The 72089-nt window shown below is 37.7% G+C and overlaps 1 protein-coding gene across 1 annotated transcript; it reads right to left on the bottom strand.

Moving 5' to 3' along the window:
- Positions 1-31665: 31665 nt before the first annotated feature.
- Slc35b4 (solute carrier family 35 member B4) lies at positions 31666-62478 on the bottom strand. Its single transcript, XM_004856311.3, has 10 exons — positions 62153-62478; positions 57459-57572; positions 54419-54521; positions 52840-52889; positions 42247-42328; positions 41955-42015; positions 40256-40365; positions 38663-38738; positions 37933-38008; positions 31666-37084 (listed from the first exon to the last, which is right to left on the bottom strand). The coding sequence occupies exons 1-10, from the start codon at positions 62227-62229 to the stop codon at positions 36838-36840; spliced, it is 996 nt and encodes a 331-aa protein (XP_004856368.1). The 5' UTR covers positions 62230-62478; the 3' UTR covers positions 31666-36837.
- Between the last annotated feature and the right edge of the window lie 9611 nt (positions 62479-72089).

Here is a 72089-nt window from a genome sequence, read left to right as displayed (position 1 = left end):
AAAAACTATGAGAAAAGAAAAAAAATGGAAATGATGTCTATGTAAATAGGGAAGGGTGGAGGGGGTGAAGGGCGCACAGGGAATGGGGAAAAAATAAGAACCAAGATACATCATGTACAGGTACAAGCACCCAATGATAAATGTAAATGAATTGTATACCTAAAATGTACCAATAAAAGAACTAAAAAAAAAAAAAAAAAAGAAAGAAAGGGAAGACTTCTTAAGTTGCCTGGGACAAAAGGACCCAGAGGATAACATTACCAACATGAGGCAGAAGCACCTTCTGACCAATTCAAATGTAGAGTCCGTTGTCAGCTGTTTTGGAATTCAGAATATCTAAACAAAATAAGATATTTTCAAAAATTTTACTCATGAAGAACATAATACAAGGATTAGGATTTTCCAGAACCAAAGCTCCAAGAGGTAACTCCAAATTATCAAGAAGACCTTTATGTCATTTCACAGGAAGTGAGAACTGTTTTAAGGACCACTTAAAAGCTTTGATCTGCTTCTCCAGGGAATGGGGGGATCCAGGAGTCCTGGTCAAACATGGTACCAAGGCTTCTCATGACTGGCTTTCCATAGGGCAGTGTTTCCAGACCATCTCCATCTTATTTTTCTCTCATTCCTTAAATGGAATACTTAGGGTCAGTTGCTTCATTTTAAAGGGGATCTGACCAGAGCAAAGTGGGGCTGTTATCTTCACTGCCAATTCTATTTTGTATGTCTGGCTACATAATGCTGAGAGAATTGGTTAATATTTGAGTCTTGGGAATAATAATATCTTTAATAATGTAGTATCATCACATAAATAATGTATGTATACTATAATGTAACATATAATATAGGAACAGATAAGATGAAGTATGAGGCAAAATGCAAGTTAAGAAGTGCTACATACATGCTAGTTATTGTGATTATAAAATTTTATGCTTGTAGCATAAGATTATGATAATTTTCTTCAGAAGTAGTCTCTGTTGATTTAATTCATTCCTTTGAATGGACTGTATTTTCCTGTTTCTTTGTATGCCTTGAGAGTTTTTGTCAAAAAAGAGGCATTTGAAAACACAGCCCTGTCTCCAAAGCTGCAGATTGGCTCAGGGCAAGGAAAGACCCTCATTAATCAACAGGGTGAATTCTTCATCCATGCAAGAGGGATGAACATTTTTCTAAAATTTTATTTTATTGGTACATTTTAGGTATACAATATAATGACATTCATCATTGGAAATTTGCACCTTTACATAATCTTTCTTGGTTCTTATTTTTCCCCCTTCCCCTGCCCTCCCTTCAACCCTTCCATCCCTCCCTATTTACAAAGACTTTATTTCCATTTTTCATTTTCTCATATTAATTCCATTCCCTTCTTTCCCTTCCCCTATCCCTCCAAATTCCCCTTCCCCTTTGCCCCTTTTCTTCCTATTTCACATTATCTATTATACCTTTTAGTCCTTCTTTACAATTTCAATCTCTCACACTAGAGAAACTATTATGTATTTTTATGTGTGTCCTGTTTATTTCACTTAAGAGTATTGCATCAATGTGCATCCATTTAGCTATAAAGGTCTCAAATTTCTCAATTTTTATGGCAGAGTAGTACTCCATTTTATATTAAAAAAACACATTTCGTTTATCCAGTCTCCAGTTGATGGGTAATTGGGTTGCTTCCAAGTTGCAGCTATTACAAATTGTGCTGCTATGAACATGGGTGCACATATATCACTGTGGTATGATTCTTTTAATTCTTTGGGGAAGATACCCACCAGGGGAATAGCTGGGTCAAGTGGGAATTCCAGTCTTAGTTCTTTGAGGAATTTCCATACTGATTTCCACAGTGGTTGCACCAGTCTACACTCCCACCGGCAGTGGAGCAGGGTGCCTCTTTCCCCACAGTCCTGCCAGCATTTATTATTGGTTGATTTCCTGATAGCAGCCATTCTTTCTGGGGTCAGGTGCAATCTCAGCATTGTTTTCATTGGCATCTCTCGAGTGACCAGTGATGTTGAACATTTTTTCATATGTTTATTTGCTATTTCTACTTCTTTGTATGCGAAATGTCTGTTCATTTCAGATGCCCATTTTTGGACTGTGTCTTTAAATTTGGGAGGTCTGATTTTTTTTAAGTTCTTTATAGATTTGAGATAGTAGACCTTTGTCTGAGGAACAGCAGGTGAAGATTTTTTCCCACATTGTGGGTGGTCTCTTCACACTGCTGGTGGTTTCTCTTGCTGTCCAGAAGCTTTTTAATAAGAAGAGATCCCACTTGTTGATTGTTTGTGCTAATTCACAGGCAACTGAGGTTTTGTTCATAAAGTCTTTTCCTATACCAATGTCTTCAAGAGTTCTACCTAACCACTGTTCCAGCCAGTTCAGCATTTCTATTTTAATATTTAGATCTTTAATCCATTTCAATTTTATTTTAGTGCATGGTGAGAGATACAGGTCCAGTTTTAATCTTTGGCAAGTTGAAACCCAATTTTTCCAGCACCATTTCTTAAAGATACTACATTTTCTCCAGTGAGGGTGTTTGGCTCCTTTATCAAAGATGAGATGGCTGAGTGTGTCTAGAGTTGTTTCTGCATCTTCTAATCTGTTCCACTGCTACTCCAGTTTGTTTCTTTGCCAGTACCATGCTGTTGTTATCAAGGTGGCTTTGTAGTATAGTTTCAAGTTGGGGATTGTGATACCCTGCCATGTCTCTATTACCTAGAATTGCTTTTGCTATTCTAGGTCTCTTCTTGTTCCAAATGAATTTTTGGATTGTTTTCTCAAGGTCCGAGAACTATGCTGCTGGGTTTCAATTGGGATTGCATTGATTCTATCTAGCAGCTTTGGAAGTATGGCCATTTTCACTATGTTGATTCTTCCTACCCAGGAGCAGGGGATGTCTGTCCATTTTCTGATATCATCTTCAATCTCTCTTTTCAGAGTGCTATAGTTTTCAGAGAAGGTCTTTGATATCTTTCATTAGGCTGATTCCTAGGTATTTCAGTTTTTTGGATGCTATTGTGAAAGGAATTTTTTGCCCTATTTCTCTCTCAGTGAGTCTGTTGTTTGTATAGAGGAAAGCTATTGATTTTTGTGTGTTGACCTTGTATCCAGCTACTTTACTGAATTTGATTATTAAGTCTAGAAGACTTTTGGTGGAGTTCTTGGGGTCTTCTATGTACAGTATCATGTCATCTGCACATAATGACAATTTGACTTCTTCATTTCCTATCTTTATTCCTTTTATTTCTTTCTCTTGTCAAAATGCTGTGGCTAATGTTTCCAAAACTATATTGAACAGGAGTGGAGATAGTGGACATCCTTGTCTTGTTCCTGATTTTAGTGTGAAGGACTTCAGTTTTGACCATTTAGTATAATACTGGTTTTTCATAGATGGCTTTTATCAGATTGAGGTAGAGACCATCTATTCCAAATTTTTGTATGTTTTTTTTTTTTACCATAAATGCATGTTGGATTTTGTCAAATGCTTTTTCTGCATCTATTGCCATGATGATATGGTTTTTGTCCTTGGCTCTATTAATATAGTGTAGTACATTGACTGATTTGTGTATGATGAATCCCACTTGGTCAGGGTGTATGATCTTCTTGATGACCTTCTGCATTCTATTTGCCAATGTCTTATTAAGAATTTGTGCATCTATGTTCATTAGTGAGATTGGCCTATAGTTCTCTTTTTCGGTTGGATCTTTCTCTGCTTTGGGGATCAAGGTGATGCTTGCTTCCAGGAATGAATATGGGACTATTGCTTCCCTTTCATTTTCACTGCAGAGTTTAAACAGTAGTGACAGTAGTTCCTCTCTAAATGTCTTGTAGAATTCAGCAGTGAAGCCATCAGGACCTGGGCTTTTCTTAGTTGGTAAATTTTTAATTACATTTTCAATTTCATTGATTGATATTGGGTTGTTTAGAATTTTTAAGTCTTCTTCGGTCAACTTTGGTCATTCATACTTATCTAGGACTCTGTCCATTTCTTCTGTTTTCCATCTTATTGGCATACAGGTTCTTGAAGTATGTATTGATGATCCTCTGGATTTCTGCTGGGTCCATTTTAATTTAATCCTTTTCATTCCTAATTGTATGGATTTGGGCCTTTTCTTTCCTTTTTATGATATGGTTGGCTAAGGGTTTGTCAATTTTGTTTATTCTTTCAAAGAAACAACTCTTGGCTTCATTGATTTTTTGTATTGTTCTCTTAGTTTCTATTGCATTGATTTCTGCTCTGATGTTTATAACTTTCTCCCTTGTAAGGGCTTTCCTTCTCTTTCTGGAAGTTTGAAGTTCAGCATCAGGTTGTTTAATTGGGCTCGTTCTGTTATCCTAATATGGGTATTCACTGCTAAAAGTTTCCTTTGTAAGACTTTCATTGTGTTTCATAGATTCTGATATATTGTATTGTCATTGTCATTTAATTGTAGGAATTGTCTGATTTCTTCTTTAATTTCCTCTGTGACCCATTGGTTATTCAGAAGTGTGTTGTTCAATTTCCATGTGTTCAGGAAATTCTTGTGGTTTCTTTTGTTGTTGATCTCCAATTTCATCGCACTATGGTCTGATAATATGCAGAGGATAACTTCAATTACTTTGCACTTACTTAAACATGTTCTATGAGCCAGTATGTGGTCTGTTTTTGAGAATGACCCATGTACAGCTGAAAAGAATGTGTATCCTGATTTTGTGGGGTGGAATACTCTGTAAATATCTGTTAAGTTCATTTGTTCAAGAATTTGATTGAGTTCTAGTATTTTGTTACTTATTTTTTGTCTAGTTGATCTACTGTTTGTGACAGTGGGGTACTGAGGTCCCCCACTACTATTGTATTAGTGCTTATATGATTTTTCATGTCCATTAGTATTTGTTTTATATAGTTGGGCACACTAGTGTTTGGTGCATAGATATTTATGATTGTCATCTCTTCCTGTTGGATTGTTCCCTTTACAAGGATGTAGTGTCCTTCTTTGTCTCTCTTAATCAGTGTTGGTTTGAAATCCATTTGATCTGCAAAGAGGATAGCTGCTCCTGCTTTTTTTTCAGGTTCCTGTCACATAGTGTGTTGTTTTCCACCCTTTAACTTTCAGTGTATGAGTTTCTTTTTGAATTAAATATGTTTCTTATATGCAGCGTATTGTTGGATCTTGCTTCTTGACCCATTCTACCAGCCTATTTCTTTTGATTGGTGAATTGAGACCATTAATATTGATGGTTATAACTGATACGTATTGACTTATCATTGTCATGACTTTTTCTTTTTGTTGGATTCTCCCCCTTTGCATTTAATTTCTTGTCATGCCCAATGGATTCATTCTGCTGAGCTTCCTGGGGTTGTGATCCTCATTGTCTTTTCCTAGGATATTGTCTAAAATTTTTGGAGTGCTGGTTTGGTATTCATGAGGTTCCAAAGGTGCTCATTATCCTGAAAGTATCTATTTCTCCATCAATTTTGAAAGATAGTTTTGTAGGGTACATCAATCTGGGTTGGAGGCTGTTTTCCTTTAGGGCTTGGAATATATCACTCCAAGCTCTTCTTGCCTTGAGGGTTTGCATTGAGAAATCTGCTATGATTCTGATGGGCTTTCCTTTGTATGTGATTTGTTTCTTTTCTTTTTTTCTTTTTTTTTTTTTGGTACTGGGAATCGAACTCGGGTCCTTGCTCTTGCGAGGCAGGCGCCAGAACCACTGAGCTAAATCCCCGGCAGTGATTTGTTTTTTTTCCTCGAACTGATTGTAGAATTTTGTTTTTCTGTTGTGTTTCTAGAATCTTCACTATTATATGCCTGTCTGTAGCTTTTTTTTTTTTTTTTTAATCAAGGCTAGGTAGAATCCTGTATGCCTCACTTATCTGTATGTCAAGTTCTTTTCCCCTGCTTAGGAAGTTTTCTGCCATCACTTTGTGAACAGTTTTTTTATGCCATCTGCACTCTCTCCTGTTTCTTCATTGACTCTGATCAGTCTTATGTTATTCCTTGCATTGTCTAGTAGCTGCTGGATTGATTTCTCATGATCCCTTACAATTTTGAAGCAATTTTTCTTTTCCTGGTCACTAATTGAAATCTTATCTTCTATATCTGAAATTCTGTCCTCACATTGGTTTATTCTGCTATGTAGACTTTCAATGGAGTTTTTAATCTCCTGGAAATCTGTTTGTATCTGTTTTATGGATTCCATTTGTTGCCTGTGTTAGAATTCCATCATGTTCCTCAGCTCCTCTATTTTTTTATGTGTCCTCTTTAGATTTATTAATCACGTCTTTCCCTATGAGCACAATCTCTGCTGTTATCTGAGAAGTTAGTTCTGATTTCGTTTTTTCCAGATCTTCTTTTGTTGCCAGTTCAGGGAGTCCAGGTGGTTGAGTATCAGATTGTTTCATCTCATTTCCCTTTGTGGTTGCTTTAGGTGGTCTGGAAGTCTGGTTTTGAGACTTGTTTATGTGTCTTCTCATTTCAATGGGGGGGGGGTTGTGCTGCTTGCACCTGTGAGGCTCACCTCCTCAGAGCTGGGAGTGGTGGTACAGTAGCTCCTCCTTTGCGCTGGGGCTGCTCTACTCCTGGACGCTGGAGGCAGCTCTGGGTATCCCTTTTTCTATGGCTTGTGATTTGCTTCTTTCCAACTCCTCAGTATACACAGTGGCTTTTAGAAATCTTAATTTTCCTATGGCTTTCTGCTTCTTCTTGGGGCATTAGCAGTTCTATTATACTGTATTCCTCAGTTGGGAGCCCCATGTGATTTTCATGAGCCATTTTTATTGCTTCTTGCAGCTTTCCTTAGTCTGAGATGCCAGGGCATCTCTTTTGGCCGTGTGAAATATGTGTTTGTGACACAGAGAATAATCAGGCTATCCAAATTTTTTTATTTTTTTATTTTTTTATTAAATTCTTTTATTGGTACATTGTAGGTATACAACACCATTACATTTCTCATTGGGAATTGTACCTTTACGTAATGCATCTTGGTTCTTATTTTTTCCCCATTCCTAGCCCTCCCTTCACGCCCTCCACCCTTCCCTATTTACAAAGACTTTATTTCCATTTTTTCCATTTCTCATCATTTTTCCTTTCCCTTCTTTCCTTCCCCCTGCCCCTCCCACTACCCCTACCCCTTTGGACCTTTTCTTCCTATTTTGCATTATCAATTATTCATTCTAATCATTGGTACATTTTAGTTATACAGTATAATGACATTCATCATTGGAAATTTGCACCTTTACATAGTCTCTCTTGGTTCTTATTTTTCACCCTTGCCCAGCCCTCCCTTCAACCCCTCCATTCCTCCCTATTTACAAAGATTTTGTTCCTATTTTTCCATTTTCTCATATTAATCCCATTCCCTTCTATCCTTTCCTCTAGCCCTCCCACTTCCTTCCCCTTTGCCCCTTTTCTTCCTATTTCACATGACCTGTTATACATTTAGTCCTTATTTACTCTTTCAGTTTCTCACACCAGAGAAACTATTCAGAATTTATTCATGTGTGTCCTATTTATTTCACTTAAGAGTATGGCCTCAATGTGCATCCACTTAGCTATAAATGTCTCTAATTTCTCATTTTTTATGGCTGAGTAGTACTCTATTTTATAAAAATACCACATTTTCTTTATCCAGTCTCCAGTTGATGGGTATTTGGGCTGTTTCCAAGTTTTAGCTATTACAAACTGTGCTGCTATGAACACGGGCACACATATATCACTGTGGTATGATTCTTTTAATTCTTTGGGGAAGATCTCCAGCAGTGGAATAGGAGGGTCAAATGGGACTTCCAGTCCTAGTTCTTTGAGGTATCTCCATACTGATTTCCACAGTGGTTGCATCAGCCTGCACTGTCACCAGCAGTGGAGCAGGGTTCCTCTTTCTCCACACCCCTGCCAGCATTTGTTATTGGTTGATTTCATGATAGCAGCCGTTCTTTCTGGAGTGAAGTAGAATCTCAGCATTGTTTTCATTGGCATCTCTCGAATGACCAGTGATGTTGAACATTTTTTCATGTATTTATTTGCTATTTCTACTTCTTTGTCTGAGAAATTCTGTTCATTTCAGATGCCCATTTTTGGATTGGGTCTTTAAATTTGGGAGGTCTGATTTTTTAAGTTCTTTATAGATTCGAGATAGTAGACCTTTGTCTGAGGAAGAGCAGGTGAAGATTTTTTTCCCACATTGTGGGTTGTCTCTTCACACTGCTGGTGGTTTCTCTTGCTGTGCCTTTTAATAAGAAGAGATCCCACCTGTTGATTGTTTGTGCTAGTTCATGGGCAACTGAGGTTTTGTTCATAAAATCTTTTCCTACACCGATGTCTTCAAGGGTTCTACCTAACCTCTGTTCCAACTGGTTCAGAGTTTCTATTTTAATATTTAGATCTTTAATCCATTTTGATTTTAGTTTAGTACATGGTGAGAGATACAAGTCTAGTTTTAATCTTTGGCAAGTTGAAGCCCACTTTTTCCAGCACCATTTATTAAAGAGGCTATCTTTCCTCCAGTGAGGGTGTTTGGCTCCTTTGTCAAAGATGAGATGGCTGAGTGTGTCTGGCGTTGTTTCTGCATCTTCTAATCTGTTCCACTGGTCCTCAAGTCTGTTTGTTTGCCAGTACCATGCTGTTTTTATAACAGTAGCTTTGTAGTATAGTTTCAAGTTGGGGATTTTGATACCCCCTGCCATGTCTCTGTCACCTAGAATTGCTTTTGCTATTCTGGGTCTCTTCTTGTTCCAAATGAATTTTTGGATTGTTTTCTCGAAGTCTATGAAGTATGCTGCTGGGATCTCAATTGGAATTGCATTAAATCTATATAGCAGTTTTGGAAGTATGGCCATTTTCACTATAGTAATCCTTCCTACCCAGGAGCAGGGGATGTCTGTCCATTTTCTGATATCATCTTCAATCTCTCTTTTCAGAGTGCCATAGTTTTCAGAGAAGAGGTCTTTGATATCTTTCGTTAGGATGATTTCTAGGTATTTCAGTTTTTTGGATGCTATTGTGAAAAGAATTATTTGCCCTATTTCTCAGTGAGTCTGTCATTGGTGTAGAGGAAAGCTATTGATTTTTGTGTGTTGACCTTGTAACCAGCTACCTGACTGAATTTGGTTATTAAGTCTAGAAGACTTTTGGTGGAGTTCTTGGGGTCTTCTATATAGAGTATCATGTCATCTGCACATAATGACAATTTGACTTCTTCATTACCTATCTTTATTCCTTTTATTTCTTTCTCTTGTCTAATTGCTGTGGCTAATATTTCCAAAACTATTTTGAACAAGAGTGGTGATAGAGGACATCCTTTTCTTGTTCCTGATTTTAGTGTGAAGGATTTCAGTTTTTGACCATTTAGTATGCTATTGGCTGTTGGTTTTTCATAGATAGCTTCTATCAGTTTAAGGTAGAGACCATCTATTCCAATTTTTTGTAGGATTTTTATCATAAATGCATGTTGGATTTTGTCAAATGCTTTTTCTGCATCTATGGGATAATCATATGGTTTTTGTCCTTGGCTCTATTGATATAGTGTATTACATTGATTGATTTTCATATATTGAACCATCCCTGCATCCCTGGGATGAATCCCACTTGATCAGGGTGTATGATCTTCTTGATGATCTTCTGCATTCTGTTAGGCTACCCAAATATACATTAGAGCATTGTAAAATAGTTATGCTTTCCCCCCTCTGCTTCACAGAAGGGAACTGGTTTCCTGAGTGTACTTACCCCCAACCACACTGTAGTGGCCTTGGGGAGACAGTGGGGCCAATAAAACAACAAAGAATTTCCATTCTTTTTTTTTTTTTTTTGGTACCAGGGATTGAACTCAGGTCCTTGCACTTGCGCAGCAGGCAGCAAAACCACTGAGCTAAATCCCCAGCCCCTTCCGTCCATTCTTAATGTGGCATTTTATTGATTGAGTATTCAGTTGGCTACATACGGTGATGAAAGTGTGTGGCATGGGGCAGTGCTACAGAGGATGGGAGTGGAGTATAAGACCAGTACCACTCTTACTTACTATAAATAAATAAATAAACAAACAAACAAACATATGATCTCTTTTATTTTCCTCCTTTGTATGTTATTTATTCCTTATAGATTGTCATGAATAAATTCTAAAACTTACTCTGGCACTTATGCCATGCAATGCCTATTTTCTCTGTTTAGTGTAGCAACAGATTAACTGTATGTACTGTATCTTTTTATCTTCATGTTTTACAGCACTATATATAAAATCATCTCCAGAAGAAAAAGAGTCTGTCCAACACAGAAAACCCTCAGTCGTGGCCATAAGTCGCCCAGGTTCCAACACCAAACCCAGCCTCCCTCCAATCCCTCAGGGTCGCAAACAAACCAGTGCCTGACATCTGATCTTAAATGTGGAAAATGTGTTCTGATAATGCCCAGTTCCTTTGTCTTACTGGCCATGGATCTCAGCTGTTTCTCACTCAACTAACCATCTATGAAGCAATGTTCCACCTGACTTAATTCTCTCAATCAATTTCTATTGCAGTTCTCTGAATTTGTATATTTTATTTATTTTATCATTTATTATTTTTTCTTGTTTTTAAAAAGTGAGTTATTCTTAGCTTTTTAAAAATGTCATTGCAGTTTTCCCATGGCCACAAATGATTTCTCCAGCTGCTTCCAGCTCTAAAATATCAGATGGCAAATTCACTCAAGATCTCTGAATTTCTGTGTGTGTAATGGTTACTAGACATATTCAACTGAGATTGTGTTCTTAAAATTTCAACTTGTCTATTTATAATATTAGTGTATTCTCTAGAGGACTGAGTTATTTTGTTCTAATTATGAAAGGATTATAGAGCTCCATTTAACTTGTGACCAACATGATATTGACTGCATCTCTCAAAGGGAATTAATTAATGTAATGTTGGTGAGTTCTTGACTTGCTTTAGTAATATGAAGGAATAAAGAATAGCAGATAATTCTTTTATTTCAGCCTTTTCAGATTCTAATTATATACTGCTAGTCATTTCACTCCCTGCATTTTGCAGAAAAAAACTCATTGAGTATTTATAGACAGTTTTGGTATTCTGTTAATATGTGCCAGTAAGGGTATCCTGATTGCTAAAATATTGAAACACATCCCTTTGGGTTTGTAAATGGTCTCTTTTCTGAGTCCTTTATGCATAATGATTAGTGATAAAAGGATAATCTTCTTACTGTGCTCATTCTTAAAATATTGTAATTATCAGAATTCTCTAGTGACTCCTCCTTTAAAAATATTAGCCCTCCTCCTTAATAATCTTATTCTCCCTAACTCAAACTTTAATGTAACATGATTTGCTTATGGCTCCTTTCTTCCACCAAGCCCTGTTCTTACCAGAGGAGCTGTTTAAAGTTCTTTCCTTTAGCAGGGGGCTCATGAAGGAGAGCTCAGGGCTGGAGAGGGAAAAGGGAGGCAGACTTTTCTGGAGAAGTGACAAGGCAGAGGGTGGGTCACTGTGCTCCAAGAATCTGCAAGAATAGTTTATCTTTCACAAACATAATCTAATCTTTCCAAAACTATTATAAAATATTTAAGACATACTTGCAGAAAGAAAAATAATACTTCTGGTTTCACAAAACATGAGGAGAATTACTTTTCCCTATGTGTCCCAATAAATCCAGGTGTTAACATAACATCCAAGGTGTTAACCTTGAACAGTGTACGTTTAAAAAAAAATGAAGATTCTGAGGGGTGGAAAGAGATAGGGTAGATAGGCTAGATAGTCTAGGAACCTCAGAACCTGAGTGACAACATGGTGATGAGTTTTTTTAGTTTCTTTTCTGCTTCAGATACCCTAAACTTTATGCTAGAGAAACTACAATCCCCAACCACTGATGAGTAAATTAACAAATCTCTCTAGCCAAAGGAACCGGAAAGGGGCAGCCTTGCATTTCAGAAAACTTTTAGACATAGCTTCTGCCACAGTCAAACACCATGAATAAAACTACATATGTCCTCACACTCATCAGCAAAGGCTTTCACCCTCTTCTCCCTGTAACAATGTTCTCTTTCCCCCCCTCTGGGACAGTGTCTTGTGGGGAGCCAGGACTTTCACACTGCCCAGAATTACTGAGAATCTTCCCCCAGTGTCATCAAAGGCCACATGGGGACTCCAGACTTCCACTACTCTTCAGATAGTAAGGACATACCTCTCTCCCTTCCACTGGAGGATATGAGAAGCTATTACGGAGAGGCAGAACTTTCACCACTGATCTTTCTCTTTACAGTGCCAGTGGAGGCCAGTAGAGAGTAGTAATTAGGTGCTCCTTCTCACGAAGCATGGGGGGCCTTTCCCACAGAGACCAGTGGAGAATTTGGACTTCTACTTCCACCTGGCAGTAAGGAGTCGGTTCCTCCTTCCCCTGCTAGCATGGAAGTCTTTATTAAACCCTTTATTTTAGATAAGATCTGGAGTCTCCTAACACACTATACAAAATGTAGAAGATACAACTTTAGAAAAACACAAATCACATCAAGAATCAGAACAACTTCAACTTGAGTGAGAATAGTAGCTTTAAGTCTCCAACACATGAATTTAGGGAGGATGTCCCAAACCACTGTCTGTATGGTAAGTATGAAGACCTCAGGCCACAAATTCAACCTAAGTAAAACTTAATCTTATTCTCAGCAGATTCAGGACATTCTCAACTAATTTAGTTTCCACCTCTCTTGCTTTTCATCTCGGATTGATTAGACTTCAGGAAGTGACAGCATTTTGAGGCATGGAGTGGTGGGAGGGGGGGCACCTTGTTCCTGCATTAATGGAAACTCAGGGTAGGTTACTGCCTGTCTTCCAAAATCCATGCCCAGAGCTCTGGCACCATCCATTGTTCTGACCATTCCAGTTATGTCACCCCTCTTTCTTATGTATCTTTGGGTCTCTTTATGAAAACACATAATAAACAAAACTGTCCCCATGCCAGGGTCAGATTCAGCTATTCTGCCTTGACACTCATAGTCAGTCACCTTTGCTTGTTTCTCTAGCTCCCACTACAGGAACATACTGGGAACTTCGTGGCCACTCTGCCTGCTAGAATTCTAGACAGGAAGCCAGGCAATGGCTATGAATGTCCCCCCTTTCAGAGTACCACAGTCAAATGGTATATAGAATGTGCCTTGGGCCCTAAAGCTGTGCCTCTGGAGTGACGGTTCTCAAACTCAATACCAGGGCTTCATCCCAACCAATTAAATAAAGGCCTTGGGATGGAGGCTCAGGTATTTCATTTTTTAAAAGTCCCCAGAGTGACCCAGTGTATATCCAGGTTTGAGAGCCACTGAGTATAGAGGGTTGAGTGGGATCTTTCTAGAATAATTTTGTAACTTAAAAAAATTTTTTTTTGCCTTAATCAGTTTACCATCTCACCACATCCTCATTAGTATAAAGTGCACTAAACTTTTTTTTTTACTATTAATAACTTGGTAAATAAAAGTAGGTTATGTTGCTGATCAGGTTTACTTATTTTTCATATAATTTATTAGTATTTCCTTCTTGGATGAACCACTGGTTCACATCTTTGTTATATTTTTATCCCAAGATGTTAATGTTTTCTCTTCCAGTTTTTGAAAGCTAGTTTTATTGAATACTATTTGGTCCCCATTTGTTATAAATATCCACCTAATTTGTTATCAGTCTTATTTATTTAACAGGCCTTTCACTCTTTTGGTTTCTTATATAATGTTTGCTTGTTGTTTGTTCATGCATTCTATTTTCTAAAAGAAACAATTTTAAAAAGCTTTCTATAGTGATAGAAACATGTGGAAATATCAGTATATCCAGTCTGGTAGCTGTTAGCTCCATGTGGCTGTTGAGTACTTGAATGTGGCTAATGTGAGATTGTAATTCTTTTATTAATTTAAATATAAATAACCATATGTGATTAGTGGCTACTTTGGAAAATACAATACTAGAGGGTTTATGATTATATAAACCGGTAGGTTTGTAGCCTGGATGGAATGTAAAAGGAAAGAAGGAGGGCAGGCTTGATACTTCCTGCCTGCCATGCTATGGAGTGTCTCTCATCAGCAATGCCCCTCTGCCATGCCACCCTGTCTTGGAGCCAGCCAACTATGGACTGAAACCTCTACAAACTGTGAGCTAAAATAAACCTTTTCTCCTATAACTTGTGAATGTCAGGTATTTTGTCCTAGCAACAGGAAAGTAACTAAGACAGTATCCTCTTATTTTTACCAACTTGTTCTGGATTAGGTGATATTGGTATTTTAATATCTCACTACAATTATGTCTCTCTCTCTTTTCTTATATATCAAATAACTTTTTGCTGTGTAAAATTTGATGTTGATCGGCTCATAAATGCTCAGGACTACTATCATAATTATAGAATTTATCTTTTTTCAATATAAAAGGGTCTTTTTATTCATTGTTTTATTGAATTGTTTTGCTTTGAACTTTCCTTTGATAAACCAGTGCCACTGGTGCTTATTTTTATTTGCCAGCTACCTCTGCCTCTAATTGTATTCATCCTATGTAATTTAATTTTGATTTCATTCTTCTTTAACACAATCTGAGTCTGTCTTTTTCTTCAGTTATGGAGAAAAACTTTTTATTTATTTTTAATATTGATAAGTTCAGTCCTACTTTCATTATTTTATTTATATTTCCTGAATAATTGAGACTGGTTGTTGCTGCTTTTGCCATTTCACTGATGGGTTTATCTTTTGCTGTATATTTTTCTTTTTTAACATTTAGTAATATGGAAGGTATACTTTTCCCTACCCTGATGTGTATCATGGAATTTAAAATATTTTTATTTATCTGCCTTTCCCATTCCCATGATTATAAATTTCATTAAAAATTAGAGTCATTTTATAGAACCTCACCATTTTCCCTCCCTAAATTTTCAGTAGTTTCCATGTTTACTACTAATTCTTGTATATAACAACTTTCTCATTGTCAAATTTTTAATCTAAAGCCAGAAGTGAAGGTAGGGGAAGGAGAACATTTTAGAAAATAGTTCTGAAGGGGAAGTCCATTGATTTCTCTATTCCAAAAGGAAGAATGAGAGGTAGCAGATGATTAGTATATATGCTGCTGAAGTGAGCATGTAGTAGCCAATGATTAAATTTCTTTTCAACATTTATTCTTCTATCCCTAGAATGTATGTTCTTTCTGTTATGTTCAGTGGAAATACCAAGACCTTGGTATATAGAATTAACTTTAGTTTTTATTTCTAGTTTTAGTTACTTACAAAAAGTCTTCTAGCTTTTATAAGGGGAGGTGTCTTTTTACTTATTTACTGAGAAGGTAGGATAAGTAGCTGCTAATATACCAACATACTAGCCTGGACATCTGTGTTCCAATTTCTAAAAAGCACTAATTTTTCAAATGTTCACAATGATGTATATATGTATGTGTTCAAAAAGCTTGAGGACATACAGTGATACTTGTAAATTCAGTTCAATCATATAAAACATGAAAAGGGAAGAATATTGGAGCAGAGAAAAAAAGATGATATTTAATACATCAAATACAAGCCTTGACTGTTTGAAGTGGTTCACAAAACTAAGGTTAATAGTCACCCTATTATAGGCTAAGTTAGATAGAAATTAACATACAGCCAGAGAGGGACTGTGCTCTCAAGGAAATCAGCAAAAATAAATAAATAAACCAGTAAATAAAGACATTAAATTGTGGCTGGAGACACATCTGAAGAAGATTGGGCCTCAACATAAAGATGCAGTGGCCAGTCCTACATTCCTCTTTAAGGGATAAATAGTAACTTGGAATTATACTGTAATTAGCACCCCAGTAAGTCCAGATAGTCATCAGTTACCTGGGTGGGTGAGCAGAGCATCTGGACCCACCTCTTCTCCCAAAGGCCTTTGTTCTTTCCATGTACCCTCTCTACGTGACTCATTTCAAATCCCTGTTGGATCAGCATTAGCTAAGCAGCTATACTTGTAATCCTATAGTTTGACCCATGTTGTACCCACTTTGTGACTTTGGTGTATAACTTACCCCTGACAAAGGGCCTCTGTGGCCACCCATTCAGGACCCTTCCTGGAAGTCCAGCAGCTATTCTTCTCTCCTTATTTCTGATAAAACTCTAACTTCTTCCTTCTGTTCACTTTATTCCTTGAGGCTGTGGGACCACAAACTCAGCACATTTGACCTGTAACAGTTCGGAGGTTGTATTTCTCGTATATCATCCTCATCAAAGAAGGGCATGTGATCCATTCCATAGTTTCAAGATTCATGATAACCTTTAGATAAAGTTAAATAGTAGTTGTTGAGAAACAGCACTGCTGTTACTAATAATGACCTCCTGACTTCAGAGACAGTTCCTTCCCAGTTCTCCCAAAGGAGGCTCTGTATGAATGAGTGGACCACATGCTCAGTAGCTTACAGTCATCACATGCAATGTTGATTTGACAAAGCCATTTCTTATAATGTCCTCCAATGTAGATTACATAATCTAAAACCACAATTTTACTCTCACCCCTCCCAAAGCAGATATCAGAAAGGTTGCATGGAGATATTTAGGAAAGCACTATAATAGTTAACTGTATGAGACTATAGTCAGAATTCCTGAGTTCAAATCCTGGCTCAGCCATTTGTCACGAGTCTGATTTTATGCCATATATCAGCTCTGTTTATTTAACTGTTAGGCCGGGTCGTGCAGGGACTGATGGAAATGTCATTTCACAGAAGTCGGGGTGGGGTCACAGAAAGAGGGAGTAATGAGTCATGTTGAACAATAGCAGGCAGGCCTCTAGCCTCAAGTCCCCAGCTCCCTATGGCTGGGTCTTAGAAGAGATTAATGACTAAGTAATGGAAAATGGAAGGAAAAACACACAAGCATTTTATTGATTCTGAGACATATTTTTCACATTTTAATATCTGTAAAATCATAGCACATTTTAAAATGGATGGCATGTCAGAGCTGAATTGGCAGAATTGTTTTTCTTTCTTGGTAAAGTATAAAATGATGGTGTATATTGTAATTTATAACATCTTCAATGAAATAAAACATGGTAGCAATAATTATTATAAGGGACCAGCTGCTCCTCAGGGGAAGTAAATGTCAGTTTGTGGAGATAGAATGATCTCTTATGTTTTTAGAAGTCAGCAAGGGCCATGGCTTTCCAGTTAGGGTTCTGTCAGACAAGAAGGCATTCAGCAGAAGCATGGCCCTCCCATATGAAAAAGAAGTCCTACTAGGGTGAACTCTTACATTAGCCACCTTTCCCAGGTCCCCCATAATGATAAAAGGGAACAGGTAAACTGCAGGTACCAGGAAATTCCTTTCGTTTACTAGAGAAAAGAGTCAAGCTCAAAAACACATATAAAACATGAATATTACAGGATGGCAGAGAAAATGTTGATAGCTTCCCAAGACCCCCTCCAGCGCCACTTCCCTGTGGATGTGATTCTTTTTTTTTTTTTTTTACCAAATCATCCAGGACTGCTGAGCGAGCATCGCCAGTAGTTCCTTCCTGGGACCAGTCCCTCCTGAGTGATGGTATGTTGTTGGCAAGGCTGTCCCAAATCCACTGGGAAGGACATCAGAGACCACTGGATTTTAAGCCCTTGGAAACTCACAGAAGCATAGGTAGGCAGACTGTGAAGAGCCAACCCATCCCAGCTTGGGAAAGGGCTACATCTACCTTCAGGGGAAGTTTATATCCCATTCCCTCCAGAATTTTCCAGTAAAGTTCTTGTCAAATATAGTCTTTTTTTTTTTTTTACTGTGTTTTTGGCAAGATGGATTTGGAAGAGAGGAAGTATCTATTAAGTAAAACCAGAAATGCTACTACTTATATGGTGACTGGGAATACTGGGGTAGGATGGAACTAAAAATTCCCATATGGATTTGTTTGGAGCTGTCCCAGTTTATGATTTTTGTTGCAGAAAGATTATTAACAAGGCTCCTTTTCACTCTTAAAAGCATTTTAGGATATGTAATTATTCATATGATCACAATGCCTGTAGGTCATAGGTATAGTAAAAAATACAGGGAAGCCAGGTATGGTAGTGCATACCTGTAATCCCAGCACTTGGGAGGCTGAGGCAGGAGGATCGCCGCCAGTTCCAAGCCAGCCTCAGCTACCTAGTGAGTTCAAGGCCAACCTGAACTGCATAGTGAAAGTTCATCTCAAAAAAAAAAAGCGAACAAAAAAAATGAACAATGAATGTTTACATTGTGAAAACTTCTTAATGTAAAGACACATTGCCATTAACTCCCCTTCAAAGTATTTTCCCTCACTTTTTTTTTTTTTTTTTTGTACCAGGGATTGAACTCAGGACCTTGTGCTTGTGAGGTAGGTGCAACACCACTAAGCTACATTCCAGGCCCTCTCCCTCACTTTGAACACACTTATCCCATCATTCTTGCCACTTTCTGAAGCAGTTATGAAGTCCTCTTTTGTGTCTTTAGTTACCCTGTCATGGCTGCCTTGATGTATTAAATTGATTCAAAACATTTACTTTTCATGGTTGTTTTGACTTTGGGGAAGAGCCAAAAGTCTCGTTGTGCTAGATCTGGTGAATGAAATAGATGAGGACACACTGTAATCGTTTTACAAGCCTGACTTTCTATTAGATGGCATTTAGCAGTAGCATTCACAGTGGTACTTTTCATAAAGACATGAAAGAGGACTTCTGGGCTGCTTCAGAAAGTACCAAGAATGATGGGAAAAGTGTGTTCAAAGTGAGGGAAAGTATTTTGAGGGGGATTAATGGTAACATGCATTTTACTGTAGTATATTTTTTTATAGAAACATAGACTATAGTTATTTTTATATATTTAAAATTTTTTATTAGTACACATTTGCAATATATGATGATGACCTTCGTTCTGGGGAATTGGTACATGTACATAACACATCTCAATTTTTTTTTGGTACCGGGGATTGAACTAAGGACCTTGCGCTTGTGAGGCAGGCGCAGGAACCGCTGAGCTAAATCCCTGGCCCTCAATTCTTTTTTTCCCCTTCCCCTCCACCCCCATTTCTCTCTCTCTCTCTCTCTCTCTCTCTCTCTCTCTCTCTCTCTCTCTCTCTCCTTCTCCCTCTTTCTTTTCTCTTTCGCCTGCCTGCCTGCCTTCCTTCCTTCCTTTCTTCCTTTCTTTCTTTCTTTCTTTTTCTTTCCTGCTCCCTCTTTCTTTTCTCTTTCTCCTGCCTGCCTTCCTTTCTTTCTTTCTTTCTTTCTTTCTTTCTTTCTTTCTTTCTTTCTTTCTTTCTTTCTTTCTTTCTTTCTTTCTTTCCTGCCAGAATTTATCAAGTTAATTATCATAAACACAGACTGAAGCCAGACTAACAGGCCAAAAAAACCCATATAAAACACATGAGACAATTATACTAAATCAAGGTACACTTTAAAATACATTGACCATGCTGGATTATAATAATTCTTTTCTCTTTTTTTCCTATTGTCTATCTTTTATTTTGTACTTTATTAATATATTAGGTTTCTTATATAAGAAAAATCATGGAATATTCAAGCTTGTGTGTCTGATTTATTTCACGTAACATATGGTCTCAAGGTACATCCATTTTCCTACAAATGACCCAAGTTTATCTTTCTTTATGGCAGAGTAGTACTCCATTATATGTAAATACTGCATTGTCTTTATCCATTCATCTGTTGATAGACATATTGGTTGCTTCCAAGATAAGGCTATTACGAACTGTGCTACTATAAACATGAGCATCCATGCATAATTGCAATATATCTTTAACTCTTTTGGGAAGGTCCTAGGGGGAAATAGCTGGGTCCAAAGGCACTTCTATTTTTAATGTTTTGAGGAATCTTCATACTGATTTCAATAGTGGTTGTATCAGTTTATACTACCACCAACAGTAAAAGGTTCCATCCTCCACCCCCCAGCCTCTCCAGCATTTATTGTTTGATTTCTTGATGATGGCCATTCTTTCTGGAATGAGATTAAATCTCAGTGTTGTTTTAATTTGCATTTCTCAAATGGCCAGTGATGTTGAACATTTTTTCATGTATTAATTGGCTGTCCATTTCAGATGCCCATTTTTTATTGGGGCTTTAAATTTGGGGAGGTGTCTAATTTTTTTGAGTTCTTTACATATTCTAGATATTAGCCTTTTGTCTGAGGAGCATCTGGAAAAAAACTTTTCCCATTCTATAAGATGTCTTTTCACTCTGTTGGTAATTTCCTTTGCTGTACAGAAGCTGTTTAATTTCATGTGATCCTATTTGTTGATTCTTGATATTATTTCTTATGCAACCACGGCTCTGTTCAGAAAGTCCTTGCCTACAACTGTATCTTCAAGTTTCACCTATTTTGTTTTCCAGAAGATTTTTTGTTTTAATATTTAGATTTTGATCCATTTTTATTGTAGTTTGGTGCACAGTGAGAGTTATGGGTCTAGGTTCAATCTTTGACATGTGGATAACCAGTTTTCCCAACACCATTTGTTAAAGAGACTATCTTTCCTCCAGAGAAAGTATTTGGCCCCTTTGTCAAAGATATGGTTGCTGAGCACACACCATAGTTATCGATCAACCCTTATATGAGATAAAAGATTGAATTAACGAGATACCCAAAAGCTTAAAAACAAGAATTTCAACACCAAGAAACCAAGAATAATAAAAACTCAAGTTAAAAAGAAAGAAGGAATACCACAGTGTAGAAAACTTCCATAATTGACTCATTAAATGAAAACAGTGATAACTCAAAGTTCAACATTATTATTTCTAAAGAGTTACATTAAGACAATAATAAATCTTAAAGGAAAAAATAGAAGATTAAATAGTTGAATTTCCAGATGAATGTAAATAAAAAACAAAAGAATAAAAATGGATTGAGAAAAACTCACTAAAACAATACATATATCTGTACATAATACATATATATATTTATATTTGTTATATATTACATATATACTCTTATCTCCTTAGTAAAACAAGCCAAAATTTAAAAGAGAAATGGGAAAGTAGGAGTCAATGAATAGCAAAAACTCTTAGGATTCTGTGGTCAAATGGTCTCATGGCGAACCCAAGCAGAGCCCAGGGGGAAGAAAAGGGGAGAAGTCACTCTGAGAATCACCTTACCCTCTTCCCGTATGGTTTATATGGTTTATATCAAACCTGTTAAAGAAACACTTCTCATAATAGTGTTGATGAGTACTGTGTACAAATTTGTATATGTGCTGCTCTGATTTCCAAATGCATAAATGCTATATGTTATTATTGTTTTCACACTTTTGTGAAAAGTGGTCATTGTGAAAACTCTTCCCTAAATAATTTGATTAATGAAAACAGTGCAATTTCAAATTCTATTGATAGCACAGGGTATTGTTTAGAAAGACGGTAAAATCAACACATGAAGAACAACTACTTGCTGTAATAATCAGATTGAATCTATGGTATCACTGTTTCAAAAAGCAAATGCAACAAGTTTTGTTGAACAAGAACTATGAACAATGAGAGCAATTCGATCCACTAATTAGAATGCCTCAATCAAATCAAAGTGACTCCACTAAGGTTGCATACAACTTGCGTGTATTTAAGGAGAACAGTCTGCAGTTATATATTTTCTCTTATTTATTAACATGCAAAAAGCATTATATTTTTTATTAACCCAGGCAGTTGTTGGCATGAGAGATTAGTTTAGCAATTTGATGAGGTGAATTCCACAGCTTGTTAAATTAGAATCCCAGTCACTAAGGCCCCAAATCTAATTTTCACCCTGGTTTATAAGGTTTTCTTGAAAATTCTATTATCTTAATGCATGTCTCTAATGTTCTAATTCCTATAAGAAACAGTACTTCCTGCCAATTCTAAAGCCAAAAATATTCTCAATTGTCACTGTGGAATATTTAAATTTTATATTTACTGGATCATTGAACTTAGGTACAGCAATCTAATCTATTTTCCTTGCAATTGCAGTACTTATAAATTGTAGCAAAATTCCTGATCTAACTATGAGTTTTGCAGAATAAAAATTTTGCTTCTGCCACTACATTTACCTAAAAAATAACTGTGCTTGCTTGTTCTTGGGGCAGGTCCTTAAATACCCAGTCGATACTGTATATGATTCAGAAAGCAAGGTGAAAGAGGTAAAAAAGAAAAACAGGAACAGCAGGGTAATGTAAGGTGAAGGATTTTGGCTGTTGTCATTGTACTGGTGCAGATAAGCTGGCTTCACAGATGTGATTCAGATATTGATGAGAGCATACACTCTTCCTGTAGCTCTCCACAGGATGCTCTCCATCCAGATAGCCACAGTGCTTGCTCCTTCTCATCAGGTCTTTGCCTATTCGTCATCCTTTTGGGTCTTCCCTGATGATCCTATTTAAAATCTGTCTACAGACCCACTCCCACCCACCTTATATCCTCTTGCTTCATTTGTCTCCAGAGTGCTTTTCAATATCTACCATTTATTTTTATTATCTTATTTACTGTGTTTCTCTCTATTAAAGTATAAGCCCAGGAAAGTAGACATAACTACAGTTCTAAATTTCTAGATTGCCGTTACTTTGTATCTCTTAATAGAACATATTACTGGATGCTGCTAATTTTTAAGCTTTACAAAAATGCTGCCATTCTTTTTGTTGTCTTTTGAGACAGTTTTATGTACTCAACATGTTTCTGAGATTCATCTTTGTTGATGGGCAAGGCTATAGTTCATTCATTACCTTTCCATTTTTCCTTGCTCTTGTCAACGGCAATTTTGGTTGATCCATTTTTTTGTAAAACAAGCAGTTCTGCTATGTGCCCAATAGATCACATTTGCCAGAATTTCTATACTGTTTTAGCCAGGACAAGGAACTTTTGGCCAAAGGATAGACTCATTTTCAGCCTTGAAAGATGATGCATCTCTCTACTTATTAATGACATCAAGCATCCTTTCTTGTTCAGTGGCCATTGAGTGTTTTTAATTCTGTGAAATAACTATTCTTGTGCAACACTGTTCATGTCTTTTTTACCAGTTCTTTTAGTTGGTTGTCATTTTAAAATTGATTTTAAGAGAATTTACAAATGCTAGAAATTAATGCTGTATCACTTATACATATATGAATATATTCTCCTAGCTTGTGCTCTTATTTTCCTCTTCTTTTCTTTCTTCCTAATTTTTTTCTTTGTTACATTTTTCCCCCAGACTATATCTATGGATCTAAAGTAGGGAGAGGATCCCATTCGTGTCAGCTCAACCCATTACATTTTGTAGAAATTCCTAATAGGCCTTTCTTTCTTTTCTATTTTCCCATTCCTAGGATTTTGGGCAGTTTTTTCCCAGATAACTTTGTGGAAAAATAAATACACAGACCCTTTGGCATATGAATTAATTTCTTTTCATTTTTAAATTGAGAAGTAAAATAATTATTTTTTATTTCTCCCTTTGAGTACCATTTGGAGTTAAACCAATTTCTAATATTTCTCCATAACCTTAACTAACTGAATACAATGCATAATTTATGGGTAATTTGACAGCTGCTATAGTGCTTAGCAAATTTTAATACCATTTGTTTGTTGGAATTATTTGCATAAATGGAACTCTGAGAGTCAGAGCTTTCTTTTTGTTCTTACTTTTTCCTTACCCAACATTCTTAGTTCTGCATGAAATTTAAATCTTAAGTCTACAAAGACTCTTGTTCTCAGGTCTAGGTTGGTCTTTCTCTCTCTATCTCCCTCTCCTTCTCCCCTCTTCCCTTTTCCTCTCCCTCTCTCTTTTCTCTTTCCCCTCCCTCCCTCTCTCCCTTTTCTCCTTCCCCTTCCTCCCTCTTCCTCTCTCCCTTTCCTCCTCCACTTCCCTCATTCCTTCCCTCTCTCTCGCAGTACTGGAAGTTTAACCCAAGGCCTTTGCACAGAGCTGTGTATCTGGTCATTTTTCTAAAATTACTTTTATTTTGAAGCACAGTCTTGCTAAGTCACTAAATTCCCCAGGCTGGGTTCAAACTTGTGACTCTCCTGCTTCCTACTTCAGCCTCCTAGAATTCTGCATTACAGTCATAAGCCAATATGCCTAGGCTCTTGATGGAAGGTCTATAAGAACAAAGAGCCTGTTGTTTTGCTCACCAATACATTTCTAGTGCCTAGCACCTTTCCTGCCTTATAGTAGCTTATTCAGTGAATACTGGACTAATATGAAATGTAAGCTCCACAAAAGTTTGACTATATGTCTTTAAGAATCTTAAAATGTTCGTATTCTGTGTACAACCCATCTATTTCTAGGAGTATATTCTAAGAAAGAAATCTGATCAATGCTGATAGATTTATATACAAAGATGTTTATGAGATTGTTATATATAGTAAGGTTTGGGAACATTAGATGTCAAATGTTCAACGATAATGAATTTGTTTAAACAACCATGGAAGGCCCACATAATAGACTATCATGGAACTATTAAAACACATTTTCAAAGACTGTAAGAAATGATTACAAAATTGTTAATTGAATAAAACAAGAGTATATAACAGTATATTTAGTATGATCCTGATTTTGGTATAGGGCATAGAAAAAAATAAACTGGAAAGATATCCATTTCCCACAGTTGGACCTGGGTAGTGGAAATCACAGTAACCACATTAGACTGCAAGTGCCTTGAAATTAGTACCAAATTTTTCAGTTTGGTATTTCTATATTTACATCAGTGTTTATAAATTGTGCTACCCAGCAATTGATTAGGATAGCACACTTTAAATTGTAAGAATTCTTAATCCCTCATAGCCCATAATCAATAACTCATCATTGATCATGTATTCTGAAAATTCATTTATCGTTATATTTTCCTCTCTTCAAAATTATTATGTATTACAGTCATGTACTAATAAAAATAACAATAACAACAACAATGACAAAAAGGAGGTTAACTTTGTCCCCGAGGGCATTCTGGACACTAGAAATGACAGAGGCACCTAACATGCTTTTCACCAGCACTTGGAACACATGTAGACTCACAATGAAGTGTATTTGTGGACCTGATGCCTTTGCTGTGTGATTTGGACTAACCATGCAGTATTCACAGCAGAACATGTGCAGCTTTGTTTGTTTTGGAAATAGCTATGTTTTCATCCAGTCTTGGGGGAGATTGCCAAGCACAAGGCACTAAGCACACTGAACTTCACGATGCTGTCTTCCATAAATTGTGTACCATGGTTACATTTAGTCTACTTAAGAATGATTTGGGGATTTGGGGACGTGTTTGCATTAAAAATATTCTGATTTTGATGTATTACTTGCCATTTACCAAGATGTGTTCTTATATTAACCGTGTGACTCCAGTGGAGTGGAGTTTACTGTGAAGCCTCATCATCATTCTGTTCTGGGATATTCACAGTCCTCCTGCCACGAGGATTTGTAGAAGCTTCCACTTGTTTTCCTTGACAATTTCAAGTGGCTTCCTAGAAGAACCCAGGCAGAAATGATACTGAGGTCTTTGGAAATCTGGGAATGTGTTCCATGTTCTTTAAGAGAGAAGTTCTGAAAGAAATGTATTTGCTCTAGGATAAGATCTTCTAAAACTGCTGAAAGTCCTGGGGCTGTGCAGGGAGTTGAAATTCTCCTTCAGGGTCTTTAGTCAAGGAGTGGGTGTGGATGCAGCAGGAGAGGCAGTGGGAGCTCACAGGACACATGGGGTGTAAACCACACCTTCTCTTCGATGGAGATGTGCAGGTGGTAGTTTCCCTCTTGGAAACTAAGACAATAATGCAGGTGGACATTCCATCCTCCACATGAGACAGGAGGAGTTCAACACTGCTAGTGTTTCATTCGTAAATCTACCTTTGCCCTCTCGACCTTTTTTTTCCCCTTTAGAGCACTTAAAAAGCTTCACTTTAATTTGCTTTAATTGTTCATTCCAGCTCTTTTGTGCTCCTTGGCTGAGGTAAGCTAGGGGTTTGGAACCCAGGGAAAACTAACTGCAACACATGGGGACTCAAAGGCAGTCACTCCAGGGGCAGATGCTAGGGCTGCATGGTCACCAGGCTTCAGGGACCCCAATAAGAACGGGCAGGAATTCAGAACCACTTACTCATTTTCTAAACATTACATGAGCCTCTTAAGTTTCATTTCACCCCATTGAGATGAGAAAGCCAAGGCCAAGATGGAGCTTAAATGCTTTACCAGCCTGGCAGAACAGGGGCTAGAAGCAACTTTTCAATCAATTTATTTATGTCACTTACATGTGTCATTCCTGTCATAATTCTGTTTGTGGTCCAAAATTCATACGGATTACACTCACACCCTATAGGGTGGTGGGGGAGTGTGATTCTTGACTATTGATAACAAAGTTGGGCTTCCCAAAGGTGTTGGGAACAAATTCCAAGCAACATCAATAAATATCTGACCCCCATAAGGCAAGAAGCTCTTTGTCTCTCAGCAGATGACAGCAAAGTGTTAGTCTTAATGATGGTGAAATACCTTCTGTCACTGTCAGCTGCCTCTGTTTTCAGCTGGCCCTAAAATCCATTCATGGTTACATATTCTACCAAGTATGCCTCTCTTTTCATAATTAACAACCTTCAGCAGTGGGTAATAGATGAGGAGAAAACTCTAAGGAGGTAATTCATCCCATGTCTCCTACAGGCAGACAGCACTTCTGTGTTGAGTACAGACATGACACAGTGGAGAATTTACATATGGCCTTTGTAGAGTAATTTACTAGCAAACTTGGGTGTATAGTATTGTAAACTGCTGCATACCATGTGATTACAAGATTAAGAAAGGACTGAATTGCTAATCTTGTCAGTCCAACTGTTTTCTTTCTTGATAACATTTGCGTTATTACACTGTGGGTGATGAAAGATTGTAATTGGCTGTTGACACTGATTGAAGGAAGGAGACGTGGCTTTTTCAAAAAAGAGAATTAATTAGCTTGGTGAGGAAGGTAACACAATTCAAACCTACAGTTCTCACAGCTGCAAAACAGAAGTGAACTGTCAAAGAGTGTTTTCATCTCTTTTCTTCCCCACGTTTTTCTCCTTTTGATAACATCTTTTCCTAGATTTAACACATTTAAAATGGGCCCACCAAAGAAAGGGGGGAGGCTGAGGAACCTTCAAAAGGAAAAGAAAAATATGTAGCTCTTAGGAGCTGCAGCAAAAACACTGCAAATGTATGTATTTATTTGCATGTGTTAAAGCAATGTTTAAGAAAGACTCAGACAGATTAAGCTAGGCCAAATCTTTTTATTCCATTCAAGTTGTATTAAACCAGTAACAAACATCAGAAATCTTGCTGCTGGTATGGCAGCCAGAAAAGAAAAGAATCTAGGTAAGTTGACATGTTCTGGTTTGCCTGGTTCCTTCTAGTGGAGGCAGATTGTGAGATTAATAGAAATCTGCTATTCTACCCACAAGAGATAGAATATGAACTGCAACCAATATATGGGGCCTTTTCACCCATAGGTAGAAAAGAGGGGCTCAACAAGAATTAGGAGGTAGAAGTCAAGTGGCTTCTATTACCTCTAATAAACCACATGGAAAACTTATGTTTCTCATTTTTATAACAACTTGAAATGCTGTTTGTCTACAAGTTTTAGTTTCCAAAGGAAGATCATCATCACCAAGGAAAGTAACAAAGGTTCGTTTGAGGAAGGAATCGAAGCTGTCACCTGGTCACTTTTTCTTTTTTTCCACTGAAGCCCAAAGCAACAGGCAAAGGAGAGGATTGCTATAGTTTCTGGGCAAACTGATCTGAGCTATCAAGAGAAAACAGAGTTCCTGCTACATCATGAGAATAAAGAATATTTGAAACTCAAGGCTTTCCCCAGGAGCATTCTTATTACTTATGTATCCAGAGATAAGTTAATAAAGGCAGTACTACCAATGTGGGCAGGAGAAGAATCAGACTACAGGAATGGTTTGTGTCATTCGACAAGCAAGACCCATGACCACCTGAGGAGCTGGCAGAAGGTAGAGGTAAAGAGAATAAAGAGTGTAAAGATGTTATAAATACCAGAAGTGCTCTGATGAGCAGTTCTTAAAATGAGGACTGTAACAACTCTTACATTGTTATGAATATATTAGTATATTAACATTAGTAAACTGATTTTATTATCAACAACAAATCCCCCATTCTTTTCATTTTATGTAAGAGCTATGGTTAACTTAAGTTTTGGTTTTAGGTTAAAAGATATCAAAGTTGAATTATGACCAAAGTAGAGATGGATGTGGTAATTTAAAGGACATTGCTTCCCTGGGGAAAGAATGATCTTACGGTCATTTGTATGAGGGACAGTCATATTGGCTGTATTTGTCTTTTCTGTTGTGGCAACAAATGCCTGAAAATGGGTACTTTATAAGAAAAAGAAGTTTAACTGGCTCACTGCTTTGGAAGTTCAGTGTCCCGGCAAGGGCTCCCTGGCTAGGTCACAAAAAGATGAAGAAATGTGAAGTAAACTGGCCAGAAGAAGGGATCACACGGTGAGACAGGAAGCCAGAGATTCAAGGGTAAGGCCCATTCTTTTTTATAACAAACCCTCCTCCAGGTAACTCACTGAAGTCTCACGACAGCATCATGCTTTCTGGGTGTGGCACCCACAATGATCTAATCATCTCACACTAGGTCCAACCTTTTAAACGTTGCACCATAACATTATCACACTGGGGACCAAAACTCTAGCATATGAACATTTGAGGGACACACACCATAGCATCTTTGAAGGCAGAGTTAACTCTAATTTTTGTCTGGAAGTTAAATGTTAACCATTCAATAGCCCAACCAGAGAGGTGAACTTGTTGATAATTCAGTCTTATTTTTCCCATCTAATCTCTCCCCTGTATCAGAGGGTTTGGATTCTGCATTTACCATAATCTTTGTCAGCAGAGCTCTAGGATAGATTCCTCTTAATTGTAAATACTTGTAAGGTTTAGAAGGGAAAAATGAAGCAGAAGCCATATGATTGCTGCTCTAGCACTAGCAAAGTGCACATGGCTTTTTCCAGATGTGTTATCTTACAGCAGCTTTCCCTTGTATTCTGTGACAACTTCTCTGAGTAGCTGAACCAGTCCCAATCTGCCTATCTCCTGTATAAAAAAAATACACTGTTAGGTTAAGTGATGCAGGTTGGGTTTTTATTGCATGCAGTTAAACATAATCCTAATAAATTTGTGTAAAAGGGTTGATGGTTTTCAGTTTCTGACAAAACTACATGTGCAGACATAGCTGCAGAGACAAATTTTTCTCAAAATAAAATTTGAACATTATAGCACTGATTCTTGTTTGGGAGATATTAAGCAACCTCGTGGATAATGGATAATACATTAAATTCTACTTGCACCAAAGACAATGAATCACCAAAACTGAGAACTATTATAAAATGTCCTTGTATAACATTTGAAGGTTTATTATCAAAGTATAATTCAGGGATGGCATTTATCCAGGTGGATGATATAATTTAAATGCGTGCTGGCCCAGATTTTGGAGAAACTAAGAAACAGTTAACACATACATTAAATATTCTAGAAATTACAGCCACTTATGCAAATAATTGACAGACTTTATCATTTAATTACCTTATGTAATACTGTATATTTGATAGTGTTGATTAACCTGAAAGTTGTATGGTTCAGATACCAGGAAAAATGGGTATGCTTTGATCTAAACATTGCCAGGTTCTAGGGTTTGTTTTCTTGGGGCCAGGATTTAGCTCAGTGGTTCCGCCTCCTGCCTCGCAAGTGCAAGATCCTGAGTTCGATTGCTGGTACCAAAAAAAAAAAAAAAAAAAAAAAAGTGTCTGGTTTTGTTTTCTTGCTTGTCGTACAGAACGCATCATAATCTCTTAGATAGGAAATAAAGTATGGATTCAGATGTGTCAACATAGTAAGAAGACAAGTCCAGGACTTGCTGATGACACTTAGCATATAGAGACCTACACCAAACGGGGATACAGAGAGCAAAGGAAGATGGTGTGGCCTTCTTAATGAGATTTTAGAGGTAGCACAGTGCAGTGATTAAGAAGTATGGATTCTAGAATCAGTCTTCAAGGGTTCAAATCCTAGCTCTAACATATATGAATAGCTGAGGCAAGTTGGGTAGCGCTTCTCTGCCTCATTTTTCTTATGTGTAAACAATGGGGCTAATTCTCTTATGTCAGTAATTTGTCATGAGGGTTAAATAAGTTGTTGTCAATGCTTCACACGTGGTAAATATATTTATTATTACTATGTCATTCCATTCAATTGTTAGAAAAAAGGCATCATTTTAACAATGTTAAAGATTTTAGGAAACTGATACAGATATATAGCTTTCATGAAACAAGTGTTTATGCAGTAAATGCCATTCAAAGCTATTATAGGAAATAATAAATTCCAGTAATTATAATCATAAGCTTACTTGGCTTTAGAATACATTTGTGCATCATGGAGTCATATGTAATAACAAAGCCATATGCTAGTTCCTGGAAGTGCTGATTAAGGAACAATCGGGCATTAAAATAACTTAATTCTAATGATGAGATGATTTTATTAGTTTCCAGATAAAGAACATGACTGAAAAGCTTTATTAACAAATACATATCTGGATGTGGTTGTTTTTCTTTTTAAAGAGAATTTTTGACATGAGCACATGATTCATTGATTGGCACTCATTTTTAATGTTTCTTGAAATGCTGAATGTAAGATAGGGGACAAAGAAACTAGATCTTTGCTGACATCCAGCTACAAGCTTATGAGGGGCATTTTGGGTGGTGAAACCATGGCATTATCTGCAGTTGTTGCTGACCAGGATCATAGGGTAGCGTGTGGAAGTCTATTCCACTCATGAGTTGATACAATTTGCTAAGGAGTTGAACCAAACCATAATTTAATCTCCCAAAGGGTTCTTCACCTTTTTGGGGGCTTGTAGTTCCTAACATTTTGGAGCTCAACATGCCTATGACGTAAAAGTGAAGGGGAAGCTGGGCGTAGCAGCACACACTTGTAATACCAGTGCTCAGGAGATTGAGGCAGGAGGATCACCATAAGTTCAAGGCCAGCCTGGGCTACATAGTGAGTTCAAGGTGAGCCTGCACTACATAGCAAGACCCTATCCAAAAATAAAAAGTGAAGGGGCTTCAAAAGCTAAGACTATTCCAGTTTGCAATCACAGGCCCAGGGCTACTTAAGAACATCTGGCATCATCCTTCTAATAAAAGTGCACTGCAAGTTTTAAAGAAATGAATTTTAATTGTTATATTTAGTGCAAAAGTCTTTGTTTTTTCTCTTTGCATTCTATACATGGGGGCTACTGCATGAGATGATTAAAAATAGACTGGGTGTGGTGAAGTGCTTTCAGAGTGGTTTTGTATTAAGGTTTATGTAAAAACAGCATATTAAAATAGACAAAGACAGCTGGCCACTGCAGCCTTATGAAAGTCAGTGTGGCAAAGAGGTTTGGAAAGATTTTGCAGAAAGTTACATGGACCACTAGAACTTCCAAATGTAGGCTAATCCGCTTGAAGTTTCCGGAGCAGAAACAGACTATAGTCTGAGAAGTAACCTTTTATTGATCCAGCTGTGAGGCACTGGGAAGACAGGCTGCTAACAATGGTTTGTAGTAAAATGTTCCACCACTATACAAGGTAAAAAATGGAGAGCTTTAAAACTGCACACAGGCATCTGAAAGGTAATGGTGATTGGAACACCTGCAGGAAATTTATCACTTTTATTAAGAAACAATGATTGTACAATCCAAGATGAAAACCAGATGTCTGCTGAGTTGTTTCAGAAGGTAAAAAATGGTTCTTTATAAGAAATGATGGTGAAAAGACTCATTCAATTTGGCAAAACATTTTATTCACAAAATCTCCATTTTCTTCTTAACTGTTCAAATAACTCATAAGGCTGGAAGCCGATGTTGGATATTTACACAGCTCAAGTCTGAATACTCACTAATGTCTTTTGGCTGTTCTACATACTTGGCTGCTACCTCTCGTCCTCCCCTGATCTTTGTTCTTAAAAATGTAATACTTAATGAAGAGCTCAGAGGCTGAATACATAAAATCCTCACTACCCCCCTCTACACATAATTTGTTAGGAGACTGCACTTATAAAATCATCATCTTTTTTTGGAAGATGAAGCCATTCTCTGGAAGGAAAGCAAGCAGCATAGAAATGACTTGCAATTGTGACACAAAAAGACGTTTTTAGGGACTGGGGAAGAATCACCACCACCTTTGGTTAACAGGAATGTTCTTTACATCTCAAAAGATGTAAATAATTCAATGTGCCAAAGGAATCATGACTTTTCTTCAGTATGGGCCTCATTTTTTGTCAGGGAGAACGAGTGTTCTTTTCTCTCCTAGCTCTGGTTCCCTTGCAGCTTCCCTTTTGCTAAGATGGGTAGCAGGCAGCAGTTTAAGTAGGTAAAGTTCAGGGGAGGTGCTGCAGGTTGATAACTGAGCATAGACAAACACAGTGCTTTCCAGGCAGCAGCCGATACACATTAACACCACCAGCTACGGGCATGTGAGGGTGGGGCTGGTCACCTTAGCCACTTCAGAAACTCTTAGGAATCTTTAATGCTTTGATTGGCATCTCTTTATACTTTCTTCCTGAGCACCAGATACATAAGGTGCTAAATATATAATGCTCTTCCCTCCTACCACCAGGCAATCAAGAGAGCAAAAACCTGGATAGTACCTGGCATACCATACCAATCCCCCCAAATTCCTCCACTCCTTCTCTTGCTCAGAACCTCTGGCATGTTTCCCCTTACTACCTTTCTTGCCAGCCAGCTGATGAGGAATGGGCACAGTATCAGGAACCATTAAAAGGTTTCTCAGAAACTTGAGGGAGGAAGAGATCTTGGCAAGCATTCATTTATTCACGTAACACAGGTCAGACACTATGCCAGGGGCTGGTGATACAGAAATGAATTAGATATGACTGATCCCTGGGGCTCTTCCCATCTCTGGAATATCTGCACTGAGGAAGCTGTGGGAAGAAAGAACACACTACCAAGCCAAGAGGCTAGTCTCTGGGAACACTTGAACATATTCCAAGACTTAGGACTAGTTCTTTATTTACAAATATGGATTACACCTATTTTCAAATGTCACACCAACCAATAGTAACAGAACAGTAAATGGGTTGTACCTGTACCTACAGTTCTTTTCATCTAAGTGTGAACTGCCACTAATAAGATTCAGTCACTTTTTTGCTGGGGGGTACCAGGGATCGAACTTGGGAACTTGTGCTTGCAAGGCAGGTGGCGGAACCACTGAGTTAAATCCCTGGCCCCATCAGTCACATTTTTCAGAAGAAAGCTACCAAGACCAAAATGGTTTGCTTATCTAATAGGGACAGAATTAATCATAATTTTATATATTCCAAGCCAAAGAGAGGACAAAATACAACAAATGTAAGATCTTGGTTTCAGATCTCTACAATGTCATTTTTCTCCTTTGAGTTTGTGTATCTGCACAAGTCAGTGCCAACTGGTCCCCTGATGAACATGTCCAGCACCCAGAGCTCAGAATTGCTCCTAATGTTTTGTACTTGCCCTCCCTATTGGTTATCCGGCAGTGCTAAGTGAGGCCAGCTAAAGTCTGAGTTAAAAAGCTCCACATAAGAAAACTACTGTTTCGCAAATATAGAAGGGAATGGTGGACCTCTGAGCTGTAATAGAATATACCAACATTTCCATACTAACCTTTCATGTTCACACTCATCTATACATATATTCATGTACTCTGCCAGATTTTCACCCATACAGATGCATACCCTTAACATCAATGGTTATAAAATTGTGTAACAAAATACATGCTGCACAGATATAAATACCCTGTAAAAATCCACAAAACTTTCCAGAGGCCCCAAGGAATAGAGACATAAAGGGATCTGAAATGATAGGCATTGCTTGGTGAAAAACGCCACGCAAGAGTGGAGGCTACGGTGAAGAAATGGAAGTGCAAGTAAGGAAGTGAAGAAGTGGGGGGTGGAGGTTGCTCAGGAAACACCTACAAGATATTTATTAGAGTCCTTAAAAATATCATGTATTGTTCCCAGAACAGAAGAGGTGGGTTATGGCTGGAACAAATCAACTCAGCTTTCATGGTTTTCCTCTGCTTCTAGTACTGACCAAATTAAAGTCCTACAACATTCATTTTCCTCATCCGAGCAGGAAGAAGGAAAAAGGAAAACAACAAAACCATCAACTCTTTGGATTGTGGAATTTGACATAAACTCACCAAGTGTATTAATGGTGGTTTTAGCTGGGTGAAAAAAAAAATGAAAACTATCTGTGAGACCCTGGGTTCTATCTTCAATACTGATTTTTTTTAAAGCACTGAATCAAATAAAAAAATAAATTACTGATAAAATGAAAAGAACATTATAAAATTTTTCATAAAGACTATGTAGGTATTAATATAATTCAAACTTTCACCATTTTTTCCTGCCTTATCTGCTGTACCAGCCAAGGTGTTAAGTAGACACACAGGAGCACACACACATGTTCTGCTAGTGTCCTTTGTGATCCGAGTTTTGCTCTAGGGCAGATGTCTTAAATACTAAACTCTTTATAAACAAACTGTATGCTTTCTATCTCTGAAGCACAAAACCCATGGTGTTGACCCAGAGAAACAGGAAAGGCAATTAATAGTTCTCCTCCATTGAGCTGTAAATTAGATCCTCTGTAAAATGGTTTATTTGCCATTCTAAAAAATAAGAGTTAGAAAAACATTCAACCTGAATTGAAAAATCAGTTAACAAAGGGGAGTAAATTTTTTTAAAGAGTGGTTTAAAAAGTATTCATTGATGTCCATTAAACATACTTTCTTACAGGTAACAACTTGAGATAAAAACAACTCGAAGAGTGTTTCAAGTCATCTGCACCTATGAGTGCTCATTTTGTTGTATGAGTGCTCTAATCTATATTACCTCTCCATACATATCCATTATTAATAAGACTGGGAGAGATGTTCACTCTGAGAGAAACCAGTCTAAAACCAGAATCTAAAACCTGATGGGCCTAGTTAAATCCTGACTGTACATTAACCCATCTCAAATAACTATAAATTGTAGTATTTCCCATCAACATAAAAAGGGTGGTACTATGTTAGGTAAGGCTATATCCCATTAAGAGTTACCAGAGACTCTAGATCTGTGGCAATCAAATAGCCCCAAAGGACAGATTCTTCTATTACACAGCAAGAAAAAAGTAGTTTTTGTTGTTTTCTTTTTTAAGAGGATAGTTAACACTTGATATTTATGGCCCCATCAATCCAAAGAACTCCACATCTTTCAAAGCAAGTAGCTTTTGAGTCCATGAATGGGTTCACATCTAATTCAGCATCTTTGAGAATAGACCATTACCTGGAAGGTGTCAGTGTCCAGAATAACAAATTCGTTTCCAAACCCAGGGATTTAGGCAGAGAAACAGCATCCACATTTTACGTAACAAAAGAAGTGCAACTGTTTGAATGTTTTCCCCAAGCAGTCCAGTCGTTAAGGACGTTTCTGCTCACTGCCCCTGCTCAGACCCATGAGAGACTATCTAACCAGTGAAATACAGCCAGGAGCAAGTCTAGGAGACCCAGAGAGCCATATCTCATTCCCAGCATTAAATGAAAGGCCTTTGTCTATGGGAAAAAGAGAAGTGGCCAGTGACTTTAATGAGGGACTGGGACTAAGTAAAGAAAGAACAAATAAAATTTGTTCAATTTCCACTCCCTTCGATTGCACACAAACTACACATTCTGGACACTCTACTGATTTCATTCCTCTTTAGCACCATAATCCCTTCCAAGGAAAAACAGACCTAAGAAATGATTAGTAAAAGAGAAGTGTGTTTCTAGATAATAGAGCATAGATAATAATAGATAATAAATAATAAAGCACATACAACTTTCCCAAATATCCAACATGACCATTAAAGATACCTTATAGAAGAAAAAGAGTAACTTTCAACTGTATTTGTGATCTGATCTGATATAGACACCACACCCACAGCTACTATATATTTTATCTATTCACCTGGCTGGTGGTAACTCTCATAATTACCAAGCAGAGCTAATTCTCCTGGCTCTGAAGCCTTTCGCAGACTGACCCTGCCACTCTGGCTGGGCCTACAGGAGAAGCTGTGAGGCTCTCAGGGTGCTGTACAGTAGCGCCAGATGTACTGGGCCAGGCTGCTGTCCCCATATTAGTGACAGGTTAATGGGCTTCATATGCAAGACTAAGGAAAAAGCCTCTTCCCAATCCATAAAAAACCTTTCTCTTTTACTAGCATTATGCCACAAGATGCTACAGAATTGCTGTAAGCACAGAAAACAGATGGGAAAAGACTGATTTGTGTGTGTGTGTGGGTGAAATATGAGAAAGAGGGGTCAACCAGTCTACTCCAGTGTCACCAGGGCTCCGCTCATGGGGACAACTACTTCTTTCCCAAAATACCCTGATGTTCCTGAGGTCTCAGCTCACTCACTACTCTACTTTTCAGTAGATGATGGTACCTGGAGTGCCTGATGGACTGCAAAGTGCTGCTGAGGAGTGGAGGGAGGACAAGAGGAAAAAGGGATATGGACACAGGATGGTTCTAACAGTGATGGTAGAGAAGCATCAGGACAGCAACAAAAGCATGATCTTGTCTGAGACCACAGATATAAAACTAGTAACTCAAAACAAAACAAAACAAAAACAAAAACAAAAAACTAGTAACTCTGGGCTCTGGAATTCAACAAACAAGTATAGTTCTGAATATTCTGGTAAACAAAACAAAAACAGCAAATCAATGGGCTGCTTGAAGGTATAGAACTATTCTCTTTTTCTATTTTAGGGCTGAGGGTTATCTATTTGGAATCTACAAACTTTGTTCAGATAGCCTTCTCTGGGACATGTCAGTTCTACACTGGGGGTACTTTGGCATTACCCAAAGTGAAATGGCCAGACCTCGGCTAGAGGACCCTCTCCCCCAACACTGGTCAGTGTGGTCCAGGCAGACCTCAGTTCTTCTTGTCATCCTTCTGCAGCTGACTTCTTGTGGTTCCTATGTTGTTCCACACCTCTGTGTACATTAAGGTCCCAATGAAGACAAACAGGGTACCCAACCAGTGCCACGGAGTGAAAGGGTTCTGGAAGTATAAGATGGAAAAGATGAGGCTCACAAACTTGCGTAGAGTCACGACGAGTGTGACAGTGAGGGAAGCACATTCTGTCGTGAGGATGAACACACCCCGGATGCACACATACCTAGAGAAGTGGAGTTAAGGTAGTTTTCTGTAAGCTGTACTTGGGAGGTCAGTGGGGGCAACTTCTGGTGTGGTTCTTGGCTTAAATTTTCACATTCTACAAAAACATGAGGGTCTACTATGGGTGCTCTGAGGTGCCTCCTCACTAGAACATTCTGCAGAACTATCCTGCCATCCCATTTACAGATCCCAATTTGAAGCTACCTAAAAACATCCCGTATCTTTATTTTGGATTCTTTTTTATGATTACAACAAAGGTCACCTCTGATATAATGATAATAAGATCTCATTCACCTTTATTTTGTCTTGTCCTCGGCTCCTTTGCCCCCTCCTACTAAAAGAATTTTTTGGCAAATCCTTAAGATGATTTTTAAAGGAATGAGGTTAGTATCACTGTTTCTCCATGTAAGAGACATACAATGAACTTCAGGCTATTCAAATTATTTGTTTAATAAATTAAGTCTCTGTTAATTTGAGATTTCTTTCAGAACTTTGTGGCAGCTTGTGCCAATTGGAAATATACTTGAATACTGGAAAACCTCAGGTAAAAATCACAGATCATTGGTGTCATATACTAGTTTTTAACCAATCAGTGGGCTCCTCCATTTTCACTTGGAGCATTTCTTCCCGGCTGCTCTGTGACTTACTGACCTACTGTACCTAACCAGTCTCTTTTGCATTCTGCAAAGAAGCTTTCTCAAGGATATCTGTCTCCCACTGACTGCAGAAAAAAAATCAAGGCAAAAATCGGACTCATTTCCTCACACTATTAGAAGAAAAGAATAAACATTCCTATGTCAAAATAACAGGGTAGAAGACATAAATATGATAAAGGGGTCCAAAGGATACTGCGTGACAACATTCATGAACAGGTAGAACCACATGATGGGGGCTGTCACACCAATCACCGGAAGTTGATATCGTTCTGCAAAGATTGAGAGGACATTGTTATATTGCGTCACCACCACCACCACCACCACCACCACCATCATCACAGGGCTGGGGATGAAACCCAGGGCCTTGTCCATGCTAGCCAAGCCACCTTCTAAGCCCCAATGTCACATTTTGACAGCTAAACTTGGTGCCTATCTAACCAGTAACAAGGAAGTAAGACCTGTCATCGCACTGCTCCAGCTTTGCTTGGTGCCCAGGCAGCCTGGATCTGTGAGCAGCTCTGCCTCCCATGGCAGAAAAGGATGAACTGAACCAAGGAGAGCTGGACTGCTGCCCTATTTCACAGGGCTCTAGTCCCTGTCGTGTGTGCAGCTACTATTTACTTGCATTCTCAAAACATTTAACATTGCATGTTCAAATCCAAACACACAAATTCCAAAGCAAAAGAGAAAATTTGAAAATATTCTTTTACTTGATTTGCAAATAAAGGAAAAGTGCCTGTGAAAGCTTTTGCTGTTGCATCTACTCATTAATGACACTATCCCTATTCCTGGAAGGCAGACTTTGAAGGAGGGACAGGATATTTAGATAAGAATGTGAAAAAAACTTTGACCAAGTTAAAAGTAAAACTGAAGGTCTGATTTAGAAACTGGCAGGTAGTTCTATCATATAATTCTAAACTCACCAGACTTATTGAATAGAACTGCATGGTCATAAATATCAGAAGCCAAGAAGATGAAACCAGGAAGTGGAAGGGCATGCTGTGGGAAGAAACCGTATGCAAAACATTACAGAATTATTACAGCAGTTTTACAATGACTAAAAGTTATATAAATTGTTTAATAAGTGATACAAAGAAAAGGAAGTTAGAGTTACTAAGTTAAATGTGTCTCATGCCCCTGTATACGTGACATTATATGGCATGATATCAACCCTAAAGTATGGTTCTTGTCTTTGTAAGTCTGATGGCCACCACACACAAATCAAAGCAAAGTATCACAGACAAAGCAAAGCAAAGCATCCTTTCCTCAAGAAAAAGGAACAGGAAACTTAAATACATAGTCATTCTGTCAAAAAGGATTTGCTATCTTTTATTATTTCTGAGACAGGTTAAACAAAGATAATGGACTTTAAAATTACAAAGAAAGCAGAGGCAGATTTCAAGAAAATTTAAAAAGCTAGTAGGAAAGAGATATGAGGACAATACAAGGCCAGGGAAAAAGAAATGAAGACAAGACTCAGAACAACTTGAAAAGGAAAAAGACAAATATATAAGACTGAGATGCATGACAAAAACCACTCACCCCCTACACCACCTCAATAGTAACAATGAGGGGCTGGGGATTTAGCTCAGTGGCACCGTCCCTGCCTTCCAAGTGCAAGGTCTGAGTTTGATCTCTAGTAATACAAAAAAAAAAGTAACAATGTGTCACAGTTAATACTGAGCAGTTACTATGAGCCTGGTATTGTTCTAAATAAAATATTGAAACCTAATAAAATGTTTACTTTAAAAAATTCCCAGCCACATACTATAGCTCCAATTAAATCTCTCAGACTGCTTATTTGCAACTGTAGTACAAAAAGTCAACAGTAATGGAATCCCTGGGGGAACTGCGCATCGAGGCAACTACCTCACTCTGAACTTTAGTTAGGTTCTGGTATATTCAATGGCAAAGAGAGAGGAGACAGAGGAAAGTTAGAGGAAATGGTGCTAGATGAGCAGCTGAAAACAAAGCTCAGGGCCGGGGATTTAGCTCAGTGGTTTCGCCGCCTGCTGCGCAAGCGCAAGGACAAAAGTTCAATCCTCCGTACTAAAAAAAAAAGAAAAGAAAAGAAAACAAAGCTCATATAATTAATTACATTCTCTCAAACGAATAAAGCTTATCTGGGAGACTTACGCCTCTTGACCCCGACCTCCCCAAACTATCCAACAGCCATCTGTCTGTACACATACCCTCGGCCTATTGCTTTTGGGATTCATTTTTCCCTTGCAGGTTTCCTGATTTCATCTACAAGGAAGATGCAGGTTAGGGTTCTTTGACCCTTGGGGTTGCTCCTGGTTAACAGACATTTTATTCATATTGGTTGATGATGATCACCTCCTATAGGCAACTGTCTCTGATTGCACATTAGCACCCTATCAAAGGTATGTCAGTCTGTGGGTCTCAAGCTGTTTACTGACAACAAACTGATCCTTCAACTACATCAGAAATTCACTGGAAATAACATATTACAATGCAGGATTTTTCAACTTCCCCAGATTCAAGAAGTTGCTTACATTATAAAATAAAGCCTCCTTAGAATGCTTCCCAAATTGCTTGTATAGAGTCTCTTGGAATATACCCATCCTTGCTGACATCAGAAGAGCAAAAGTCAGTGCACCAATGCCTATAAAACAAATATCAAGTTACAAGGTGCCTGCACTTACTAATTTCTAGACATTTTCTTAAAGAACACTTATTATTTACTTTTATAAATATAATTCACTATAGAACATATTTGAAATTTTAAAAATAAATAAAAATCTCTACAATTCCACCATTCAGCCCTTTATAGTTTTCTACATTTATGTACATATTTCTATACTAATGATCATATTTTATACATAATTTTATATCTTGCTTTTCTTATGTTTTCCTGCATTTTTCCTTCAATAAATTTTTTTTAAAATGTGAATGACTGCATATTATTCTTATCATGTGGCTGTGACATACTTAAATGTCTTACAATCAGAATGGTTAGATTATCTCATCATTAAAATATATATTCTTGTACACAAATCTCTAAACAAAATGTTAATTATTTCCTTAGGATATAATCTTATAAATGGAATTACTGGGTCCAAGGTTGTAGACATTTTATTTTATTTTACTTTATTTAATTTTTTTTTGGTACCAGGGATGGAACTCGGGACCTTGTGCTTGCGAGGCAGGTGGCAGAACCACTGAGCTAAATCCTCAGTCTGGTGGTAGACATTTTAAAAACTCAATATACAATATTTTTCTAGGAAGGCTGTGTCAATGTATACTTCCAATGGTTGATACAAAAATGGCTGTCTTACTGCATCCTCAGCAGCAATGAGAATAATCATTTATCATTTTACCAAAATGATAGGCCAAAAATAAAGAAATATTGTATTTTGGGTTTAATTTGCGTTTCTTTGATGCCTAGTGCAGGTGAATGTAGAATTATTAGATTGCAATATTTTTCTCCATGAATTATATGCTTATAATCTTTGGAAATTTTTCTCCTTAGGTTAAAGTATTTTTCTAATAGCTCATAAAGATCTTTGCATGTTAAAAACAGCATTCTACAAAGCCAAGAAGTAAGGAGAACATAGTTCTTTCATTGCTGTCTCTCTCGCACTTGGTCAGTGTCAATCTGTTCTTGTTATTACTGAAAGCATTAGGAAGAGACTCCTCTCCAAATCATACAGGGTGAGAAGAAGCCTCTACAGAAATTGTCTACTTAATTCCACACAGAGATACTTATATTTTAAAAAATTCCCCAGGAGATTCTGATGATCAAATAGATTTGGAAACACTGTCATACAGAACAGCTAACCTACAAAGAAACTAAATCTAAGATTTAGAAATGGGCCCTTTGGAAATTTAAACAGCCAGTGGCTCTAATGTGCCCTTCCTTTGCAGAATGCTTCCACTTAGTAAAGGTAATGAAGGAATGGAGAAGACCCCATGCACTGCTTTTAAAGAGTGTGATGGGCAAGGAGACACACACTTTTCTTTCTATGCCAATGGTGACAAAGAAAAACATGGATCCACTTCCTGAGCTGTGGACATTTTCTTTTCTCATTTCTTGAACACTACAGTTCCAAGATATATGATCCCAGGTGCCCTTTTCTTCCATGGCATAATTTGTTTAGCTGAAGTTTCTTGCCAAGAAACATCTCCCTTAGGAGAAAACCAAGCAAACACAACTGCCGAGGCAGTTAGCTTTATTATAATTACTGTACTTGCCTAGTAACCACCATGCAAATGCCTGGAATCCATCATTCTCACTCGCGCTGGACTGGGAAGTCTAGGAAATAAGAAAATATACTAGGTACAAAGACCAGAACTACATGAAATGTGCTGAGATACAAGAGAAATATTTATGTTATCCATTTCCCTCTACTCTTCTCCTTCAGAGATCTGAGTCCTTCTACAGTATTACATGAGCATTTTGATTTGTTTTATTATTAATAAGTGCCCGATAACTGGGCCTTAATGGCAATTAGTGAATATAAATGATTTGTGAGCTGATTCTTACCACTTGCTTTGCTGACATGAAAGTGCAAATAAATATCCCTACAGACACCAGGCCAATGGAGGTATATTTGAATATACTATATCTGCAAAAAAAGAACAAAAACATTTTAGCAAAACACAGATACACATTTCCAAATGATAGTTATAGTCAGATATAAATCACTACAACGTGACCAAGGCACTAACTTCTTAGAGTCCACACAGCCATGTACATGAAGGAAACAGGACCCTGATTAGTTTCGAAACATCTTTCCTTGGGGTTGGTTAAAATAGTTTCTTTTAACAGAAAACAAAAATAGAAAGAGATATGGACCAGAAATGACACTGCACTGTACACTCAAGAATCCAAATGCGAGCCTAGCCCAGTCTTAACTGGTATTTACAGCTTTTCTTGTCTCAAGGGGGCTCAACCCTGAGTCATAAGACACCCACCACTCAAGAAGCAAAGATTGCGAGGTACAGAAGCAGAATTCAATAGTCAGGAAATTATTAAATTGCCCATTCTCTGGAGAAGATATTTTTTTAAAAAAATTCTCTGACAGCATTCTTCACAGAACTAGAGAAAACAATCCTAAAACTCATATAGAAACAGAAGAGACCCAAAATAGCAAAAGCAATTTTGGGCAGTAAGAACAAAGCAGGAGGCATCATATTACCTGACTTCAAGCTATACTGCAAAGCAACAGTGATAAAAACAGTATAGTACTGGCACAAAAATAGGCATGTGGATCAATGGAACAGAAGAGAGGATCCAGTAAGATCCCTTGACATATTCAGCTATTTGGTCTTTGACAAAGAAGCCAAAAACATACACTGGAGGAAACATTGCCCATTTGACAAATGGTGCTGGGAAAATTGGCTATGTATGTGTAGAAAATTGAAGCTGGACCTATATACTAAAATCAAAATGGATCAAATATCTAAACAGTAAAATAGAAACATTGAATCTACTGGAAGATAAAGTAGGTAAAACATTTGAAGTCACAGGTGTAAGCAAGGACTTTTTTTTTTGTATTAAATTCTTTTATTGGTACATTGTAGGTATACAACACAATTACATTTCTCATTGGGAATTGTACCTTTACATAATGCATCTTGGTTCTTATTTTTTCCCCATTCCTAGCCCTCCCTTCACCCCCTCCACCCTTCCCTATTTACAAAGACTTTATTTCCATTTTTTCCATTTCTCATCATTTTTTCCTTTCCCTTCTTTCCTTTCCCCTGCCCCTCCCACTACCCCTACCCCTTTGGACCTTTTCTTCCTATTTTACATTATCGATTATTCATTCTAATCATTGGTACATTTTAGGTATACAATATAATGACATTCATCATTGGAAATTTGCACCTGTACATAGTCTCTCTTGGTTCTTATTTTTCACCCTTGCCCAGCCCTCCCTTCAACCCCTCCAGTCCTCCCTATTTACAAAGATTTTGTTCCTATTTTTCCATTTTCTCCTATTAATCCCATTCCCTTCTATCCTTTCCCCTAGCCCTCCCACTTCCTTCCCCTTAAGCAAGGACTTTTTGAACACAACTCCAAATACACAAGAAATAATAACAAGAATCAACAAATGAGATTATGTCAAATTAAAAATATTCTGTACAGCAAAGAAATCAATTAGTGAAGAGACAACCTACAAAATGGGAAAAAAATTTTGCCTATTTCTCAGACAGAGGACTAATATTTAGAATCTATAAAGAATTCAAAAAAATTAGATCACTCAAAATAAAAGGCCCAACTAAGAAATGGGCAAGTAAAATGAATAGAGACTTCCCAGAAGAAGAAATATAAATGGTCAACAAACATATGAAACAATGTTCAACATCACTGGCCATTGGAGAAATGCAAATTAAAACAACACTAACATTTCATTTTATACCAGTAAGAATGGCAACCATCAAGAAGTCAAAGAATAACAAATACTGGCATGGGTGTGGTGTAAAAGGAACCCTCCTACATTGTTGCTGGGAATATAAACTAGTTCAACCATTATGGATATCAGTATGGAGATTTCTTTAAAAAACTAAAATTAGAAATTCCATGTTCAACTAGTCCTCCTCTAGGCATCTTCCCCAAAGAGCTAAAGACATCATACTAAGGTAATATATGCACACCAATGTTTATGAACATTTATAATATTTAACACAATTGATAGTAGCTAGGAAACAGCCTCTATGCCCATCAAAAGATGAATGGAACAAGAGTACTGCTTGGCTATAAAGAAACAAACTTGAGACATCTGTAAGAAAAGGGATGCACCTGGAAAATACAATGTTGAGTGAAATAAATCAGACACACTAGCTTAAACATCATATGGCATCTCTCAATTGAGTAAGGCAAAGTACAAAGAGCAAAATAAAGGATGGATAGAAGGAAACAAGGGGATCCATCTCTTGCAATTGGCAAGGGGTCCAGGAGACTGATGAAGAGGGGGAAAGGAAGAAGAGGAAGGAAGAAGATTTATGAAATGCTATGTACAGGTACCAAATACCCACAATGAATGTAAACATAATATGTCACATACATGAACTAAGAATAATAACAAAAATGAAAATGGGATCAGGGGGATTTAGAGGAGGAGGGAGGGAAGAGTGTGGGAAGGGCAAGGGGATTAAAAAAAGAAACAAGCTGTGTTACATACATGCACCTACTCAAGATGAATGTAAACTTCATGTGCTGCAAACATAAACTAATAAAAACTCCCTATCTTAAATACTGTTTTTAAATGTTTGCACAGTAGGAAAAAGGAAGAAATATTCAATTTATAGAACTATGGAAGGAACACTGCCATTTCACATTAATTAAAACAGTGTCAGTATATCCTCAGATTCCTGGTGATCAAGCAAGGAAAGGATTAAAAGAAATTAAACACATAAAATGAACCGTTATTTTTTTCTACTCAAACATACTATATCATTTGGTCACAGTAACTCATAAAAGGTAGATGGAACTGGCTAAGAAGCAGAGAAAGGACCAGGAGGACCAAGCAGAGAAAGGGCCAAGAGAAGACAGGTGGAGTGAGGATGTAGATACTGCTGGTGTACACATAAAAAATATCAAATCTAGGCTGGGGATTTAGCTCAGTGGTTCCACCGCCTGCCTCGCAAGCACAAGGACCCAAGTTTGATCTCCAGTACCAAAAAAAAAAAAAAAAAATCAAATCTCTTCAATCTGGAAAGATCAAGATGAAGAATTTTACAACTCAGAACAAAAAATAACAGAGGGCATAGTTAAGGAAAATACACATTTGGCCTTTAAATCCTGGAATTAGGAGTACACTATGAACCTGAGGGTCTGCTACTCAAGATAAATAAAAAGTGATAGGTTGCTAATTCACTGTATTAGTTACCTTACAGAAATTCCCGCTGTACGAGTGACACATAGAAAAGGGACTCAAAAGGCTTAGAATCAAGATGACAAATTCAAAAGAAATTCTTAGAGGAAACATGTTTGAAAAAAGGCCCTAACATCTTGAGGTAGTATCAGGAGGATACGATTCTTTTTATGATATATCCTTTTGTATCCCTGTTACAACTAAAATCACAGGTTGTGAGGGACCAAAGGTCTGTCCCAGTGTGAATTCTATGCTACTGAGAAGCACAATGATCACCTTGGACCATACAACAAATCCAATCATTACCTATGTATGTATAAACATATAGAATCTAGATGAAAGAAATCAATTCTAAGGGTACTTATCTCAGGAGATAACGGGTCCATACAAGAGCCCAGTCAGGCAGGGCTACGGTGCTTTTTATGACACAGTCTTTATTATTTAAAAATTATAGATTCCTCTACTCTAAATTGACAGTTATTTTCCAAACTGTTACAGAGTTCTAATACAAAGGCTGGGACTGAACACATTAAGAAATTAGTATGAACATGTCCAATTCTGGTCCTGATAGTGAATTAACTTTCCCTGAGAAATTTCCCAGATTGTATGTGCCGTCTCTCCCCAGTGTTCCTCTTCCTTGGCAGTGAGGGGTCAGGCTCAGAATGAAGGTAGGAGACCAAAACTTTGAAAAGGCATCCCAGAGTTAGGAAACTCCCCACTCCTACCCCAGAGAGAGCCACTGGTGGCAGTCACAAAGAAAAATCCTGCTCTTTTTCATTCCATCTTCTTGATCATGTGGGCTTCTGTCAAGAATTTTCTTTTTATTAAGCATGGTTATTCCCTAGTTCATTACATTGCACTGATAAGTACCATCTTAAATACAACTGTCAGAACTGTCAGAACTTCTTTCTGTACATGCTGGACATGTTCCCTGTCTGTGCTCCTCAGTACGGTCATCACTGGTCACATGTGCCTACTGAATGGTTAAAATGTGATGAAGGGGCTTGGAGTCCCGCCTTCATCTGGAGCTTTTCTCTGCAGGTTGGCCAAGCATGAGCCTCCTCAGCTGTGTTCTGGTTCCTGCCCACGGCACAGTGAGGTCCCGGGAACGGCTTGGAGCCCCACCTTGATCCCGTGCTCCTTAGACGCGCAGGCACTTGCAAGGCCCAATTCCACACACACACACACACACACACACACACACACACACACACACCCCGCCTTCTGGCTCTTCTGCTACCTGGTCCCTCACTACAGAGGCACAGGGGATTATACTTCACATAGTTAAATGTGATAAGATTAATAACTACCACAAATTATCATTTTCTAAGCTGTGCTTTTGGCCTAACATGTTGTGATTGATCTAATCAGTTTTCCTTCCTGGTATAAGGAAAATAAAATAGCCTCAGAGTCATTAGAGCCTCAAAACCTAAACAAGCCATATCTGGAAGACACTTCTGAAAAGCAATCATTCCACAAGGGTTTTAAACACAAGCAATAAAGATACCTGCATTAAGCAATTTTGAAATATCAACCCAGGAATTAAACCAAGAACAGTACCAAAAACAAAAATGAGAAGACATTTAAGCAAGCCACAAATGCAGGCTTCCATGCCACAAAAAGGAAATCCTGGGGGAAATGAGGTGGAAAAGTCGGATAATCAACCACCTGGACACCCTGAACTGATAGCACAGGAAGTAACAAAGCAGATGCATGAGGCTCTGGAAAAATTCAAAGCAGAAATTATCTCCCAGATAAATACTGAGATGGTGAGTAGAGTGAAAGACATGATTAGAGGCTCTAGAGCAGAAACAGACAAGAAAATAGATGAGATCAGAAACATGCTGGAAGCAAAGAATGCCCAGCATAAGAAAGAAATGGAAACCATGATCACCCAACATAAGAAAGAAATGGAATCCATGAAACAGATTCAAACAGATATTCAGGAGATTAAAAACTCTATTGAAAGCATGCAGAGCAGACTAAGAGAATCTGAAGACAGAATATCAGATATAGAAGACAGGATCGCAGTTAAGGACCATGAAAACAGAGATTTCTTAAGATAGTAAGGGACCATGAGAAATCAATCCAACAGCTGCTAGACGATGCAAAGAAGAATAACATAAGACTGATAGGAGTCCACGAAAAAACAGGAGAAAGTACAATTGACGTAAAAAAACTGTTCACAGAAGTAATAGTAGAAAACTTCCCAGACAGAGGTGGAGAATTGGACACACAGATAAGTGTGGCATATAGAACTCCACCCAGCAACGATCAAAAAAATCTACACCTAGGCATATAATAGTCAAGATCCCAGAAACCGAACAGAAGAACAAAATTCTACAGGCAGTTAGAGAAAAGAAACAAATCACCTATAAAGGAAAGCCCATCAGAATCATGGCAGATTTCTCAACACAAACCCTCAAATCAAGGAGAGCCTGGAGTGAAGTATTTCAAGCCCTAAAAGAAAATAACTTCTAACCTAGACTGTTGTGTCAGGCAAAATTATCTTTCAAAATTGATGGGGAAATTAGATACTTTCACGACAAAGAACACCTGAGAAATTTCATGAACACCAAACCAGCACTCCAAACAATTTTATGCAGTATCCTAGAAAAAGACAATGAAGGTCACAACTCCATGAGGGCCAACAGAGAGAAGACACCACGCAGGGTAAGGCACTAAAGGGAAAGGGGGAAAAATAAGAAAAGAGCCAACAACAGTAAAACATCATGACAAGGATGAGTCAATATCTCTCAATTATAACTATCAATGTTAATGCCCTCAATTCACCAATCAAAAGAAACAGACTGACAGAATGGATTAAGAAGCAAAACCCAGTAATATGCCGTGTACAAGAAACACACCTACTCAAAAGGAAATTCATAGACTGAAAGTAAAAGAATGAAAAACAGTTCTCCACATGACAGGATCCCAGAAAAAAGCAGGGGTAGCAATCTTATTTGCAGACAAAGTAGATTTCAAACCAAAACTAATTAAGAGAGACAAAGATGGTCACTACATCCTTGTGAAGGGAACAATCCAAGAGGAAGAGATGACAATCCTAAATATTTATGCACCAAATACGAATGCCCCCAACTTACAAAACAAGTATTAATGGACATGAAAAACCAAATAAACAATAACACAACTGTTGAGGGGGACCTCAACATCCCTCTATCACAAATAGGCAGATCATCTAGGAAAAAAATTAACAATGAAATTCTAGAACTGAACCAAGCTATTGAACAAATGGACTTAATAGATGTTTATAGAATGTTCCACCCCACAAAATCAGAATACACATTCTTTTCAGCTGCACACGGGTCATTCTTCAAAATAGATTACATGTTAGCTCATAGGGCATATCTAAGTAAATGTAAAAGAATTGAAGTTATCCCCTGTATATTATCAGACCATAGTGCAATAAAATTGGAGATCAATAACATAAGAAACCGCAAAACACCCACAAACACATGGAAATTGAATAACACCCTCCTGAACAACCAATGGGTCACAGAGGAAATTAAAGAAGAAATTAGGCAGTTTCTACAAGTAAATGATAATGCCAGTACAACATACAGGAATCTGTGGGACACAATGAAAGCAGTTCTATGTGGGAAATTCATAGCAGTGAATGCCCATATTAGGACAACAGAGAGAACTCAGTTAAATAACCTAATGCAGAACCTCAAGCTCCTAGAAAAAGAAGATCATAACAAACCCAAAGCTCTTAGAAGAAAGGAAATTATAAAGATATGAGCAGAAATCAATACAATGGAGACTAAGAGAAGGATACAAAAAAATCAATGAATCGAAGAGCTGGTTTTTTGAAAGAATAAATAAAATTGATAAACCTTTAGCCAAGCTTATCAAAAAAAGGAAAGAAAAGGCTCAAATCCATGCAATTAAGAATGAAAAAGGTGAAGCCACAACAGATCCAGCAGAAATTCAGAGGATCATTAATACCTACTTTGAGAACCTGTACTCTAATAAAATGGAAAACACAGAAGAAATGGACAGATTCCTAGATACATACAAATTGCCAATGTTAAGTGAAGAAGATATAGAAATTCTAAACACCCCAATAACAATGAGTGAAACTGAAAATGTAATAAAAAATTTACCAACAAAGAAAAGCCCAGGTCCTGATGGCTTCACTGAATTCTACAAGACGTTTAAAGAAGAACTATTGCCATTACTCTTTAAGCTCATCAAGGAAATTGAAAGGGAAGCAAGGCTTCCAAATTCTTTCCTGGAAGCAAGTGTTACTTTGATCCCAAAACCAGGGAAAGACCCAACCCAAAAAGAGAACTACAGACCAATCTCCCTAATGAACATTGATGCAAAAATCCTCAACAAGATACTGGCAAACAGAATACAGAGGGTCATCAAAAAGATTATACACCTTGACCAAGTCGGATTTATCCCAGGGATGCAAGGATGGTTCAACATTCCTAAATCAATAAATGTAATACACTATATTAACAGAGTCAAGGACAAAAACCATATGATAATCTCAATAAATGCAGAAAAAGCATTTGACAAAATCCAGCACCCATTCATGATAAAAATGCTACAGAAAACTGGAATAGAAGGTCTTTATCTCAACCTGATTAAGGCTATCTATGAAAAACCAAAAGCCAACATCATACTAAATGGTCAAAAATTGAAAACTTTCATGCTAAAATCAGGAACAAGACAAGGATGCCCACTGTCACCACTTCTGTTCAATATAGTTCTGGAAACATTAGCCACAGCAATTAGACAAGAGAAAGAAATAAAAGGAATAAAGATAGGAAAGGAAGAAGTGAAACTGTCATTATTTGCTGATGATATGATACTTTACATGGAAGACCCAAAAAACTTGGCCAAAAGACTTCTACACCTAATTGACAGATTCAGTAGAGTAGCTGGATATAAGGTCAACACTCAAAAAACGATAAGCCTTCTTATACACAAATAACACACTCACTGAGAGAGAAATTAGGGAAACAATTCCTTTTACAATAGCATCCAAAAAAATGAAATATCTAGGAATCAACTTCACAAAGGAGGCAAAAGACCTCTGCAATGAAAACTACAGCACTCTGAAAAAGGAGATCGAGGAGGATATAAGAAAATGGAAAGAGATCCCTTGCTCCTGGGTAGGAAGAACCAATATAGTGAAAATGGCCATACTTCCTAAACTACTATATAGATTTAATGCAATGCTGACTGAAATTCCAACAATATACTTCACAAAACTAGAGAAAACAATCCAAAAATTCATTTGAAACCAGAAGAGACCTAGAATAGCAAAAGCAATTCTATGCAACAGAGACATGGCTGGGGGTATCACAATCCCCAACTTGAAACTATACTACAAAGCTACTGTGATAAAAACAGCATGGTACTGGCAGAGAAACAGACCCGAGGATCAGTGGAATAGATTAGAAGATGCAGAAACAACTCCAGACATACTCAGCCACCTCATCTTTGACAAAGGAGCCAATCACCCTCATTGGAGAAAAGATGGCCTGTTCAATAAATGGTGTTGGAAAAACTGTATTTCAACCTGCCAAAGATTAAAAGTAGACCCATACCTATCACCATGCCCTAAACTAAGATCGAAGTGGATTAAAGAGCTAAATATCAAGACAGAAACAGTAAACTTGCTGGAAGATAAGTTAGGTAGAACTCTCAATGACATCGGCATAGGAAAAGACTTTATGAACAAAACTTCAGTAGCACGGGAGCTAACACAAGGAATCAACAACTGGGATCTCATCTTATTAAAAAGCTTCTGCATTGCAAGAGAAACTACCAACAGAGCTAAGAGACAACCTACAATATGGGAAGAAATTTTTAGCAGCTGTACCTCACACAAAGGCCTACTATCTAGAATATATAAAGAACTGAAAAAAATCAGACCCCCCCAAATTCAAAGACCCAATTCAAAAATGGGCATCCAAAATGAACAGACATTTCTCAGACAAAGAAGTAAAAACAGCAAATAAATATATGAAAAAATGTTCAACATCACTGGTCATTCAAGAGATGCAGATAAAAACAACAGTGAGATTCCACCTCACCCCACAAAGAATGGCTGCTATCAAGAAATCAACCAATAACAAATGCTGGTGGGGGCGTGGAGAGAAAGGAACCCTTCTCTATTGTTGGTGCGAGTGCAGACTGGTGCAATCACTGTGGAAATCAGTATGGAGAAACCTCAAAGAACTAGGGCTAGAGGTCCCATTTGACCCAGCTATTCCCCTGCTGGTTATCTTCCCAAAAGAATTAAAAGAATCATACCACAGTGATACATGTGCACCCATGTTCATAGCAGCACAGTTTGTAATAGCTCAAACTTGGAACCAGCCCAATTGTCCATCAACTGGAAACTGGATAAAGAAGATGTGGTTTTTTAATAAAATGGAGTACTACTCAGCCATAAAGAATGAGAAACTAGAGTCATTTATAGCTAAACGGATGCATATTGAGGCCATACTCTTAAGTGAAATAAATAGGACACACATGTGTAAATACTGAATAGTTTCTCTAGTGTGAGAAACTGAAAGTGTAAATAAGGATGAAAATGATTAAAACGAATAATTGATAATTTGAAATAGGAAAAGGTCCAAAGGGGTAGGGGTGGTGAGAGGGGAAGGGGAAAGGGAAGAAGGGAAAGGAAAAAGTATGAGAAAGAAAACAAAAAAAAATGGAAACAAAGTCTATGTAAATAGGGAAGGGTGGTGGGGGTGAAGGGCGCACAGGTAATGGGGAAAAAATAAGAACTAAGATACATCATGTTCAGGTACAAACACCCAATGATAAATGCAAATGTACTGTATACCTAAAATGTACCAATTAATATATAAATTTTTTTAAAATGTGATGGAGACTGAGAAGCTATTCATTTAATTTATTTCATTTTAAAAATTTAATAGCCACATATGGCTGGTGATAACCATACCACACAGTGAAGCTCTATATCAATTGGTTTTATAGGTTAGTGTGATACTAGAGATTCAGTGATGACAAGAACTAATCAGTTCTACACAGAGAAGATGCTGCTCCAAAGCCACAGGTAGGGCCTGTGGCCTGGTCAACTGCCTCAGGAAACTGCATCATTTTTAGAGAAAGGACTAAGAAATAAGGTAAATGGCCAAGAGCAAACTTATCACCACTGTGGGAGAAGGAATTCAAGTGCCTAGTCTATGGATGGTAGTGCAGGATATCATTTCTACACAAAAAATAAGAAGGATATTGCCTACCTTTTCTTCAAAATGATAATTCCTAGAATCATGTTGGCAATTAGAGAGCCCTGTAAAAGGGGACAACAGTGACAGTTTTAATGCAAGGGAAAGAAAATTAACATAATTCAAGGTGAATATGAACATGCACACAGGGAAAAACATGGAATGAAGGAGGCTAGAATGAACAATTAATAAGGTTGAGTTGTTCTAATAATGGCAAAAAGCCTAGACCATAAAAATGTATCATATGAAATAATAAGACCTTTAAGAGATGACAATGAGAATAAAAATGACTAATTCTCAATAACCAATCTTAGTGAAGTTACGGCTAATAGGAATAAATAATACCATAGACTTATTTTGTCAACATTTCTGTCTCTCTAATTTCTAAGACTTTGAATAAGCTTCCTCCACCTCCAGTCTTAATTTAAGAAGTTATGCAATTGTCCCTCTCTCCTCTGGGCAAATGTCAATCAATCAACAAATGTTTATAGAAAGTCTTCTACGTGTTCATTGCCTTGAAGGTCACCTTAATAATTATAATTAGCTCGGGAAAGTCTTTTCAGGACTAGCACATTCAATCTTACAAAAACCTCAGGCCACATGGAAATAGTATTCCAATCATTGCTCATTTTTCATTCTTCTGCAATCCTACCTACATACCCCTTGAAGTCATCCCTGCTCTTCTGGGAACTGTTCTTATTTTCATACAAAGTACAGAGAGATCTACCACCATACTTAGGCAAAGAAGAAAATCTGTACTGCTTAAGGAGAAATTCTGTTCCTCAAGAATTTCCATTTATTACCTCACATCTCTGCTTAAAAGGAAAAATCAGAAACAAGGAATACAGGCTAAATATCCTAAATCTGAAAATCGGATGCTCCAAAATCCAAAACGTTTTGAGACCCTACATGATGTTACAAGTGGAAAATTCCACACCATGAAACTTAGTTTTACAAACAGAATTATTAAAACTATTATATAAAATTTCCTTCAGGCTATGCATATAAGTTATATATGAAAATACATAAGTTCTATGTTTAGATTTGGGTCCCATCCTCCATGATATCTCATTATGTAGATACAAATATTCCAAAATCCAAAGCATTTCTGTTTCAAGGCATTTCAGATAAGGGATATTTAACCTGTACTTATTTCATGTCCCAAAAGTAAATGTAAATTTTGGAGTAAGAAATGAGAAGTGACAAGAAATAAGTTAAATACCATTAATAGCAAATTTGAATATAAAATCAGTGAGATGAATGAAAGTAAAAGTTAAATTTGTTTCCCAGGAAACTCTGTTTTTATTAATCACTCATTACATTTTAGGTAATAAGAGTCCAGGCTGGTCCTGAACTTGCTATGTAGCTCAGTCTGGCCTTAAATCTGTGATTCTCTTGCCTCAGCCTCTTGCATGCTGGGATTAGAGGCATGCTGGGATTAGAGGCATGCACCACCATACCTGGCTTTTGCAAACCTACTGTTATCCCCTAGACTTTACTTTTTAAGGCCTTTCTACTTTTTTTCATCTGTTCAATCTACCAGCTTAATTACACTTTCCAGAGGAACATGCACAGGGTGGCCAACAGCACTTACAGATCTAAATATCATATGCAGGGGCATGGCAATGTTAAGATTCAGGGCATAGTTGTTCACCACGCTGACAGTGAAGAACATGGTTACCATTACAGCATAATACCTGAAATGCAGACAGAACAGGAAATCACACAGAGTCCAGTATTTAAAAAAAAAAAGCATAGAAAGATAAATATACTTTTGGTTTAAAAATTGTTTATTCCATCTACATTAAAATACTATTATCACTCTTATCACATGAATACCAGGTACATATAAAAGTACTTTATAAAGCCAAACATGGAAAAAATTAGAATTACAGAATATGTTCAAAGAAACACTATTCTAATGTTTTTCAAGTATACATAGCAACTTAAAACTATTCTTTTGAAATAACCATAGATACTCATAGATAGCCATAGAGTATTTTAAAAGTGAATGGATAAGTCTTATATTAATTCTTTGTATATAATTTTGATAGACCTCTGAAGAACTTGAAAATGGTTAATTCTCTCAAATATTTCCTCTACATGCTTATTTCTGTTGTGGGTTTTTTTGTTTTGTTTTTTTGGGTCTTTTGGTACCGGAGATCAAACTTGGGACCTTGCACTTGCAAGGCAGGCGGCGGCACCACTGAGCTAAATCTCCAGACCTACACTTGTTTATACTATTATTTTTCATTATTTCTTTTTAAAATTTTTTAATTTTTTTAATTTTTATTTTTTTTGGTACCAGGGATCGAACTTGGGTCCTTGCACTTGCGAGGCAGGCGGCAGAACCACTGAGCTAAATCCCCGGCCCGATTTTTCACTATTTCTAAAGAAAAGATTTGCTGCCAGGGATTTAGCTCAGTGGTTCCGCCGCCTGCCTTGCAAGTGTAAGGTCCCAAGTTCGATCCCCCGTACCAAAAAAAAAAAAAAAGAAAAGAAAATATTTGCTAAATCAAGGCTTACTTTCAGCCTACAACTGTTAAAATTACCCCACATTCTAAACCAATGGCATTCAAGTTAATGAGGACATCATTTTACTTGTATAGATTTGTGTTTAAAAACAGGGTTCATATTATTTGAAAGTTTATAGATCTTAAAATTATAATAAAACAAAAACTAAAAGAAATTCCAGTAAACACAGTAACTTAGAAGATAAAGTGATAAATACAAATAAACATAAATTATGAACAAATAAATGAATTTGTCTAGGAAATATTCAAGATCTTTTTCAAATATATTAGTTTAAATCAGTTTGCCATTTTTTTCTTTTTGTAGGTCAAGAAGAATGGAATATCAGCAACTTCATGGTTCGACCTAATTTATTCAAGATGAGAAAAATACTTAACAGGCTAAAGAATGCAGGCCAAAGGTAAATAAGTAGTTCCATATTCTCCATGAAATGTTGATCTTTGAACACACATTCCTAATCATTTTCCATTTCTACACATTTGAAGAATATGACAACACTGAATCCTAACTTATGTTCCCTGACAAGAACCTATTCTATGTTGTGGTTAGATGTGAGCTACAGACCACAAAAGTCCATCCACAAAGCCAAGACTATATTAAAAGTCTGGAAAGTTTGAGAAGCTTGACAATGAACATAGTGTCATGCACATAAGAGCATTGTAGCTCATAGTCTTGGCTTGAAGAGGTGCCATTGGGAGATAAAGAGAGTTCATCAAGGTCTTTTGGGGTAATTAACTCAACTACTCTATATGGCTGCCTAGAAAGTGATGATGAGGATGAATGACATGAACACATTTTGATTACAGCTTTACATACCGAAGAAACAGAGCCACAATAAACAGGACACACACAGGAGTATGGTTTTTCAGTCAAGATCATGGCGAGCCTTAAGAGCAGGTTGGGACATCTGGGTTTGATTCTGAACACATGGCAACCACAGGGAGTGGGGCATGCTAAACAGTAGAAGTTCAAAGGGATAAACAGGTGGAAGGCAGGGAGGTCAGCCAGCTAGGATACTACTGTAAAAGTTATGATGATACTGAATGTGTTTCTGACCCACGCTAGTGGTTGAGGGAATGGGATGAGTTAGTGGGAGGAGGCAGGAAAAGATCAACAGAGTTAGAAACTGTTGGGGCTCCTTACTGAGAGGAAAATGCTGGTCAGCAGAAGCAGAAGACTTAATGCAGGTAATAAAGCCAATGAGAACCAAAAATGTATTCAGAACATTTGGCATTGCATTAAGAAATCTGAAAGTGCAGTATCAGTAACAAAATTCAGCCAGACTTTCTATAGCAGGTAGTCCAGGAATGCAGCAAAAGAATATCAACAAGGATGAGCTTTAATTTGAGTACTTGAATATACTCACACAGGACTGTCACTCTCCAAAGGATTATGCGACACCACTCTCCTAAACATTCACAGTGGGATGGATACCACTTTTCTCTCAAAGCAGGAATGCTGAGTCTTCAACACACTACTTAGTGTGTATGAACTCCCTGTTTTCTACTTGGCCCATGAAAAGTTACGCAAGTTGGATCAATGGGTAGAGGCCTGGCATCAACAGCTTTGACTTAGTTTGCCATATGTTTTCTTTTAAGTGATGTGATACTCACACAACATACCTTTCACTGTTTTAAAGTGAAGAATTCAGTAACAGTACATTTCCAATGTTGCCTAACTACCACATATATTTATTTCCAGAGCTAATTGTTTTTCAAAAGGAACAGTGATATCATTCTTAACATATTTGCTAACTTTACCAACACAGAGGACAGTACACATACTTATTAAAAATCGTGGTCATACTAGTTCTGACCCCTTTTACTACTACTTACATGCACACACACATACATACACACATACACACACACACACACACACTGCTGTCTTAAGCATATTTTAAATGTTGCAGCAGGAATTTTATTCTAAAAATAGGCTCCTAGAGTTTCACAATATTTTAAATTCATAAAGTGAATTGTTCTACTGCTATCTTTGATATAAATCTCAGAAAAGGATGTCTCATATTCCTTTTATACAGGTATCACCTCTAGACTTTTCCAAAGGAACATAAGCTAGAAGAGACTTCAATGTGCCATACATACCTTCTTGGGATAGCTGGTGGCTTCCTTCCCAAATCAGCTTCAAAAAGAAAGCCTTCCACAGCAATAAATAAAAATTGTGCAAATGTCACGATGTTCCCACATCCTGGATGCTTCCTATATAGAGAATAACAAGAAAAAATAAGGCACAGAAACTGACATAGAGAGCACTAAAATGTGTTAAATTTAGTTCCAAAATAACAGGAAGGATAGATTTCTATTTCCCACTGTCTTTCCGTATCTTGCTTTTCACATCCCATGGATCACACACATTTCGTCTTATACCTTCAGAGAATGTCAAGACTTTCTTATTCATTCTTCACTAGGCGTAACAGGCCGTGTGTGAGAGTTATTCTGCCATACTCAATGCTAGAACAATTTTTCATAGTTATGTGTACTGTCCTCTCTGTTGGGAAAGTGAGACCACTCTCAATTGGTGGTATAATATTAAATAGTAATGCGAAAATATACACATTCTTAGCTACACTCACCGGCCATTAGACAAGCCCAGGCATGAGCCATTCTTGTAGGGAGCCAAGCTGACAATATGAAGCAGATTTTTCACTACTCTTAAAAGTTCTGCTGCTTGTCCAGGTTTTCTTGAAATGGACTGCTTTAGATGCAATTTAACAATTTCTCTTCAAACATGTTTTGTTTTCAAAGGGACAAGGCTAAATTTTGCATAAATCCATAAATAATCATAGAAGGCATTTATCTCATTCAAGGAGTTAATTAAAACCATTAGCCTAAATATGAGGGCCAGGAGAAAGAACTTTAATCTAGACGGTCTGTAGCACAGTGCTTTTCAACTCTGGCAGCTGTTCTTTGTAAACCTATACGCTGAAAGAGGCTCACTCTCCCAGGTCTGGTTTCATTGGTCAGGGAAAGGGCCCTGGGATTCTGTACTTTCGAAAGCTTCCCACTTGACCCTAAGGTGCAGCCAGAGTTGGGGAGCATTCATCCAGGTAGGGGGAAAGGACTGAGCATGCATGTTTGTGTACATGAATGAACATATGTGTAAGAGGTACAGGTAATTCTCATGTGCAGACACAAAACTACTGTGCTTCACAGCACTTGCCAGATCCACCTCTGTCACTTACTATGTGAGGGTGGAAGTTAATCAAATTATTTGTGTTCAATCTTCTTATCTTTAAAACGGGAACAATTTTAGTGCCCATTTTACTGGTTTACTGTAGAGTAAATGAGCCAATTCTTGAAAAGCACAGTGCCTGTCACAGAATGCAAAAGCCAAGAGAACCACAATGGTGACCAGAATGTAGGATCTTTTTTTTTTTTTTTTGGTACCAAGGATCGAACTCAGGTCCTTACGCTTGCAAGGCAGGTGGTGGAACCACTGAGCTAAATCCCTGGCCCCGAAATGTAGGATCTTGCATATTGAAAGGTCTTCATTCTAAGGACAGCACTTTTAAAAATACCTGACCAATTTTTAACATCTTTAATATGAAAATGATATACTACTGTTGTAGTAGGAACTCAATGAGAAAATACACACAAAGTGCCAAGTATGACTGAGCCCAAAAAACAACTCAAAATGTTCTTTGCATTCCCTTCTGTTTTCTCTCTACCAAAAGCTTGGAGCAATTCAAGTAAAGAACAAGTATCAAGAACCTATTTTGCTAGTCAGGTTCTAGCTTCAACAGAGCTCCCAATGTGAATAACTGCTCTTTGTCCTCAAAAATGACAATGGCATGAGAGAACCAAATATAAGGTATGAAACAGTAAGAATCCAGTACCATAGTAGGGACAGACCTTGTGTTATTCATCTCTGTGCTCCTAGTCTTGGGACATACTGTCTGGCCTTCACTCGAGCACATCGATGAGTATCAGAATGCCTTGTTTTAAACACATGTGATCTAGAATATTAGTATTTGTATAGAAGATAAAATGTATTTCAAAAACTGATTCACTTTACAAGTGTATTCTCTCTATCATTTTTTAAAGCATCATATCTGTTTATTTTATGGCAACATATTATTATAACACTTCACTGAGTTAGGTACATCTCCCAGGGCCTTATGCAAAGAAATGGAGTTTGCCTTTACCCTTGTTATTGTTAATATTAAAATTCAGTGGTCTTTAGTATGTTTCTAGTTCCACAACCATCACTACTAGCTATCTTAGGATACCCTCAAAAGAAATCTCATTCCCATTAAGAGTCATTCCTCCTCACCTCTTTAGCCCTCTCATCTTTAACAACTCTAACTTTTGTCTCTTTTTCCATGCAGTGTTTAAATCTTACCCATATAATCCAGGTTTTTAAAAAACCAATTTAAGAGAGAGAGAGCTTTTTAGGAAGGCACATTTAAGAAGACATCTTGTTGTATAGCTATCAGTGGATTTATTCTGAGTCATTCATTCTAATTTTAGTATATGTGTTGCCAAAGCAAGCACTTGAGTCATTCATTCTAAAACTTTAAAAACTTCAAAAATTCCCCCTAAGCTTTGTTCTTTTGAACTTTGTTCTTCAAAAATTATAATCATTAACTACAGACATCTTCTTTTACTTTGAATTATCTTTGGTAAGAATCCAAATTTTTATTTTTTAAAAAAGCAACTTTGAAGAGAATGAAGTGGGCAGATATTCCTTTGTATTTCTTTTTGTAGATATGGGAAACTTCCTTATTTACTTCAACATTAGGTCTTTGATTGAAAACTTAAATGGGAAAAAATGTTTCAGAATGTTTTCTAATGCCTTACCAAGCTAGTTAGCGGGTGTATATGTATCCTGTTTCCAAGGTAGACTGTAAACTCCTTAAGGAGGGGGATCAGGCACTCATTTATTACTACCCATCAGCAGGGCATAATACATTGTGTTTATATTTTATTAATGATCCCAGTTATAGGGATGCAAACCAGAAAGAAACACTTAAATTTGCTTTCCATTTTTTCAAAAAATGGTTAAAAATATTCTCTTCTTCTTGCAAGTCACTTCAGCATTTATATTTTGAGTTCTATTTGCCACTTATTATCGTATCTAAAAGTTCCAAAGAAGCTATATTAAAAGCACAGTTCCTGCTTCATAAAAATTTATGAGCTTTCCATGGTGATATTCATAGATAAGAGTCACAAATACCAACCATATCTACAAAGTAGACCAGGGGCTTAATCAGGTCTTATTTTACTGATCTCTAGCAGAAGTTGTGACTTGCCTAAGCAAGTGAGGAAAAGGCTGTTCTTCAGTCTGGTGTACCACTGATTATATTAATAAGTACACATTACTATTTTATGAAAACCCATGTAGTTGCAAAAATGAAGATTTATAAAAAGACAAAGAGTGATACGTTATGTATAGTCTAAGTATTCTAAACAGTAGATCCTATAATGCACAGAAATGTTTTATAACGTGATAGTTGTCCAAGACTTTTCTGTAACATCTCAGAAAACAAAGTATAGCTGTACTGAAACCAAGCTGTAAGAGAGTAAGGGAAGTCAACTACCAGTGTGCTTCAAGCTTTCTACCAGGTGTGATCAAAATATATGGTGGCTGTTTAAATTTTTTTAAATTATTAAAATAAAAGACTCACTGCCATTAACACCCCTCAAAATACTCCCCCTCACTTAAAACATATTTATCTCATCTTTATTGCCACTGTATGAGGCGCTTCTGGAAGTCCTCTTTCATGAATGTCTTTACTATTGCAGATGTGATTTTTTAAAAATTCAGTGAATATTGCGGCAGAGTGCCATTCACCAGAAAGGTAGCCAAATAATCGGATGACCAATATCCATAAACTGCTCAAGTTCAAAATTAACGGGGAGGTGGAAAAAGATACTGAGTTAGGACTTCACACACCCTGGCTCCCAGTTGTTGTTTGGTGTTCGGCAGGATTTCATAGGTGCCTTCTGAGCACACCTTGCTCCCTATTCCTTCCCGCAACTGTATTCAATACATGCTGGATGCTCTTGGGGGCCTTTGTCATCAGCAGCACTGGCCAGGTCCTAAGACCCAGCCTCATCACTCTAAGTCTCGTTTCTGGTCTGTTCTTTAATTCGCTTTGTGCTGTAGTGGCTCACTGGCCTGGACCCACGGCAGAGGTCCTGGTAACGTCCCCTTTCCATTCCCTACATTTCTCAATTTAAAGACTGCAATACCTTAAAATGGAAAAACTTTCTCAGGTCTCTTGGACCAATCTTTTACATAAGCAATTTATCTGTTCTACGTTACTGAGATGGATGTTTGCGCAAGGTTCTCATAACCACGTACATGGCCAATAAAACCAGTGCTTCGCCGAACAGGGGTGTTGTAAAAACGAAACTGCAGTGTGTACAAAATCGGACTGCTTTATAACTCAAAAAGCTTTGCTCAAGTCAGGCAAGTCCTAAAACCAGGAAGAAGAGTAGAAGTTGGCTGGGAAGTGCAGAAGAGGGTGGCTTGGTGGAGGAACCCTGCGTTCTGCCACCAGCTCCTTGAACCAGTCACTTGAAAAACTGTACAAGCGTCAGTTCCCCAGGGTGTGGAAACGGGGTGAAGGACAGAAGTACTCTGGGTGTTCACCTCACCCGGATGCTGTGAAACTGTTAGGCAGGATAGCGGGCGGTGCTCAGGACTGCAGAGTTTGGGGAAACAGTGGGTCCCTGGCTGTGCATTCAAGAGCGGGGCTCAGTCCATCCACCTCCGCTCTAGATTCCTCAGGCCAATCCCCGGAGCCGGGGTGGGGTTCAAGCGGGTCACTCACCGGGCCAGCAGCTCTAGGAAGATCACGTTACTGCAGCAGCCTGCGAACACCAGGCCCACCGCAAAGGCCGGGCGCATTGCCGGTGCAGGGGAAGAGGAGCGAGCGTGCAAGACAAGCCCCCGCTTATACCGCTAGCCCAGAAAGCCTGCACAGCATATCGCCACAGTTCCGGAGTGTTCTCTCCTCTAGGGTCGCAGCGGTCCTCCCTTTCCCTAAGGCAGCCACGGACTCTGCCTGCGGAAGAACTGTAGTTCGCAATCAGAAGAGGCCCCATTCATCCGAGGGGGCGTCCCCGTCCCGGATGGACTACACATCCCAGCATGCTGCCTGCCCATAGGTCAGGCAGAGACGTAGTCCGCCTTCGTTGGGCGTTCGGCCAGAGTGGGTGGGTGCTTTGCAAATGTTGCGAGATCAGTGGCCGCTAGGCCTGCTGGGAAGTGAAGTTCCCATGCTGTCAGTGGTTCTAGGGAGACCGCCGAGATCTCACAAAGGGATTCGTTCATCATTATCATAACAAACTTCTGGCTGGTGCACTAGAACTACAGACCTGTGAAGGTTCTAGTACCTGAAACAATTATTCTGAACTGAGTGAAACTAGTAATTCGTCCAAACTTATCTCTAGAAAAGCATAGTGAATCCAGAAATGCAGCGACTGGTTCATTTGGCTTTTCAGCTGCTCTTTCAGGCAAAAATTAAATCCAAGCTTCAATTTCACCTTAGGAAAGATGGGAACAGTAATGTCTATCTTGTCTGGTGGATGAGAGTTAAAAGATATGGTCCATGAAAGCCTAACACAACAAATGTATTATTATTTTTGGCAAGGCACCCATCTCACGAATTGACTCGGTTATCCCCTCTAGGATGAGAACCTTCTTTACTTCATTACTGACATGTGCTCTCATTGTGTCTGTTCAAGGTCAGTGCTCATCAAATATTGAATTTAACTGGTAGTAGACATTCTATTCATATTAATTCTTGTGCCTACTCACCTTTCTAAGGGAGCAGTTCACAAATTATAGAATGCATTAGAATTACTTGTGGTGCTTGTTTAAAATATAGGTTTCTAAACCTTATACACAAGGATTCTGATTCAGTAGGTCTGAAGTGCGACCCAATAATCTTCACTTATAACAAGCACTCCTAGATACTCCTGATGTGGTCTCCACGCCACAACTTGGGAAAACCAATTTTGAGGTATGTTATGTATCTTGAGAACACCTTCAAACTGTTCATTCTCAAAAAAAGTAATAACAATAAGCATTTGAAAATTCTTCTTAACTTCCTATTATATATTTTATTATTGTATTCAATTATAATTTAAATGTGTGATATGGTAAATTGCTAAGCAATAGTGCAAACATTTATGCTAGGCACTGGGAAACAGAAAAGAATTGTAAGCATATTGCTTCCATCAAAAACAAGTCATGCAGGCTGGACAAGGTGTGAACACATACTTGACAAAGAACATTGCAGTACTATCCTCCATATATACATACTAACAGCTAATGTTGATTGAATAAGAGTTACTTTGAATAACTCAGACTGTAAATGTTTTGGGAATTCAGTTGGAAAGAGAGGGAAATGTGCCTCCTTTTCATCATTAAAGCTCTCATTGCTGACAGAAGCGCCTGAACACGGGTAGTTCTCAAAGTGTCCCAAATGATGTGACTGTGCAGCTAAAGTTGAAAACCACTGAAATAAAGGCAAGAAATATCTTAAAAGGTTATGATTAGGGACAGTGCCAATAGGTTATGGTTAAGACTGCACCTCAGCATGATTAGATCAAAATCATTAAGGCTGGGACCCATGTATCAGTCATTTTCAAATTCCTCATGTTACTCCAATGTGCAACCAAAGTTGAGAACCACTGCTTTAGTTTAACACCCAGTGATCTTTGATCCTGATTGCATAATAGAATCACACAAGGGACTTTAGAAACACAATTTGTTTTAAAATAAAATACCAGTCCCACTTAGACTTAATAAAGCAAAATACTTGAAAGTCAAGTCAAGCAATGACAATATGCCCACCTCCTCCGTAGGCAACCCTGAAAAGGTGAGCAGAGCACCTTTTCCTCTAATTTCACTGAAGGCAGTTTCTCCTTACACAAACTTCTATTTCCTATAAAATCTGAGATTTTGAGAGCACTTAAAGGATGTTACAAACATCTCATTAAGTATCAGCTGAAACATACCTAAGAAACTGAACAAAGAAATGGCTTGAGTAGCGCAATGGCTGCATATGTTTTGTATCTTCTTTCTTCCTCCATATTTCCGTCTTGACCTACCCCATCACACACACACACACACACACACACACACACACACATAGATATATATATAATATATATGTGATGTACATCTATCTATATATATATATCATACTAATTATCTGGGATCTTATTAGAATGCAGATTTTGATTTACTATGCCTGAAGTGTGGCCTGACATTCTGCATTTCCAACAAGCAATATTGATGCACCTAAACTGTGGCCCACGCTTTGAAAAGACAGAAACCTTTCCTCACTAGTTCTCTCTGGAAACTTCTCCATCTTTTTACTCTCATTGGTTCAGGGAGCCTTGTGCCACAACACTGACTTTGTGCTCCTCCTTCCCCTTGGCCTACAGTCATGCTCAGAGAAACAAACTTATGTTTCTTCCTCTTTTATTTTAACACCAAATGTCTTTAAAGAGCAATTGATATTGGTAGTTTTCTTTTAAACCTCCAATCAACTTCTTAAACTACTCTTATCAAAGCCAGATTATCGAAAGCAGTTTCTTGAGAGCCTAATGACTTTTAATTGTCCAAATCTTCCACCACAGTCTCATCTTACTTGATCTCATAGTGGTTTCTGACAGTTAAAGGCTCATAGTTCTCTCATATTTCCTTCTTATCCCCGTGTATCGAAGACATGAATCTTCTGTTTCGCCTCTTCTCTTTTCTGTTTCCTTTGCAAAAGCTGAAAGTTCTTCTGATCCCTGAGCTCTTCTCTCAAAAGTCCACCATTATACCTTCTTCTTATTGTCCTGAACACTTTTCGTTGGAGATTTCATTCCTGACTTCTACCATTACATATATGGCTGTGAGCCTGTGTGTATGTATATGTGCAGCTCCAGCCTCTCTAATGTCCTAAATCAAAATTTCCAACTGCCTTGGCATTTATATTATTTACCTGGAAAACCTTCACTATCAGTACAAACATATTTCATCATCTATGCTCCCATACATGCTTTTCTTTCTATTCAGAATGTTACCCACCCCCTCTTCTCTTTGGGAAAAAAATCTGAAAGATTTTCAGTCTTCCTCTCTTTCCCACCACCCATTTATTTGCCCTTTACATCCTGCCAATTCCACTTTTCAATTATGTCTACATTCCAACTTCTTCTTTTCATTCATATTATTCATATCCTATAAAGGCCTCCTGACATCTTGGTACCTTCAGCCTCTGCCTTCTTCAACCCATTCTCCATGCTGCCTCCAAACTGTGTTTCCTAAAACAACCCAGACCCTCCACATCACACTGCTTATTATTCCAAGACGCCTGTCCCAACTAGTCAATATTAAATACAAAAAGCCATCCCAAAATGTAATAGTTTCAAAGCAAAAACATTTGTTTTCTCCCTTACAGTTCTGTGTTTACTTTGGTCAGCTCAGCCCGCAGCTGGTATTCCCCACTGGGGTTTCCCATGTAGTTGTGGTCAGACATCGAAGGCTTACCTAGGTTGATACCCGAGATAACTGAGACAGCTCCATGATAATCAGATTCCCGTGGTTGTGACAAATACCTGAGGACGAAAGATTCAAGGGGGGGAAAGGTTTATTTTGGCTCATGGTTTCAGAGATTTCAGTCCAAGAACAGCTGATTCCGTTTGCTTTGAGCCTGAGAAGAGACAGAATGTGGCGGCAATGGGAGGAGGAAGCAGAGCAGGCTGCTCATCTGATGGCAGCAAGGAAATAGAGACTGGGAGGAGAGAGACAGAGAGGGAGGCGGGAAGAGAGAAAGATCAGAGAGAGAAACAGAGGCAGAACTTTCTGGAGTCTACTTGTAAAGATACTACTGAGCTCACTGGAGTGAATGCCTAAGGGTGTCTCACATGCTCAGTGAGTACCTCAGGAACAACAGACACAGAAAGAGAAACTCCCTTCTCCTGCAGGTCCCTGCAGCCAGTTTCACTACAGAGGCCTACACTGTACCACTTGGCAGAGGAGAAATGCCCACAGGATCCAGCTCCAGCCACCCAAGAAAGGCCATGAAGGGTGGATCTGGCTGATAGGCTATAAATTGACAACTGAAGCATCAATATTTTTTCAGGAGTGTTGTTAACTTCAACATTTTAACTTGTTTCACAGAAAACCAGGATTATGAAGAATAGGATAACTTCATTTCCCAGACTTTATTTTCTTCTTTTTTCCCTAAGTTCAAAATTCAAATATCTTGGAATGAATAGTGACCTCCCCCCAGCCCTCTTACTTGTAAGGAAGGACCTACTGTTTTGGGAATGTTCATCATCTTTGCCTAGAGTTGACAACAGAAAAACCTGACAAGATTGTTTTAAAATTCAATTTTACTTCAAGATCTGGCCACTCAGACATATTTTGAATCATTTATAAAATCTACTTACCAAGTTGTTGACAAAAAATTAAGTCAGATGACTCCTGTGGGATGCTGCTTGATAACTCTCAGGTTGACAGTCCTACAGAGATCTGTCATTTGATTTTTTAAAGACCTGTTTTCCCTATCTATCATACAAAGATGATTTCTCATCTCTACATCCCATAAATCTTGAGGTCTTGGAGCTGTGCACAGGAGAGGCATACTATAAATATACTTAAGGTATTATTTATAAAGTCAAAATAATCTTGTTGCTTGTTTCATAGGTCATATTTAAGCAATGTTCCAGCATATTGGTAGATTTATGTACTTTACTTCTTCAAGGGTATTATTCAAAGACAATTTTTTTTCAGATTACTGTATTTAAGGAGCATAAGGTTTTGGCTAAGAAAGAAACCATTTTAATCAGAAAGCTAGGGCCCCAGGGCAAGAATTTTATCTTATTAATCCCTAGTGACTTCTGTTTTATTTTCTGCAACTTGTTCTAAGTGCCTCGTGTAAGTAGAATCACATAGTATTCTTTTGTGACTGGGTTATTTCAGTCCTTTAGGTTTATCCATGTTATAACATGTCAGAAGTGCCTTTCTTTTAAAGATTGAATATTCCATTTTATGCATATACAATATTTTGTTTATCCATTTTTCCATTGCTACGGTTTAAAAATAGTTTTAATATGTCACCCAAGTGCTCACGAGTAGCCCACAGCGTGGTGTTGTTGAGAGATGGTGGAACCTTTAAGAAGTGGAGCTTAATGGGAGCTGATTGCATCTTTAAGAGAAATTAATGCTGTTTTTAAAGGAGTTTACTCCCACTCTCATTCTTGTGGCAACATAAAATGGATTAAAACAATCCATCAGTGATCAGTTGAGTTGCTTCCAACACCATTTGACTAAAGTAGATAATGTTAACATGGGTATACAAATGGCACTTCAGATTCTGCTTTCAGTTACTTGGGGTATATACCTAAAATGGAATTCCTGTATTATATGTTATTTTTGTGTTTCATTTTTAAAGGAAACTCCATACTTATTTCCACAACAGCTGTACCATTTTATATTTTCACTAACAATACATAAGTGTTCCAGTTTCTCCACATCCATGCCATTGCTTGAGCTTTGCCCATACTTGCTATTTTCTGGGGGTTTTTTTTTAGTACTTATCTTAATGAGTATGGAGGTGGTATCTCATTTTGATTTTGATTTGCATTTTTCTAATAATTAGTGATGTTAACCATCTTTTCATGAATTTATTAGCCATACATAGATCTTCTTTAAGGAAATGTCTATTCACATTCTTCAAATTCAGATTTTTAAATCATGTTGTACATAAGCTTCAAGCCAGAATTCCTTCTATAGTTGGCTAGTTTCTGACCCTATGCCCTAAATAATAAAGTCAGATAAAGGAGGAAGCAGCCTTTGAATATCCCTCACTTGATAGCTCCTCAATTTGTTTCACTACCTTAGTTCTACTATGATCCCTTTGAGATTGATGACACCATTTACTTTTTCCTCATTTCAGTACTTTATCCTGGATTTGGTTTTCAATTTGTAGTCCATACCAATGGTAGAAAAAATTCAAAGGCACAAATGATAGCATGGTAAAATAATTTTCTTTTCCTTTCCTGAACCTTAGTAACCAAGTACCCCTGCTTGTAGCTACCTACCATTGTCATTGGTGCATTCTTCATCATCTTTTTGTTCACGCAGACACTATATTTTCTGTAATATATCTTGGGGAGTGTTCCATATTAGCCGCATATGGATATAATGACAACATCCATTTATGGATGTGGCATCTTTTATTTAACTAGTCCTCTATTGTTGGGGGTTGAAGTTTCCAACCTTGCACTCTAACATACAGCACTGAATCAAATATCACTGGCATGTATTTTTGAGTAAACTAGGCAGGCAACTAGCCATGAAACTTAGTCAACTGACTGATTTTTGTATTATACTCAAAAGTAGCATTAATAGTACTAGATTTCAAATAACTTCCATTGCTGATGGTAGTTTTTTTAACCTTCTTCCTACAACCAGATACTTAAAAATATAATGATCTGAGCAGATACTTTGTTTAATACTTATGTACAATGTAAGATATAACATGTTATATGCCTCATGCGTTTTCCGAAAAATACAGCCTAACAGTAATTCCTCATAGAACCAACATCATTAGGAAATAACTAGCTCCATTGGAGCAAAATTTCCAGATAATGAATTCATTTTAGAACTGAAATTTGTTGTACTGAAATAATTTTGCATGGAAATTTTCATGTAATCCTTTATGAGATATGATACACTGTCCATTGGCTACCCTTATCTCTTGTACTCAACGTGGTGATTTTGAGCATCTATTATTAGCGTGCTGATTCTTATTAAACCATTGAAAACTAGTTCAAGGGCTCTGATTCTAAATGGCCCCCTTTCCTTCAGGAAACTTTGCTGTCTGCAGGCTGATCGGTGCTCCTCTGGTGCCCTCTAGTGTCTTGCCCTCACCCCTGGCCTGTTATATAATGGGTCCAAAATCTTTGCCTTGCCTCTCTCCACCACCACATCCTGAACTCCTCCAGGGTAGGGACGATGGTCTTGTCAGTTTTGTGCATCCAGCTCCTAACAGTAGTGCCTAGTCTGCAACTGTCACCCCATACATATGTGTTGGGTAAATGAATGGTTGATTAAACAAATGAAGGAGTGAGTGAATAGATCCCTATACTCCTTAATTGAGTTCTCCTTTCTGCAGCTTTTCTTTTTCTTTATCCACCCTGTTCCTGTTTATATGTTCAGTAACCTTTGGCCATTGTTCCCTTCTAACCCTTCGCCGCCTGAGAAACCCAACTGAGCATGTAACATTGGGCTTAAAATGAGTAAGGAAAGAAGAGTTCTCCATATTTCAAGTTTATAGATTCAGTGTGTGATCTTTCTGACAAGTAGCTTGGAAATTCAGAGACATATTTTGTTTCCCTCCTAGCTCTCATCTTCTAAATTGAGTTGTTGATCAGCCGATCATCAGGTTAAAAAATGACCGCTGTTTAAGTCTGCAAAAATTCCTTAAGAATCTACTTTGTGGACAACATAGTGCGGAGGCATATGGGATTATAGGTCACAATGCTTGCATATGGCAAGAACTTAATACATATTTATTGATAGGTGTATGGTTTATATCTAGATGTTCCCCAAAGCCTCATGTGCTCATAGGTGGGACTTTGGAGAGGTAATTAGATAATGGGGTTGTGATACTCATCAGTGGATGAGTTCATAGCTAAATGTAATGTTGGGAGGTGATGCCTGGTCAGGGCAGGTGAATCTTGGAGAAGGAGGTGGGTCACTAGGAATGTGGCCTGGAAGGCCATGTCTCTCTCCCTTCTCCCTTGATACCTCTCTGCTTCACTCCACCATGCCGCGACCTGTTTCTTCTCTACAGTGCCTCTCTGCCATGCTACCCTACCTTGGAGCCTACTGACTATGGACTGAAACCTGTACAAACCATGAGCCAAAGTAAACATCTTCTCCTTTAACTTGCGGGTTTTGGCTATTTTGTCCCAGCAAAGAGGAAAGTAACTAAGACAGTAGGCAAAAGAAAAGCTCAGAGCATGTTTCTGTTATCATTAACAATAACAGCAAATGTACAGAATTACTTAGGCAATTCCAGACATTGTATTCAATTTTATTTATGTCAATCATCTTCATAAAAATCCAGTGAGATGCATAGTATTATTATATCCATTTTACAGAGGAGAAAATTGAGACAGAGAGATTAAGAGATCTTTCAAAGTAATATCAATTGTGTAAACTCAAATCTGTCTGATTTAAGTTTTTTATTAGTACATGTTTGCAGTACAAAATGTTTGCATTCCTTATGGGGAGTTGGTATATGTACATAACACATCTTAATTTTTTAAGATTCCCTTTCATTCCCATACTTTCTCCATTTCTTCATCCCCTTTCTAGATGAAAAGCATCTCTCTCCCTACTTCCTATTATGTATCATTTATTTTGCTCTTTATTTCTATTTTGGATTCCTCATATTAGAGAAAACGTGATATTTAAGCTTGTGTGTCTGATTTAGTTCACTTAAAGTAAACTTTACTTCATTATGGTCTCAAGGTGCACCCATTTTCCTACAAATGATTTAAGTTTATCTTTCTTTATGGCAGAGTAGTACTCCATTGTGTGTAAATATTACATTTTCTTTTTGTTTTGGTACCGGGGATCGAACTCGAGTCCTTGCGCTTGCGCAGCCCGCGGCGAAACCACTGAGCTAAATCCCTGGCCCAATATTACATTTTCTTTATACATTTATCTGTTGATGGACGTATAGGCTGGTTCCAAGATTTAGCTATTATGAATTGTGCTGCTATAAACATGGGTATGTAGGTAGTCTTGTAATATGGTATCTTGACCTCTTTTGGGAAGACACCTAGAAAGGGAATACCTGGGTCAAATGGAATTTCTAGTTTTAGTTTTTGAGGAATTCCCATACGGATTTCCAAAGTGGTTGTACTAGTTTTCATTCTCACCAACAATGTAGAAAACTTCCTTTCCCCCACAGCTTCACCACCATTTGTTATTATTTGACTTTTTTGATGATGCCCATTCTTACTGAATTAAGTCAGAATGTCAGTGTTCTTTTAATTTGCATTTCTGTAATGGCCAGTGATGTTGGGCATTTCTTCATGTACTTATCGGCCATTTGTACTTATTTAATGGAGTGTCCATTCATTTTGCTTGCCCATTTTCAATTGAGTCTTTTATTTAGGGGGATCTAATTTTTTGAGTGCTAGATGTTAGTCCTCTGACTGAAGAATACTTGGTGAAAAATTTTTCCCATTGTGTAGGTTATCTTTTCACTCTAATGGTTGTTTCATTTACTGTGCAGAAGCTTTTTAATTTGATATGATTCCATTCATGGATTCTATTTCCTGTGCAACTGGGGTTCTGTTCAGAAAGTCTTTGCCTATGAGAATTTTACCTATTTTATCTTCCTGCAGATTGTTAGATTGTTTCTGTTTTCACATTTAATTGGGTTTTTTGGTATCGGGGATCGAACTCGGGACCTTGCGCTTGTGAGGCAGGCGCCAGAACCACTGAGCTAAATCCCCGGCCCACATTTAGTTCTTTGATCCATTTTGATTTTAGTTTAGTGAAAAATAGGGGTCTAGATTCAATCTTCTGCATGTGGATAGCTAGTTTTCTGAGAACCATTTATTAAAGAGACTCTCTTTCCTCCAGTGTATGTTTTTAGGGCCTTTCTTAAAGATCTGTCTGATTTGGGGGATCGCGGTCATAGCTGCTTTACTACACAGACCCACAACACCTTCAGCTTCAGC

Source organism: Heterocephalus glaber, unplaced genomic scaffold (assembly GCF_053883595.1).
Source record: "Heterocephalus glaber isolate CG9 unplaced genomic scaffold, H.glaber_assembly_v1.0 deba00000546, whole genome shotgun sequence".
NCBI classification, from domain to species: domain Eukaryota; kingdom Metazoa; phylum Chordata; class Mammalia; order Rodentia; family Bathyergidae; genus Heterocephalus; species Heterocephalus glaber.
The sequence above is the reverse complement of the archived record's forward strand: the minus strand, read 5'-3'. Positions and strand labels throughout refer to the sequence as shown.

Excerpts from the sequence above, each read along its gene's own strand:
- Slc35b4 (XM_004856311.3), bottom strand. The coding sequence starts at position 62,229 with ATGCGCCCGGCCTTTGCGGTGGGCCTGGTGTTCGCAGGCTGCTGCAGT. Across the intron at positions 54,522-57,458 it reads CCACCAGCTATCCCAAGAAG|GTATTATGCTGTAATGGTAA; the intron begins GTATGTATGGCA and ends TCTGCATTTCAG. Across the intron at positions 38,739-40,255 it reads AGGAGGCTTTATTTTATAAT|CATGCCCTTCCACTTCCTGG; the intron begins GTAAGCAACTTC and ends TTCTTCCCACAG.